General features: G+C 38.2%; 1 protein-coding gene and 1 pseudogene across 1 annotated transcript; one reads left to right on the top strand and one right to left on the bottom strand.

Moving 5' to 3' along the window:
- Nucleotides 1-15662: 15662 nt before the first annotated feature.
- On the top strand, nt 15663-67151 carry LOC118653458 (annotated as a pseudogene).
- LOC118654244 (heat shock protein HSP 90-beta-like) lies at nt 65093-66854 on the bottom strand (the record flags this gene model as incomplete). The annotated part of the gene is given in 2 exon segments (XM_036305586.1): nt 65093-65818; nt 66055-66854. Coding segments are annotated over 2 exon segments (1278 nt in total), but the record flags the coding sequence as incomplete, so codon positions are not given.
- Nucleotides 67152-72089: the final 4938 nt, after the last annotated feature.

The raw sequence follows: 72089 nt of genomic DNA, 5'->3' as shown, positions 1-72089 counted from the left end.
GGTCCTCTCTCTTTGTTTCTTGGTGAGCCTGGCTAGAGGTGTATCAATCTTGTTTATCCTTTCAAAGAACCAGCTCTTGGTTTTGTTGATCTTTTGTATTGTTTTTTTGGTCTCTATGTCGTTTATCTCCGCTCTGATCTTTGTTATTTCCTTCCTTCTGCTTACGGTGGGCTTTTTTTGTTGCTCTCTTTCTAATTCTTCGAGTTGTAGAGTTAGGTCATTTATTCTCATTGTTTCTTGTTTCTTGCAGTAGGCTTGTAGAGCTATGAACTTCCCTCTCAAGACTGCTTTTGCTGTGTCCCATAGGTTTTGGATTGTTGTGTTTTCATTGTCATTTGTTGCCATGATGTTTTTTATTTCTTCTTTGATCTCACTGGTGACCCAGTTGTTGTTTAATAGCATGCTATTTAGTCTCCATGTGTTTGATTTTTTTGGATTGTTTTTGTTGTAGTTGATTTCCAGTTTTATGCCTTTGTGATATGAGAAGATACTTGATATGATTTCAATTTTCTTGAATTTGAACAGACTTTGTCTGTGACCCAATATATGGTCTATCTTTGAAGATGACAAATGTGCACCCGAGGAGAATGTATATTCTGTGACTTTGGGGTGAAATGTTCTGAAGATGTCAATTAATTCCATCTGATCTAGTGAGTCATTTAGGATTGATGTTTCTTTGCTGAGTTTCTGTTTAGAGGATTTGTCCAGTGGAGATAATGGGGTGTTAAGATCCCCTACTATGATTGTATTGCTGTCAATCTCTCCCTTGATCTTCTCCAGAAGATTTCTTACGTATTTGGGTGCTCCTATATTGGGTGCATGTATATTTACCAGAGTTATTTCTTCTTGTTGGACTGCTCCCTTTAGTATTATGAAGTGGCCTTCTTGATCTCTTTTTATGTCCTTCACTTTGAGATCTAATTTGTCAGATATAAGTATTGCTACCCCAGCTTTTTTTTCACTTCCATTGGCCTGAAAAACCTTTTTCCATCCCTTCACCATCAGTCTGTGTGCGTCTTTTTTTGTGAGGTGGGTTTCCTGTAGACAGCAGATATATGGGTCATGTTTTCTTATCCACTCATTTACCCTATGCCTTTTGACTGGGGAATTTAATCCATTTACATTTAAAGTTATTATTGATAGAAACTTGTTAGTCGCCATTTTTGTTCTTTACTGCTGCGTTCCTTCTTTGTTTCCTGTTTTTTCTATTTACAGCAGACCCTGTAGCATTTCTTGCATTGCTGGTTTGGTTGTAATAAACTCCCGTAGACCGTTTTTGTCTGTGAAGCTCCTGATTTGACCCTCAATTTTGATTAATAGCCTCGCTGGGTATAGTATTCTTGGATTCAGACCCTTCCTTTGCATGACTTTGTATATTTCATTCCATTCCCTTCTTGCCTGATGTGTTTCTGTTGAGAAATCGGTCGCTAGTCTGATGGGGGATCCTTTGTAGGTAACTTTCTGTCTCTCTCTGGCTGCTTTTAAGATTCTTGCTTTGTCGTTGGTGTTTGCCAATTTAATTATTATGTGCCTTGGTGTCGGTCTTTTCGGGTTCATTTTGTTTGGGACTCTGTGAGCTTCTTGGATTTGTGTGAGTTTTTTCCTCCCTATATCAGGGAAATTTTCTGTTACTATTTTTTCAAACAGGTTTTCTATTCCTTGCTCAGTTTCCTCTCCTTCTGGCACCCCTATTATTCGGATGTTGTTTCGTTTAGCATTGTCCCAGAGTTCTCTTAGGCTCTCCTCCTGCTTTTTAATTTTTTTTTCTAGAAGCTGTTCTGTTTGGGTATTTTTTTCTACCTTGTCTTCTAGCTCGCTGATGCGGTCCTCTGCTTCTTCTAGTCTACTGTTGATGCTTTCTATTGAGTTCTTTATGACAGTGATGTCGTTTTTCATTTCTTCTTGGTTTCTCTTCATTTCCTCTTGGTTCTTCTTCATTTCCTCTTGGTTCCTACACATATTGTTGAATTGGTCTTCCATTTTTTTCATCCACCTTATGACCATTACTCTGAATTCTTTCTCTGACAGGTTGCTTGCCTCCATTGCCTCCATTTCGTTTACTTCCTTTTCTGATGATGCCTGTTTTTCTCTCATATTTGGGTTGGTTCTTTGTTTCACCATGATTTCTCTTCTCAAGGTGTTTGGTTATGTAGTTCTCTCTCTGCTGCGCTGATTCAAAGGCACAATATACAACACAACAAGGCACAACGTACAAGGCAACAAACTAAATGCATTCACGATATTAATAACCCCAAATAAAGGTGACCCCCCGAGCGAAGAGAATTAGGGGATATAGAAGAAAAAAGAGAAAAAGATTAAAGAGAAAAATAAAAAACAAAAAGGAGTGCCGAAATGAGATTGGGAAAAGGGAGAGAAGAAAAAAAACAAAAATACAAAAAAACAAAAAAACAAACAAACAAAAACAAAACAAAACAAAACAAAAAGTTAGAGAATGAAATAGAGGTGGGGAAGAGGCTATTTGTATGGGGAGAGTGAGGGATTGGAAATTAGATATATAAGTAGAGTGAAATTTAGACAGTGGTTAGAAAGAAGGAATAGGTAAAATCCAAAGCAGGAATAGGGTAAGAGAAACAGGACAACAAAAGGGGAAAAGTGAGGAAGAGAGTTTTGGCTTAAGGGTAAATGTGAGCTAGAGAGAAATGATGCTAAAGGAACGATGAAAATAGTGTGTATAACACTAATCCCAAAATAAAATAAAGAAAAATTAAAAAAATAATAAAAAATAAAATGACACTTGAAAAAATGGTAAAAGGATAGCAATAATACTGGTTAAAACAATGTAGTAATTAAAAAGGTAAAATCAAGTGATGAAAAAAATAAAAAATAAATAAAATAGGTTCTTAATGAAATGGTGAAAAAAGAATTTAAAAAGAAATATATATATATATATATATATATATATATATATATATATATATATATATATATAAATATTCGGAAGTGAAGGTGCTTCAGATCTTCCACTCTTCTTTTTGGCACGCCTCAGTCCTGCCAGGCATCAGGCATTCAGGGGAGTGTTGAACTTCCCTGCGATACACTGTCCCTCCGTGCGGTAAACCACAGACCTGATTTTAAGGCAGCTTGTATTTGTTTACCAGACTGCCTTTATTTGTGATCGTAGAAGAGACAGTTCGTGGCTCTGCCTCTGGGTGGCAGTGTGTCTGGATTGACCTCCGAGGCTATAAGTCCTCTCTATCAGTAGGGTTTTTTTTTTTTTTTCCTCTATGGTATTGGGAACTGATTCAGGAAAGACCACTGCCCAGAGCTGGTTCCTTGCCACTGCCCGCTGTTTCCCAGGCTCCCCAAAAAGAACTTTCCCCTACAGGCTCTGTGAATGACCCCAACTGGGGAATCCCATGCACTGGGTTTAATAATCAAATGCACGGATCTAAGGGGAACTGTAACAAGAGCCTGATAGTTGTGCGAATTCGCAAGCCTCCACCTTCCAGGTCTGCGCACAGTCTCCGCGCGCAGTCTCCGTGCGCAGTCTCCGAGCGCTCACTCGCCCCTGGCACCAAGCAGCCAGCAGATTGGCAAAGTCCAAGGCTGCTCCCTTACATCCAGTCCAGCTATGGGCTCATTTTTCGCGTTCCCTTCTGCCAGCAGCCCTGTGGGGCCCCTTCCCCACTCGCGGGTCACGCTGGTCCCAACGGCTGCAGACTCTGTGGGGCGCAGATTCCGCCCCGCGCGCGCGAGCTCGGTCCTCCCTCCAACCCGAACTTCAAACCGCACCTTTAGGGGATGTCCAACCTTTCCGTGAGAAGAAGCAGTGCTCGTCTGAGTTCAGGCAGTGACGCTGCTTGAGATCCCTTGTTTCCAGGGTAGTAGCTGGTCTCTGGATGCCGGCAACAACCACCCAAGATGGCGCAGTCTCCGCTGCTTAGCTGGCGCACCACGAGAGGCTTCAGCTGCAGTCTCCAACCGTCCTTTTTTTCCTGGGGGTTCTCGGTCTTTCCTAGCTGCAGACAGTCTCTCAGCTGAAAATCCTCTGCCTATTCGGGCTGCATGTTACCCGTTTCAGCTGCTCACCCTTATCTGCTCCAGGACAAGGCACAGGACACGTCCGTTTATACCGCCGCCGCCATTTTTCCTCCTCAAATTTGCATGTCTTATATTTTATCTGGAAACCCCAAATGAAAAGTCTCAGCAGAAATATGTTAGTGACATTATATTATCTTCCTTCCTAGCTTTCTTCCACTCTAAACATATACTTTGAAAGCTGAAAGGTTTTATAATGATACATGTCTAGGAGAGTCCCTAATAATGTCAATTATTTCAATTGTAGTTCTAATTTTCAAAATAGCAGAAAAAATACTGGATCAAAAATTAATTGTAAAGTACTAAATTTAGATAGAATGGACTCCTTTGAGTGTAATAAATTGTACAATTTAAAATACCCATAAAATATGATAAGGAAATATCTGATCCAACAAATTTGCAGTGCTAATTAGGTAATATTTCTTCAAAATAATTAAATGGTAAACTTACCCTGAAAAAACTTGCATACCTGACCATAGCCTCAAACTATACTATGAATAATCTTAATCCCTCTATGTATTTATTATTTCTTTATCCAGCTTGAAATATCTTGAAGATGGAGACTAGGTATTATACATCCTTGTATTTCTTTGTACTCAATCTTTGAATAGCAGAGCCACTTTTCAAATCTCTATAGTCTTTCTGCAGAGCCAGAGCTCTTAACTACAGCTCTATAATATCTCATGTAGCAATGGTAGGCAATACCTTTCAGCCAATTTTATCCTTCTGTCGTATATTTATCTTTCATTAAGTTAGGTGAACCAGAGGTTTGGGAACGGCTGGTAGTGCCCCTGCTTCTACTTAAAAGATGTATGGATAGATCATAAACCATAGCCTACTAGGATATTATGCGTAACTTACTTTAAATGTTCTTAAATGCCTTTGTGATTATTTTTAATCATAATTTCAAGAGTCTCACTTTGCTCATTTCTAAAACATTAATAATTTGGAACACTTAGGGTGACGTGAATTTGAAACTGAAGAGCAATACTAGTTCAGTACTGATTATAGTTTCAACTTGAACAATGATTCTGACACATTATTTTTCCTGTTTGATTTGAATAAATACTTTTGAATATTTTAGTCCTTTGTATATATATTTTCAAAGATACCATTTCAAATAAAAATATTTATATTTAGGTGGTAAATAGGTTTTCCTTTTGACAGCAGTCACAATATATTTTAATTTCATAAAAAGTAATAATATGAGATGATTAACAAACCATAGGTCAGTAAGAAGTAGTCGGTATGTTTTTTAAAATTATTAAATTTATTGGAGTGACATTGGTTAATAAAATTATATAAGTTTTTGTGTATAATCCTATAATATATAATCTGTATATTGCACTGTGGGTTTATCACCCAAAGTCACAACTCCTTTTGTCAACATATATTGACCCCTTTTACCATTTACTACCTCCTCCCAACCCCTTTTCCCTCTGGAAATACCATGCTGTGTCTAAGCACTTTTATCAAAGTTGTTCTTCTCATGACCACAGATGATCTTAATGCTAAATCCAATGGCTCAGTTCTCATCCTACAAAATTACTGACAGAATTTAACACAGTTGTTATACTTTTCTCATTTCACTTCCAATACAACTTTGCTTCATTTCTCTTACCTCCATTGTTGTTTCTTCAACGCCTTCTGTGCTAAATCTTACTCTTCTCTCTAGTGCTGCAGCGCTCAGTCTATGGAATTCTCTTCTTTTTTTGTCTGCATTATTATCCTCAGAAATGTCATCTAGCATCATGTATTTATATGAGATCTGTATACTGACAGTTCCAAAAAAATTTATATCTAATATGGTCTTAGTTTGTGAGCTCGAACTTTTACACTCAAATAATGCCCATTTTCTTTTTCCTATTTCATGACTATAGCTTCATGAGGAAAAGTATCTCTGTTTGGTTTACTAATGCATCCTTATTCTGGACTAGAAAAAGATTTGGAATAGTATAATGGCTTCATAAATAGTTGATGAATGAACAATTGTATACACATCAGCATGTGAATACATACACATACATGAGAGAGAAATATTACATGAACATTTGATTAACTAGAAGACTTTAATTCTTTGTCATATATAACCATTTACTCTTGGGTATGCCATTATCAAGATTATGACATAGATCATTCTGGATTTTAATTTCACAGGAAGAATAGTTAGACAAGCCATTGTAAAAAATCCCAGAACCCAGGGATGAGAATAAAGCATCACCTTGGACCAAAGAAACTGTGCAATACTGCATGAGAAATTAATATGAGAACCAAATGGCATAACACCATAGACCTGTTAGAATGGCTATTATAAAAAAGACAAGATATATTAAGTGAGGCAAGGATGTGGAGTTTAGGGAATACTTTAACACTGTTGATGGGAGTGTAAATTGGTACATCCACTATGGAAAACAATATGGAAGTTCCTAAAAATATTTAAAATAGAACTACTTTTTGAAATCAATAAAGAAATATATTTTTTAAAAAATAGAACTACTTTTTGATCCAGCAATTCCATTTGTAGTTTTATATCTTAAGGAAATGAAGCCACTATGTCCTAGGGACATCTGCTCCACCCCTATGATCATTATAATATTATACACAATGATTAATACATGTAAATAACCTAAGTACATAATTATGAATGAATAGATAAACAAAAAATAAACACACACACACACACACACACACACACACACACACACACACATAATGGAATACTATTCATCCATAAAAAGAAAAAAAATCTTCCCATTTTCAACAACTGTATAAACCATGAAATCATTAGAATTAGTCAAATGTCAGACAGAGAAAGGCAAATACTGTAAGATCTCACTTATATGTGGAATATAATAAAATTGAATTTATAGAAACAGAGAGCAGCCCTAGCCAGTTTGGTTCAGTGCATAGAGCATTGGCCTGTGGACCAAAGGGTACTGGGTTTGATTCTGGTCAAAGGCAAGTACCTTGGTTGCAGGCTTCTCCCCAGCCTGGGTCTTGGTTGGGGCTCATGCAGGAGGCAACCAACCGATGTGTTTCTCTCACATCAATGTTTCTTTCTGTCTTTCCCTCTCTTCCATTCTCCCTAAAAACCAATGGAAAAATATCCTTGGATGAGGATTAACAACAAAAAATAAATAGAAAGAAAGAAAGAAAGAAGAAAGAAAGAAAGAAAGAAAGAAAGAAAGAAAGAAAGAAAGAAAGAAAGAAAGAAAGAAAGAATACTGGTGGTTGCCATGGAGGGGCAGAGGATGATGGGAGAAATGTGTGAAGTTGATCAAAGGGTACAAACTTCCAGTTATAAGATGAATAAGTTCTGAGGATATAAAATACAGCACAGTGAACATAATGTATATTGGTGACCATATTGTATATTTGAAAATTTCTAAAAGAGAGTTCTTAAAAGTTTTCAACAAAGTAATAATATAATAATTGTAACTATGTGAAGTGATGGATATCTTCACTACTTTTATTGTGATAATCATATGTTAATTATAGCTTAACATTGCTGGTAAAAACAATTTACTCTTTCAACAATATCTTGTTCTTCTCAACATTTGAATATCTTCCAAAAGAATATGAAATGTAGATATTTTTAAGTATAAAAGGCCCCCTGCATTTTGAAAATGTGTGTGCCAGTCTTATTTTATATACATTTTTTATAAAGTTTACACTACAAATTGAATATGTACTACTTTCTTTTAAAAAAAAAATCCCTTTAACTCTACAAAAGTTTCAGTCAATTTCTATAGAGGTAGATTATCTCATAATAATGATTGCTCTGACAACATAGTACTTTATTCTTATCATACTAGAAATAGAGATTTTATGAGCTAGTTGGGAAAAAATGGCAATGTAAGAGTTTTCTGGTGGTCTATGTAAAAAGGAAAATAAGGAAGCAAAAGAGAGAAAGAAGCTTCTTACAGCTGGTGCTTTTCAGAACTTAAGTGGAGTACTGTTTTTGAAAAGTGAATGTGAGTCTTTGCCATCAGCTTCAAACATACATAGAGAATACAAATTGCATTGAGTTTTTTAAAGTGCAGAAGGTGAAGGGCTGTTGTTGGAGTTTTTCCAGAAGACAATTCTTTCTGAAACAGAGTTTGCTTATTATGAAAGGTTAACTGCTCAGTACAAATATGACACAAAAGAGCTAATCATCAATTTTCTTTTTTCCTGACAGAGCTTTCAACCACAGCTGAACTTTTTTTCTTTTTCTTCCAACCTACATTCAGTTGTAGTCCCTGCAGGAAAGGTAGATCCCTGTTGATTGTCCTCAGCACAAGGAGAAGAGTTTAATCTTTATTTATAGCATTTGTTAAGGACCCACAGGAAATAGCAGGTTCAGGGTCTTAGCTAACATCTAAGACTTATACAAGGTATCCTATATAATAAAACCATAATATGCAAATTGACCAAAAAGCGCAACGACCAGTTCTATGATGCGCACTGACCACCCGGGGGCAGATACTCAATGCAGGAGCTGCCCCCTGGTGGTCAGTGTGCTTCTACAGGGGGAGCTCCACTCAGCCAGAAGCTGGGCTCACAGTTGGCCAGCACAGCGACAGTGGCAGAAATCCCCTGCAGAGGTTCTCAACCTGTGGGTCGCAACCTCTTTGGTGGTCAAATGACCCTTTCACAGGGGTCACCTAAGACCATCTTGCATTTCAGATATTTACATTACGATTCATAACAGTAGCAACATTACAGTTACGAAGTAGCAATGAAAAATAATTTTATGGTTGGGTCACAACATGAGAAACTGTATTTAAAGGGCCAGAAGGTTGAGAACCACTGCCCTAAGGGGTCCCGGGTTGCAAGAGGGTGCAGGCAGGGCTGAGGGACCACCCACCCCCCAGTGGATGAATGTCATGCAAAGGCCTCTAGCATAGAAATAAAGAAAAATTTTCAACTTCAATGAACTTATATTCTAAAGCAAAGATTCAATGTTTTTGCAGTTGTAACTTTTGGAAATAAAAACTCAGAGAAATGAACAAGTGGCAATGCATTAACTCAGTCTACTGAATTGAAGCCTAGTACTGTAGTTACTTACATGGAAGCATACTCAGCCCAGGTTATACCAATTCTAAATTTGTATTTCTCCAGTCTTGCAAAGGGGTAGTTCTCAGCCTTGATTAGCATTATCTAGAAAACTTTTAAAAACTCAATATTAGTTCTAGCCTCAACAAATAAAAATCTCCGGGACTCAGGTTTTAATATATACTAGAGGCCCAATGCATGAAATTCATGCACTGTGGGGGGTGTCCCTCAGCCCAGACTGAACTGTCTCCAATCTGGGACCCCTCGGGGGATGTCCGACTGCCAATTTAGGCACAAATGTTCACCTGCCTGCCTGCCTGATTACCCCTAACTGCTCCTGCCTACCAGCCTGATCACCCCCTAACCACTCCCCTGCCAGCCCAATCAATGCCTAACTGCTCCCCTGCTGGCCCGATCGCCCCCAACTGCCCTCCCCTGCTGGCCCAATCACCCCCAACTGCCCTCCACTGCTGGCCTGGTCCCCCCAACTGCCCTCCCCTGCAGGCCTAGTCATCCCTAACTGCCCGATCACCCCCAACTTCCCTCCCCTGCCAGCCAATTGCCCCCAACTTCCCTCCCCTGCAAGTCTGTTCCCCTAAAACTGCCCTCACTCCCTTCCCTGCAGGCCCAGTCACCCCCAACTGCCCTCCCCTGCAGGCCCTGTTACCCACAACTGCCTTCCCCTGTTGGCCATCTTGTGGTGACCATCTTGTGTCCACATGGGGGTGGTCATCTTATGACCACATGGGGGCGGCCATCTTGTGTGAGGGTGTGACAATCATTTTGCATATTACCTCCTTATTATATAGGAGATATATATATATAATCTTTTTTTAACACACCAGGAGATACCAGAGTGTATTCAAGTTCGAGAACAAGTATTCTAAAGGATACCTGCTTCATAGAGTAGAACCACATTATACAATTTAGATAATTTATAAGATAATCAGTCATGTCAGTGGCCAAATAATCATGATCACACCAATTCCTTGACCAATAGTCATTTCATGGGCTCCTTGATTATTTTATGAGCTAACTTATAATTGATCATCTGAGAGTTATAAAACCCAGTCATAATAACAAAATTAGATACTGTTCACCCAATTCAAAATTTGGAGAAGAAATTTACTAAGCTTGTAAGAAAAGAGTAATAAATCTCTCTCTAGGCATGCTAAAAAGTATTAGGATAAGAGGAATTATTTCAGTTCTATTCTAAAACACTTTCAGTCATCCTTCATCAATCAATAGAACGTCTATATCTGAATCTCCAAGCATGTTTGTAAAACTTGAAGATTTTTTAGATTTACTGAATTTAGAATCTCTGAGATAGCCCAAAGATCTCTATTTTTAATAATCTCCCAGATAATTCTGATTTACATTAAAGTGTAAGGTTTACTTTGCAATTAATGGCAATAACAAACCAAGGCATAGTACATAGGTAATTTCAAATCCCCTAAAATCTGATATAACAAAAAGAAAACTAAATCAGTCATTTTAGAAAGCCCAAAACAAATTTCTATTTTATTTATTTATTTGGAGATATACTCATTTATTGTAATGAATTGCTTTTAAAAATAATATCTCTATTTTTAATATATGTTTTACTGTTGATAGTATTACATATATCTCCCCTTTCTATCCCCTATACCCTCTCCTTTCCAGTTCCTCCCCTGCACATGCTTTCACTACCTTATTGCCCATGTCCATGGACTATGCATATAATTATATAAGTTCTTTGGTTTATCTCTTCCAGTGCCTCCAACCCCACATTGAAGTATGTCAGTCTGCTCCATGCCTCCATGCTTCAGGCCTTATTTATTTATTTATTTATTTATTTATTTATTTATTTATTTATTGTCAATTCATTCTGTTCATTAGATTCCACAAAAAAAGTGATATCATGTTATATTTGTCTTTCCCAGATTGGCTATCCCAAAGGGTAGATCCCTCATTTTTACAGCCACATAGTATTCTATAATGTAAATGTCCCACAGCTTTGTTTTATCCATTCATCTACAGATGGGTACTTGGGCTGTTTCCAAATCTTAGCTATTACAAATAATGTTGCTATGAACATAGGGGTGCATATATTCTTTCTGATTGGTATTTTGGGTTCTTAGGATATATTCCCAGAAATGGGATCCCTGGGTCAAATGGAAGTTCCATTTTTAATTTTTTTAGGAAACTCCATATTGTTTAACATAGTGGCTGCACCAGTCTGCATTCCCACCAGCAGTGAATTAATGTTCCCTTTTCTCCACAACCTTGCCAGAACTTGTTGTTTGTTGATTTGTTGATGATAGCCATTCTGACAGGTGTGAGGTGACATCTCATTGTGGTTTTAATTGGCATTTCTCTGATGATTAGTGACTTTGAGCAGTTTTTCATATGTCTCTTGGTCATTTGTATGTTCTGTTTGGAAAAATGTCCATTCAGGTCTTCTGCCCATTTTTCAATTGGATTTCTTGTCTTCCTTTTATTGGGTTGTATGAGTACTTTATATATTTTGGATATTAACCCCTCATTAGATGTATCATTGGCAAATATGTTCTCCCATACAGTGGATTCTCTTTTCCTTTTGGTGGTGGTTTATTTTGCTGTTCATAAGCTTTTTATTTTGATGTAGTATAATTTGGTTATTTTCTCCTTAGTTTCCTTTGCCCTAAGAGATGTATCCATAAACATATTACTACTTGAGATATCTGATATTTTACTGCCTATGTTCTCCTCTAAGATTTTTATGCTTTCATGCCTTACATTTAAGTCTTTTATCCATCTTGAGTTTATTCTTGTGTATGGTGTAAATTTGTGGTCTACTTTCATTTTTTTGCATGTGTCTGTCCAGTTTTCCAAGCACCATTCGTTGAAGAGACTATCTTTACTCCGTTGTATGTTCTTGCCTCCTTTGTAAAATATTTTTTAAACATAATTTTATTGATATCAAAGAGGAAAGGAGAGGGGGGAGAAATGGAAACATCAATGAGAGTCATTGATCGGCTGCCTCCTGCACGCCCCACACTGGGGATTGAGCCTGCAACCTAGGCATGTGCCCTGACCAGGAATTGAACTGTGACTGCCTGGTTCATAAGTAAATGCTCAACCACTGAGCAACACCAGCTGGGCTATCTGATATATTTTAAATTTTCTCTATTTATTGTAGCTTTCAAAATACACTAAAGGGCATGTGGTATCACTTAAGGCTTAATTAAAAGACCATCAGAAAATTACCCAGATATTCTATTCTCACTGAAAGTTTTGGTTTTGCCCTTAATCCAACAATTATTCCCCATTGATTAAATTCTATTTTTTTCTCATCCCCCCTTCACCCCTCCCACACCATCCTATAATTACCTTAGAAAGTTCCACTTCTGATACAATGATAAATTCTTAGATTATAGTTCTCCACATTGAATTGATTTTGAAAGCTCTTTTTATCTCAAACTACATTTTGTTATGTGTTTTAATTACAATAAATCTAACTGTGAATAGATGGACAACACTTTTTTCCTTACTTATAATGAGCGAATTATTTAAAGTACTTAGGAATATACCCTTTGAAAAAGACTGACCAATTTACCGAAGTAAAAACTTGATTATAAACTATGATTAAGTTTCTGTCTTGTGTTTGAAATATACATTTACATTGATTTAAAAATATTTAGCATTTTGCCTCATCACAATTATTTTTCAGATTGAATGTAATGAGGGAATGGAATGTATCTGATATTGATTGCATTTTTTTAGATAGTGTGCAAGACTAAAATATCTATAAAATCAACATTTCTGGCTTCACTGACAATACAAAAGATTACTTTTATTATTTTTATTTAGCATTTCCATGGTACTAATTATTAACAAATATGAATTTGATAAACATCACCATGGTATATGAAATTATGGCTTAATTATAGAGCATACTATGGTTATCTCTGTTCTCTCTTTGTCAATTAAGCTTTTCAAGAAATATTAAAAAGGTGCTTTTTATTAAAAAAACAGCATATATAAAGGTGGCACAGTTTATAAGTGTAAATGCAAACAAAATACTTCAGTATCCCATTAAACAACTTAAGTAAAACAAATAGCTTTATTAGAGATAACAAGCAAGGGAAATAAACAAGAAAACACTAAACTTATCATGAAGTTCCTTTAAAGGAATGAATTGACCCCCCCCACCCCCCACCCCATGGCAGTAAAGATAGCCATCTAGGGCAAAATCAAGCCCAAATAAGATCATTTAGGGTCTCTATAAGGCTATTTTCTTTCTTTAAAATTGTTACTTACAAACTACTATTTCACCCAGAATTGGAGTTAGGGCCAGTAACTTTAGTTCTCAAAAAGACTGCACTGGATAAAGAAAACTGGGCAATATTATACACTTAAATTCACATTTTATGCATATTTTGTACTATTTTAATTAAGCGGTATAGATTTAAAAAGGGGTTCTATGGAGAGAAATCTCACAGGGTGATGTGATCATAAATTCTTAACTGGGCAGGTCATGGTGGGTAGTCATGCCTCAGACAAATAACAGAAACAATAAAAAGGCCTTGCTTAAGACAAAGTTAAGCCTTTTACTAAGGAAGTTATATGCATGGGGTTTGACTACCCACCATAGAACACTTTTTTTTCCCCCCACAACAAACAACAATAAAAATAAATCAGAGACATTTATGTGTGATGATTTTTGCCTGTTAGAAGCTTCTTGGTGAGATTCCTTTTTTTTTTTTTCTTAAGGTATGCAAAGATTTGCCTTCTCAGAATGTTATTTTATCCCATATGTTTGTTCAGTATCTTAATAAACAGGTTAGAGAAAGCTGTCTCTTTCCATCTGATGCTTCATTGTGTATCTATAATATCAAATGTTTAATTAAATTATATTTGTAAAAGTGGCAACATGCATTTTATAAGAAGGTAATTGTCATTTCCAGAAACTGTTCTCCATATGTGATTTGCACACAATCTAATCCCTCTCATGAGTATTTGTAATCAAAGTCAGCAGTCTTAGGTGAATGCTTTTGTTTCTATTTAGAAACATGCAATGACTTTCTTCCTAATGTTACACTATATTCTTGAATTTAAAACAAGGCTTTAATTGAAACAGTTTGGAGACACTCATTCAATTGATGCAGGTTCACCAATATGCTCTCCCATTAGGGATTATGCAAAGTAGAATTTTCTTAGATGGAAAGCAATTCTCTCCACCAGAATAGGTTGGGTATATGGAAAAACAAATTCAGATTTTTTTTTCAAAAAAGAAAAGGAGGTAGGGAGACTATATGCTAGTTAAAAAAGATGTAAACTTTGTTTCTGAAGATTAATGGATTTGAAGTCTTTGCTCTATTAGGGATCACATTTGCATTAGTTTTATCCCTATTCAGAAACATAGAAAACTCAGTAAATAAATGCCAGTTTCACACTTTGAAAGATCCTGGACAAACAGTAGAAGTTATAACGTTTTAGCAATCCGTTTAATAGGCACAAGGGAAAAAATCAGTTTTCATAGTCATATGATAACTAAACATTGAAAATACATTTTCTATTTATTTCATGCTCTCTTTTTACATTGTTGAAAATATTATGAGTAAAGGAAGATTTTATTCAGGACTATTCTTACAGGTGTCAAGACAAGTGGTGGCGGTAGGGGAATGAAAATGGATGGGAAATTATTAAGCGGAGCTATCTAGTGAAGGAGGATTCTCGCTAACCTAGACTTAGGATTCTTACTAAAGGCAGGGCAAGGTGATCAAATATATAGGATGATCAGCTATCAAGAGTGGATGATTCTTGCTTAGCTGAAATAGCAGGGTTCTTGCTAAAACTAACTGGTCAATCTTTCTTATTTTTATTAAATGAATCAATGCCTCATTGACATTAACACTGATGACCTTTCCACATTTATAAATGTTTCTTTAGGATTGCAGAGGTGTGTTGGATTAAGAGATACTTCTTTACTATTAGGAGGTTTCCATATTGCCTTTATTTCCTCAATTTCATTGTTATTCATTCATTACACACTGAAAATACATGAATGACTAATCCAGCATATGCCAGAGGGATAATTATAGCTCACAGAGTTTGGAGCTTCTTTTCATGTATTACTAACATTACTTATTCCAATTTGCCTGGGGTTATTAACAATGTTTGACTGAAATGGTTCCAGATTCCTTTCTGAGAAACTGAATGGTATCTACAGAACTAGTCTGTCACAAGACAAGGTATGTAGAAATGACCATTTTGTTGTTAATCCTCATCTTTTATCCATTGATTTTTAGAGAGAATGGAAGGGATGAGGAGAGACAGAGGAAACATCCATGTGAGAGAGACACATTGACTGGTTGCCTTCCACACATGCCCTGACCAGCTTGCAACTGAGGTAAGTGCCCTTAACCAGAATCAAACATGTGTCCCTTTAGTCCACAAGCCGATGCTTTAACCACTGAGCAAAATCAACCAGGGCTAGAAATGACAACTTTTCAAATAAATAAGAAAATATGATGAAACCTCTGCCAGAGTTTGTTTGTTTGTTTGTTTGTTTTTCCCTACAATACTCCTGGGAAGCAGTCACGATGAGAATAGAATCTGTAAATATCAGGTGCTTGACTCATTGGCAGCGTACATCACTTTGGAATGGCAGGCAAGAGTCTCAGTTGTTAGGAACGTGTGATGTGTCTCATTATGCCATTACTGGTAAAAATTGTGTGTTCCTGCTGGTACTCCAGAGACCTGGAAGCACAACTGGTACTTTTCTGGAATGGAAGGTAAAACACATCAAACAGACCTTTGGGAATCTAAGGAGCAGATGGTGCTGTATATGGAAAACAAATGGCAAAGAATGTATAAATTTATGGACACTACAAAAATTAAATACCATTTTTTTTTTAAATATATTTTATTGATTTTTTACAGAGAGGAAGGGAGAGAGATAGAGAGTTAGAAACATCGATGAGAGAGAAACATCGATCAGCTGCCTCCTGCACATCTCCCACTGGGGATATGCCCGCAACCCAGGTACATGCCCTTGACCGGAATCGAACCTGGGACCTTTCAGTCCGCAGGCCGACGCTCTATCCACTGAGCCAAACCGGTTTCGGCTAAATACCATTTTAAAGGGATACTAGGGTAGTCCTGAGCCCAGAAAACACTGTGTTGCTCTGAATGGAAGTTTATGATGACCAGAAACTGGTATCTAGGCAAAGTTTTTGGGTAGAAACAGAGTGGCAATAGATGAGTGTACCTCGTCACACTCATCAAAGGAGAACTGAGTACTATGTATCTGTCTTTCTTTTTTAAAAATATATTTTTTATTGATTTCAGAGAGGAAGGGAGAAGGAAAGAGACATAGAAACATCAATGATGAGAGAGAATCACTGAACAGCTGCCTCCTGGACGCCCCCCACTGGGGATCGAGACTGCAAATTGGGCATGTGCCCTTGACTGGAACCAAACCTGGGACCTTTCAGTCCACAGGCCGACGCTCTATCCACCAAGCCATACCAGCTAGGGTCTGTCTTTCTTTATAAAACATTCCCTTACAGCTTATGAAACTCTTAAAATAAAATTAGAGTGTAAACTTTTTCATTTTTTGAATAAATTCTTTCAATTGCCTTTAGAAAATATAGGCCTTTGTTTCAGTTTAGTCTTATTTTTAAATCAGGTGAGACAGCAGTGAAATAGGAAAAATACTTATTTAAAAACCAAAATAGAGCAAAACCTCCTATGTCTATCTGAACCTTTGTGATACAAAAAACAAACAAACAAACAAACAAAACCCCCACAAAACCCAGATAATTTCAATAAGGGAAAAACACACATTTACTTTTTTGTTTTGTTTGTTGATTTTGTTGTTTTGTCAATAAAACAAACTGTTTATTGACCAAATAATCACTTCCATATGTAAATACTCAAGAGTATTGTAGAATTCTGAACACTCCTTCTCATACTTATCCCTACCACAACCACTATCACTAGGTACCTGATTTGGAATGGCAGGCAAAAGTCCAATTATTACTCCCACATACCAAAAGGTACCTGATTTTCTTGCTCTTTTGGTGTTACAAAAACACAAGTCAAAGCCCTAAACTTTCTTGTCACAGTTTCATCTCATAAAATAATTTTCATATACATTAAGCTTAGTATAATACCTGGTATGTAGGAGGCACAAAATAAATGTTTGCTTGTCTGAAGTGCATGATTAGATCAAGGAATGCTTAACCATTAATGTGTTTTTTATTGTTTGCTTGTTTTTGTAGATTTCCACTGAAACATCTGGTAAAGCTCTGTCCAAGAAAAAAAATTTCCTGATCTAAAATAATTTTCCAGTAATCACAAAGAAATCAGGTAATTTTGTAGTAAAAAGGAAATTATTTCACTTTTTTTCTGTACAAAAAATACATGGTAAATCTACTCCAACCTCTAGGATACATAATGTCTTAATTTATATGTAAAGAAGATTAATAATATTTTTTAATTAATTCAAAACCAACATTTATAACTATAATACAGAATATCAGAGTCTTAACCTACAATTATTTTAATCTGAAATTATTAAACATGAAAGTGATTTTGTAGGAGTTAATAATTTAATATAAAATCCTGCATTCATTTTATTTTTTAATGTTTTATTATTTATTTTTTAAAAAATTTTATTTTATTGTTTAAAGTATTACAAATATTAGTAAATAAGTCTCCTTTTTCTCCCCTTGACCTCTCCCCAACCATTCCCACTCCCCAGCACATGCCCTCACCCCCCCATCTGTGTCCATTGGTTATGCTCATATGCATGCATACAAGTCCTTTGCTTCATCTCTTTCCCCCTTAACCCCCACCTTCCCTCATAGGTTGGACAGTCTGTTCAATGCTTCTTACTCTGGTTCTATTTTTGCTTATCAGTTTATGTTGCTCATTATATTCCATTAATGAGTGAGATCATGTGATATTTATCTTTCTCTGACTGGCTTATATTCTTAACTAGAGGCCCGATGCATGTAATTCATGCAGGAGTAGGCCTTCCTTCCCCTGGCTGCTGGCATCAGCTTCCCTCTGGCACCCGGTACCCAGGCTTCCCTCCAGCACCCAGAACCTGGGCTTCCCTCCAGCTGCTGGCAGGCACCCAGGAACCAGGCTTCCCTCTGGCACCGGTAGGCACCTGGGGCTTGGGCTTCCCTCGCAACCCCATCTTCACCTGGAAGGTCATCCAAAAGGACTTCGGTGTAATTAGCATATTACGCTTTTATTATTATAGATGTTTTTCTATCTTACATGACACACTAAAGTTAACTTAAATTCACAAGAATTTTCAAATGTGGACACCCACCTTTGAACAAGAGATGTAGTTTGGCCTCAATCAATATAATTTGTCCAAATTCACAGTTCTAATTGAATATAGGCAAATATTTATTGAGCATCTACTTAATGCTAATAGATACTGTGCTAGGTATTTTTTATATGGTCTTCCAATAATCTTCAAAACATTTCAAAAATTATAGATATTATTGTCTTCACATTACAGATAAGGAAACTCTTATTCAGAGACATTGAAAGAAATTCCCAGTACAACTCAACTAGTAAGAGGAGACTTGGTTCATATTTTTCTGACATCTAGCCCTTAAAAGCACTTTCAAAAGATTTACAAAAACAACTACTATTTAGGCATATTCTGACCATGTCAATAGTGCTGCAGATTTTTTATTTCATTTTTAAACATAGTATAAGCTTTAGCTTCTCTATATACTTACTAATTCTCTAAATTACTATCAGAACTTTCCATTATGATGTACTTTGATCTCTCTGAAAGAGGAAGATAATAAATATATTATTACTCTTTGAGAGAGCATGGAAGAACCTGGAGAGTATTATGCTAAGTGAAATAAGCAGTCAGAGATAAATAAGCATTATGTGATCTTACTTATATAAGGAATCTAATGAACAAAATAAACTAATGAACAAAAAAATCAAGAGGGAAGGGGGGTAAGAGATTAACCAATGAATTTATATGCATATTTACATAGCCCATGGACAAACAATAGTATGGGGAAGGCCTTCGGAGGGGACAGGAGCAGGGTGGAGGGAGTCAATGGGGGAGAAAAAGAAGACATCTGTAATACTTTCAACAATAAAGATAAATTTTTAAAAATGAAATAAAACCATATTATTTAAGCTCACAGAAGGAATATGAAAAGAACATGAAGTCACCTAACAAAAGATGAAAGTTTGTGGTGCACATTCCAAATTTTAAAATTTTCTAAAAATGGTTGAAAGTGAGTTCACAGAACTATCAATTATAACATCTTGTTGAGAATAGATATCAACATAAGTAAAAGGAAATAGAACATATGGTGACTACTCAGGAAAAAGAGATGAGAATTTATAGGAAAATTGAACTGAGAAAATTAGACTATGAGGATAAACTCTCAAATGGCCTTTTTGAATCTTTCAGTGTATCTATTAATGTAACACACCTGGGATATACTAGTAGTGCTGTCTAATTACCAGGAGAGGACCCTTGGGCTTCTCGGACTTTTGTCACATTCTGATAAGCGATTAGAGCATGAAGTAGGCAGAGATAAGGGGTATCAGTTGTCAAAGTCTCTTTTATAGGTTAATATAGCAATGAGGAGGAGTCTGTGCTTAGAGAAAGAAAGGGGTGATTTACACATGTTTTTCAATGAGAAACATTTTGGCAACTACTGCTGGCCTGAACAGTTATGGCTATAACTTACTCTCTTAGAAACTGAAGACATCTGAATATCCTGGAGAGTGCCTATAAATGGAACAGTGCATGAAAATTATAGCTCAGTGTTGGGAGTATTTCACTGAAGAAAAATTGGATGAGATAATTTGATGTCATTACAAATGAAAGATACCTGTGAAAATACCAACCAGGTAAAAAATAAAACATTGGCAACCCCACAGAATCTCTCCTTATCCCTGCCTTGTCACTACCACTCCTTCCATCCCTCAAAGATAACTATTTGCTTACTTGTATAGTAATCACTTCCTTGTTGTTGTTTCCTTAGAGTTTCGCAATCTAAGCATGTACTTCTAAGCACAATAATTTAGTTTCAGGTTTTCTGTTGCTTGAAATTTATATGAATGAATTCAATAATGCAGAAAATGTATTTTTGCCTTTGTTCTATTTTATTTATTTATTTTTAACCCAATCTTACAATCTTTTTTTAGCCCAATCTTTATATATATAAAGATGCAATATGCAAATTTGTCTGGGATGTTGTAACAGTCACGACTGAACAAATTTGCATATTACCTCTTAATAGGCTGCGCATGCAGATGGGGGGGAGGGGACTGCTGCATGGTGAGGCAAGCCATGGATGGCGCAGGCAATGAGCAGGTTCACAGAGAGCAGGGCAGAGCAGGCCCACAGAGAACAGGACAGAGCAGGGCCTGCCAGTGCCACAGCGAAGAGCAGGGCCTGCCAGTGCCGCAGCAAAGAGCAGGTCCAAAGAGAGCAGGGCAGAGCAGGCCCGCAGAGAGCAGGGTGGAGAAGGACCCTCAGAGAACAGGAAGCAGGGCCTGCCAGTCGCTGCAGCGATGATCAGGTCCACAGAGCATGGTGGAGCAGTCCCGCAGAGAACAGGATGGAGCAGGGCCTACCAGTGCCACAGTGAAGAGCAGGTCTGCAGGGAGCAGGCAGAGCAAGCCCACAGAGGGAGAGAGCACCCAGCAGGCCTGGGAGCAGGAGCAGAGAGGCAGGGTGTGTGTGCCCAGGCTGCCACTGCCCCCAGGAGACAGCACCCCAGCAGGCCCACCTCTGCACGTGAGCTGTAGAGGAAATACCTTTTTTTACAGTTCATTGGCTAAGCTCCCTGTACGTCACTCTCAGTGTTCTTGATAAGTTTAGTAATAAAAATCCAAGAAGGTGATCTAGGGTTTTTCCACCTCACTCCTGGAGAAAAAAAAAGAAGGTCCGCTGCTGGAGAGGCTAAAAAATGTCATATCCTGCCCTAGCCAGTTTGGTTCAGTGGATAGAGCCTTTGCCTACGGACCGCAGGGTCCAGGTTCAATTCTGATCAAGGGCATGTGCCTAGGTTTCAGGCTAGTCCCTGACCGGGGCCCAGGTCAGGGCTCATGCAGGAGGCAAACAATCGAAGTGGCCCTCTCACATTGATGTTTCTCTCTGTCTTTCCCTCTCTCTTCCACACTCTCTAAAAGTCAATGGAAAAATATCCTCAGGTGAGGATAAAAAAAAAAAAAAGAGAGAGAAAAAAAGAAATGTCATATTTTATGAAAGAGACATCTTGAAAATGCCTAGAGAAAGTTGTAATTTTTTCGTGGTGAAGGGACTGAAGTCAGTGTTGATAAAAACACCTTAGAGGCATGTGGGTGGCGCTTTCCCCTGATCAGCCTGCAGAAAAACACCTTGGTGGCTGTCAGTGGCAACAGCAGCAGGGTGATGGGGGTGGCACCTTCCCCTGATCAGCCTGCAGAGGGAAACCAGACTGGGGTTTAGGCCTGCTCCCAGATTGTGAGAGGGGGCAGGCTAGGCTGAGAGACCCACCCCCAGTGCGTGAATTTCATGCACTGGGCCTCTAGTATATCCTATCTAATAAAGAGGGGATATGCTAATTGACCCACATGCTATAGCAAAAATGGTGGTGCCCACAGCCAATAAGGAGGGAATATGCTAATTGACTGCCACTCCCTCAAAGATGGTGGCGTCCAAAGCCACAAGATGGCCTGCAGGGGAGGGCAGTTAAGGGAGGCCAGGTTGGCAGGTGAGGGCAATCAGGGGCGACTGGGCTGGAAGGGGAGGGCAGTCGGTGTTGACCGAGCTGGCAGCGATGGGAAGGTGGGGGCGATCAGGCCAGCAGGGGAGCAGTTAGGAATCAATCAGGCTGGCAGGGGAGTGGTTAGTTGGTGATCAGGCTGACAGGAAGAAGCAGTTAAGGGCAATTAGGCAGGCAGGCAGGCAAGTGGTTGGGAACCACAAGTCCTGGACTGTGAGAGGGATCCCTGCAGGACTGGGCCTAAACTGGCAGTCAGACATCCGCCGAGGGGTCCCAGATTGGAGAGAGTGTAGGCTGGGCTGAGGAACCTCTGCCCCCCCGTGCATAAATTTCGTGCACTGGGCCTCTAGTACATATATACACACATACATACTAGTGGCCCGTTGCACAAAGATTCACGCAATAGGCCTTCCTTCCCCTGGCTGCCGGCACCGGTTTTCCTCCGGCACCCAGAACCCAGGCCTTTGGTCTTGCCGCAGCAGCGAGGCTTGGCTTCTCCATTCTGGCTGCTCCCAGCCCCTCCTTTTTTTTCCCCAGCTCCTTGAGCAGAGACCAGGGCTAGCTGGAAACCTGGGTCACCCCCGACGACCCAGGCCCCCAGCCCCTCCTTGAGTGGATCCCAGGCCCAGCCGTAAGCTTGGCTTCCTCCGTTGCCAGGAGCAACCCAAGCCTCCTGCTCTCTCCAGCTCCATGGCCACCGCCATGTTCAGTAGTCTTCATTTCTCTCTCCACACTTGTGAATGCAAATTAACTGCCATCTTTGTTGGGTTAATTTGCATAGCCACTCTCTTTGGCTGGTGGGTGTAGCAGAGTGACACCAATTTGCATGTTTCTCTTTTATTAGTGTAGGTATATATAATTTATTTACATCACCATTTATCTCTCCTATATCCTCTTCCATCTCCTCCCACAGCCCTTACCCCTGCAAATCACCATACTGTGGTCTGTCCCCATGAGTTCTTTCTTTTACTTTTTTTTTTGTTTTGCTCAATCCCTCCTCTTTCTACCAACTACCCCTCCCAAAGCTGTCTACCTGCTCTCTATCTATGAATCTGTCTCTATTTTGCTTATTAGTTCAGTTTGCTCATTAGATTCCTTATATATTCTTTGTGATGAAATTTTTGTTTAAAATTCTGTTTTTGAGATTTATGCATGCTATGACATTAACTATCATTAAATTATTTAATTTAGAAATATACCACAATTTGTATATTCCTACTATTGATGATGGTTTTTTGGTCATTTCCAGTTTAGACATCTTAAGGATAATAGTGCTTTCAATGGAATATTATGCTGCAATAAAAAGTTCTTGCTATTTGCAACAGCATGGATGGAACTGGAGAGCATTATGCTAAGCAAAATAAGCCAGTCAGAGGAAGATAAATATCGCATGATCTCACTCATATGTGGAATATAATGAACAACATAAACTGATGAACCAAAACAGATTCAGAGACAGAGAAGCATCGATCAGATCAAACCTCTGAAGGAAGGTAGGGGAGGATGGGGGTAAGGGGGAGAGATCAACCAAAGGACTGGACACAGACACCAGGGGAGTGAGGGCATGAATGAGGGGGTGGAGGGCAATGGGGAATAAGGACACATATGTAATACCTTAATCAATAAAGGAAAAAATTGAAAAAGGATAATAGTGTTTTGAACATTTTTGTACATTCTTCTTGGTATATACATTTCAATTGGATAGATACCTAAAGTCGAATTTCTAGCACATGGGAAACAAAATTTCACCATTTTCCAAACAATTTTACCTATTCACAATCACACACCTTCCCCAAATTTTAGTCATTGCAATGTATGTGTTTTAGTATCTCATTGTTATTTAAATGAGCCCTTTTATTGATTATTAATAATGTAGAGCATATTTTCATTGTCAACTTATATATTACAATGGTTAATTTAAATGTCAAATTGAATAAGTCATGATACTCAGATAATGTTCAAACATTATTCTAGAAGTTTCTGTGAAAGTATTTTTCAGATAAGATTAACATCTATATCAGTAGACTGAGTAAAGGAGCTTACTCATTCAATCATTTCAAGCATTAATAGAGGAAGGTTGACTTTCCAGAAGGGAGAGAAAAGTTTTGCAACAGACTGCCTTTAAACTTCAACTCAGCATTTACACTTCCCTGGGTTTCCAGCCTGCTATCTTACCTGGCAGATTTTGGATTGGTCACCCTCTACTATTGTGTGAGCCAATGTTTTTTTTTTTTTATGTGAGCCAATTTGTTAAAATAAAAATCTATCTATCTACACATAATATATACATCTATTCTATTGGTTTATTGCTCTGGAGAGCCCTGAGCAATGCCAATAGTTTCTTTAAAAAATATATGTTCTTGCCCTGACCAGTTTGTCTTGGTGGATAGAGCATCAGACTGCGGACTGAAGGGTCCCAGGTTCGATTCCAGTCAAGGACATGTACCTTGGTTGCGGGCATATCCCCAGTTGGGGGTTTGCAGGAGGCAGCTGATCGATGTTTCTCTCTCATCGATGTTTCTAACTCTCTATCTCTCTCCCTTCCTCTCTGTAAAAAAGTCAATAAAATATATTTAAATATATATATATATATATATATATATATATATATATATATATATATATTCTAGGTATTCACATTTTTACTATTGAGCTGTGTTTTGTTTTGTAATTGTAAACAATTCAAATAGCTTTTCATACATTTTTTAAATAATTTTTTCAGCCACTCTCAACATTCAATATTATTTTGTAATAGTTTAGGTGCACAGCACAGTGGTTAGACAATCACATACTTTACAAAGTGCCCCCCCCCCCCCCGATATTTCCAGTTCTCAACTGGCACCATATATAGTTATTACAATATTATTAACTATATTTCCTATGCTGTACTTTACATCCCCATTACTATTTTATAACTACTAATGTGTACTTCTCTATCTGATCACCTTTTTCACTCAGTACCCAACCCTATGCCCCTCTGACAACCATCAGTATGCTTTCAGTAACTATGAGTCTATTTCTGTTTTGTTTGTTCAATTATAATGTACCTTAGATTTCACATATAAGTGAAATCATATGGTATTTGCCTGTAGCTAACTAACTTATTGCACTTAGCATAATTCCTTCTAGATCTGTCCATGCTATCATAAATAGTAAGATTTTCTTAAATTTTATTTTATTGTTTAAAGTATTACAAATAGTTGTACATGTGTCTCCTTTTTTTCCCCATTGATTTTTCCCAAGCCTCCCTTACCACCCCGGCACATGCCCTCATCCGCCCCTCCCCGCCCTCCACCCCCCCGCCAGTGTCTTGCATCCATTGGTTATGCTCATATGTATGCATACAAGTCCTTCAGTTGACCCCTTACCTCCCCACTCACCAACCCGCCCCAGCGTTCCTGCTGTAATTTGACAGTCTGTTCTATGCTTCTCTGCCTCTGTATCTATTTTTGTTCATCAGTTTATACTGTTCTTTATTATCCATAAATGAGTGAGATCATGTGGTATTTTCCTTCATTGACTGGCTTATTTCATTTAGCATAATGTTCTCCAGTTCCATCCATGCTGTTGCAAATGGTAAGAGTTCCTTCTTTTTTTTATAGCAGCATAGCATTCCATTGTGTAGATGTACCACAGTTTTCTAATCCATTCATCTGCTGATGGACATTCAGGCTGTTTCCAAAGTATAGTTATTGTAAATTGTGCTGATATTAACATAGGGGTGCATATACTTTGATTGGTGTTTCTGTTTTCTTGGAATATAGTCCTGGAAGTGGGAATACTGGGTCAAATGGAAGTTCCATTTTTAACTTTTTGAGGAAACGCCATACTGTTGTCCACAGTGGCTGCACCAGTCTGCATTCCCACCAGCAGTGAAGGAGGGTTCCTTTTTCTCCGCATCCTCTCCAGCACTTGTCCTTTGTTGATTTGTTGATGATAGCCATTCTGACAGGTGTGAGATGGTACCTCACTGTTGTTTTGATTTGCATCTCTTGGATGATTAGTGACTTTGAACATGTTTACATATGTCTCTTCACTTTCTGAAAGTCCTCTTGAAAAGTGTCTATTTAGGTCCTTTGCCCATTTTTTGATTGGATTGTTTATCTTCCTTTCGTTAAGTTGTACGAGTTCCCTGTAAATGTTGGAGATTAAACCCTTATAGGAGATAACATTGGCAAATATGTTCTCCCATGCAGTGGGTTTTCTTGTTGTTTTGTTGATGGTTTCTTTTGCTGTGCAAAAGCTTTTTATTTTGATGTAGTCCCATTTGTTTGTTTTCTCTTTAGTTTCCATTGCCCTAAGAGCTGTATCAGTAAAGATATTGCTATGACAAATGTCTGCTATTTTGGTGCCTATGGCTTCTTCTAGGCACCAAAGATTTTTATGGTTTTTAAGACTTTTATGGTTTCCCATCTTATGTTTAAGTCCTTTATCCATTTTGAGTTTATTTTTGTGTATGGTGTAAGTTGGTGGTCTAGTTTCATTTTTTGCAAGTATCTGTCCAGTTTTCCCAAGACCATTTATTGAAGAGACTGTCTTGTCTCTATTGTATGCTCTTTCATCCTTTGTTAAATATTAATTGAGCATCCTGGCTTGTGTTGAGCTCTGGATTCTCTGTTCTGTTCCACTGGTCTATATGTCTATTCTTGTGCCAGTACCAGGCAGTTTTGAGAACAGTGGCTTTGTAGTATAGCTTGATATCTGGTATTGTGACCCCTCCAACATTTTTCTTCTTTCTCAAGATTGCTTCAGCTACTCAGGGTCTTTTCCATTCCAGATGAATTTTTGAAGAATTTGTTCTAGGGCTTTGAAGTATGCCGTTTATATTTTAATGGGGATTGAATTGAATTTATAGATTGTTTTGGGTAGTATGAACATTTTAATGATGTAGATTGTACAAATCCATGAACATGGTATATTCTTCCATTTGTTCATGACTTCCTCTATCTCTATTTGTGGTGTCCTGAAATATTCTGAGTACAGGTCCTTTGTTTTCTTAGTTAAGTTTATTCTTAGGTATCTTAATTTTTTGTTGCAATGATAAATGGGATTGCTTTTTTTAAATTTTTCTTTCTGTGAGTTCATTAATGGTGTATAGGAAAGCCATAGACTTCTGGGTGTTAATTTTGTATCCTGCTACATTGCCGAATTAATTTATTAAGTCTAGTAGTTTTTTGATGGAGTGTTTGCGGTTTTCTATGTACAAATTCATGTCATCTGCGAACAAGGACAGTTTTACTTCTTTTCCAATTTGGATGCCTTTTATTTATTCTTCTTGTCTGATCACAATGGCTAGTACTTCTAATATTATGTCTAACAGGAATATTGAGAGTGAGCATCCTTGTTTTGTTCCTGTTTTTAAGGGAAATGGTTTTAGTTTTTGCCCATTGAGTATGATGTTTGCTGTGAGTTTGTCATAGATGGCTTTTATTATGTTGAGGTATGATCCTTCTATTCCCACCTTGCTGAGAGTTTTTATCAAGAAAGGGTGATGGATATTATCAAATGCTTTCTCTGCATCAATTGATATGATTATGTTATTTATGTCTCTCAGTTTGTTTATGTGATATATCACATTTATTGATTTGCAGATTTTGTACCATCCTTGCATCCCTGGAATAAATCCCATTTGGTCATGGTGTATAATCTTCCTAATGTAAAGCTGGATCAGATTTATTAGAGTTATGTTGAGGATTTTGGCATCTGCATTCACCAGGGATATTGGCCTGTAATTATCTTTCTTTGTATTGTCTTTATCTGGTTTTGGGATTTGGTTGGCAAACTCATTAGTCAACAGAGCCAAATATCAAAGGTACAACGATTGAAATTTCTTTTGAGAACCAAATTTTTTAAACTTAAACTATATAGGTAGGTACATTGTTATTTACTTAATTAGGGTACTCCTAAGGCTTAGGAAGAGCCACACTCAAGGGGCCGAAGAGCCACATGTGGCTCGTGAGCCGCAGTTTGCCGACCACAGGATTAGGGTAATGTTGGCTTCATAGGAAGAGATTGGAGGTGTGCTTTCCTCTTGAAAATTTTAAATAGTCTGAGAATGGTAGGTTTTACTTCTACTTTGAATGTTTGATAAAACTCTCCTGTGAAGGCATCTGCTTCAATTACCTCCATATTTATCAGACTTTTCTGATTTTTTATTGTTCCTGAATGAGTTTTGGAAGGTCCCATTTTTCTAGGAATATATCCATTTCTTCTAGGTTGACCAGTTTTTTGGAATAGAGTTTTACACAGTATTCTTTACAATCCTTTATATTTCTGTGTGGTTTGTTGTTATTGCACCTCTTTTATTTCTAATTTTGTTTATATGGGTCCTCTCTCTTTGCTTCTTGGTGAGCCTGGCTAGAGATTCATCAATCTTGCTTATCCTTTCAAACAACCATCTTTTGGTTTCATTGATCTTTTGTATTATTTTTTGGTCTCTATGTTATTTATTTCTGCTATGATCTTTATTATTTCCTTCCTTCCATTCACACTAGGCTTTTCTTGTTGATCTCTTTCTAAGACTTCAACTTGCAGAGTTAGATGGTTTATTACCAGTTTTTGTTTTTTTGTGTTTTTGTTTGTTTGTTTGTTGTTTTTTGATGGTAGGCCTGTATAGCTATAAACTTCCCTCTCAAGATTGCTTTCACTATGTACAGATTTTTGTATTGTTGTGTTTTCATTCTAGTTTGTTTCCAGGATTTTTTTTTTTTATTTCGTCTTTGATCTCTTTGGTAACCCACTCATTGTTTAATAGTATGTTATTTAGCCTCCAAGTCTTTGAACTTTTGTGATTGTTTTTTCTGCAGTTGACTTCTAATTTTATGCCTTTGTGATCTGAGAAGATGCTTGATATGATTTCAATATTCTTGAATTTGGAGAAACTTTGTCCAGGTCCCAATATGTGATGTATCTTTGAAAATTCCGCGTGTGTGAGTGAGAAGAATGTATATTCTGTAGTTTTGGGGTGGAATGTTCTAAAGATGTTGATTAAGTCCATCTGATCTAGTGAGTCATTTACGATGGATGTTCCTTTGCTAATTTTTTGTCTAGAGGATTTATCCAGTGGGGTATTAATATCTCCTACTATGATTGTGTTGCTATCAAGGTCTCTCCTGATAGCTTCCAGATTTTGTTTTTATGTATTTGGGTGTTCCTGCATTGAGTGCATAAATGTTTACCAGAGTTATATCCTCTTGTTGTATTGATCCTCTTAGAATTTGAAGTTGCCTTTCTTTTTCTCTTGTTATGGTCTTTACTTTGAGGTCTCTTTTGTCAGATATAAGTATTGCTACCCCAGCTTTTTTTTTTCATTTCCATTTCCCTGGTAGATGTTTTTCTATCCCTTCACTTTCAGTCTGTGTGAGTTCCTTGTTCTGAGGTGGGTCTCCTGTAGACAGCATATATATGAATCATGTTTTCTTATCCATTCACTCAATGTCTTTTGATTGGAGCATTTAATCCATTTTTGTTTAATGTTATTATTGATAGGTACTTGTTTGTAGCCATTTCTGTATTTTATGCCTGTGTTCCTTCCTCCCTTTCTATTTCTTTTCTTTCTTTCTTTCTTTCTTTCTTTCTTTCTTTCTTTCTTTCTTTCTTTTTTTTTCAGCATTTTCTTTAGCATTTCTTTCATTGCATTGCTGGCTTGGTAGTCATAAACTCCCTTAGCCTTTTTTGTCTGCGACGCTCCTGATTTCCCCTTCAATTTTGATTGATAGTCTTGTTGGATAGAGTATTCTTGGACTCGGTCCTTTGCTTTGAATCACTTTGTATACTTCCTTCCATACCCTTCTAGCTTGATATGTTTTTGTTGAGAAATAATTTGATAATCTGATGGGGGATCCCTTGTAGTTAATTCTCTGTGTCTCTTTTGCAGTCTTTAAGATTCTCTTTGTTGTTAACATTTGCCATTGTAATTATGACATGTCTTGGTGTGGGTCTTTTGGGATTCATCTTGCTTAGGACCCTCTGTACTTGTGTAACTTTTTTCTTCCCCAAATCAGGGAAGTTTTCAGTCATTATTTCTTCAAATAGATTTTCTAATCCTTGCTGCTCTTCTTGTCCTTCTGGCAGCCTTATTATACGTATGTTACTTTGTACAGTATTGTCCCAAAGCTCCCTTATGCTCTTCTCCTGCTTTTACATTTTTTTTTCTCCAGTTGCTGTTCAGATTGGGCTTGTGTTCTAACTCACTGATTCGGTCCTCTGCTTCTTCTAGTCTATGTTGAAACCTTCCATCGTGTTTTTGATTGTAGCTATATCACTTTTTATTTCTTCCTGATTTTTGCATAGGTTGTTGATTTTCTTGTCCATCCGATGTATGAACTGTACAACCATTACTCTGAATTATTTTTCTGTTATGTTGTATGCTCCATTTCACTTATTTCCTTTTTGGTGATTTCTCTTTTTCTTTCCTCTGGGGATTGTTTTGTTGTCTCCCCATTCTAACTATCACCAGAAGGTTCAATCACCCAGCTGGGGGGGGGGAGGGGCTGGGCCGTGTGCAGTGGGAGCTTCGTGCCACCAGAGTGTCACTGAAAAGCTCTGACACCAAGATGTGTGGCTGCCATGGATTGGTGGGAGCCACGCCCAGGATCTGAGTCACCAGTGCTCAGTGCAGCTTCATGTGCGCACATAGTATCAGGAACCCCTCCTGCGCCATGCTGAAAAAGGTACCCCGCTGGTGTGTGCCAAAAATCAGAGTCCCTTAGCGCATGCCAGGAATCAGAGTCCCCCAGCAGCACCAAGAATCGGGTATTGGAGTCTCTATTGCTTGGTGCTGCCTCCCGCTTAGAATCAGGGTCTCTGTGTGCGCATGTGCCGAGAATTGGAGTCACTGACTCTTAGTGCACATGTACTGGGAATCAGGGGTCCCAGGCGTGCATGATGAGAAACAGAGTCAAGTCACTGGTGCTCAGTGCTGCCTCTCATGCAGAGAATCAATGTCCCTGGTCTGCTTGGGGGACTGGGTTGCACAGCCGACATATGTCAGCAGGAGGTCCACTCCTGTGCTGTGGAAAAACAGACTGTCATGTGTGCTTGCCCAGAATCAAAGTCAGGTGTCACTTCCACCCTGTGTGGGCATGGAGTCTGGTCATGAGAGTCGCTCTGTGGGAAACAGATTCCTAGTGTCGTGCTCCTAGGCTCAAATTCAGGCAACGGAGCCAGAACTGCCCAGAGTGGGTGTGGTGTCTGGTCGCACAGTTGTGCTCTGTGGGAAACCAATTCCCAGTGTCTGTACTCCCAAGCTCAAATTCAGGCAGTGGAGCTGCCAGCCTGTAGGCCCTGACAGGCAGCAGTGACAGGCCAGCCAAGGCAGGTGCCAGCGGGGTCCATCGATTGCCCTGCCAGTCACCCCTCAGATTTTGTTTATGTGATATATCACATTAATTGTTTTGTGGGTATTGTACCAATTTTGTATACCAGGAATAAATCCCACTTGATCATGGTGTATGATCTTTTTAATGTACTGCTGAATTTGTTTTGCTAACATTTTGTTCAGGAGTTTTGCATCTATATTCATCAGGGCTATTGGCCTATAATTTTTTCTTTGTACTATCTTTACCTAATTTTAAAAGTAGGATAATGACCAAATAAAATAATATTGGGAGTCATCTTTCCTCTCGAATTTCTTGGAATAGTTTGAAAACATATGTGCTAAGTTTTCTTTGAATATTTGGTATCATTAACTATGTAGTCATCCAGTTCAGACTTTTGTTGTTGAAAGTTTTTTTTAAAATGTATTTTATTGATTTTTTTGCAGAGAGGAAGGGAGAAAGATAGAGAGTTAGAAACATCGATGAGAGAGAAACATCGGTCAGCTGCCTCCTGCACACCCCCTACTGGGGATGTGCCCGCAACCAAGGTACATGCCCTTGACCGGAATCAAACCTGGGACCCTTCAGTCCGCAGGCTGACGCTCTATCCACTGAGCCCAACCAATTAGGGCTAAAGTTTTTGAATTACTACTTCAATTTCATCAGTTGTAATCAGTCTGTTCAGATTTTCTGTTTTTTCTTGATTCAGTTTTTGGAGACTGTATATTTCTATAAATTTATCCATTTTGTTCAGATTGTCCAGTTTGTTGGCATATAGTTGTTTGTAATATTTTCTTATAATCCTTTGTATTTCTGTGGTCTCAGTAGTTACTTCTGTTTCATTTCTGATTTTATTTGGATCCTCTCTCTCTTTATGTTGATGAGTCTGGTTAAAGGTTTATCAGTACAGTGGGGTCTTGACTTACGAGTGTCCCGACTAACGAGTTTTTCGAGATATGAGCCGTCTCTCGGCAGATTTTTTGCTTTGAGTTGCAAGCTAAAATTCGGGTTATGAGCCAACTTCAGATACCCCACCGCTAGTTGGCGCAGCGAACGTCACAATGAACGCCACAACATCAGCCCAGCATCACGTGTCTCACTCGTTCACTTTTTGATTTGACATACAAGTAATTTGAGTTACGAGCTCCATCATGGAACAAATTAAACTCGTAAGTCAAGGTCCCACTGTATTGCTTATCTTTTCAAAGAACCTGTTCTTATTTTCATTATTTCATTGTTTTATTTTTTAGTCTTATCCTAGTTCTGCTCTGATTATTATTATTATTTCCTTTCTTTTACTCTGAGCTTTGTGCTTCTTTTTCTACTTCCTTTAAGTGTAAAGTTAGATTGTTTATTTGTTTTTACTTGGTTCTTGCAGTAGGCCAGTTCAGTAATGATGTAAGTTTCACTTTTAGGACTGCTTTCTCTGTGTCCCATAGATTTTGGCTTGTGTTCTAATTTTCATTTGTCTCAAGGTATCTTTTGATTTCTTTTTTATCTCATTATTAACCCATTAATTTTTTTGAAACATGTTATTTAGCTTTCATATGTTTGTGTGTTTTTTAGGGTTTTTTCTTTTGTTATAATTGTTTTCTAGTTTCATATCATTGTCATTGGAGACAATTCTTGAAATGATTTCAATTTTCTTAAATTTATTGAGGCTTGTTTTATGTCCTAACATGTGGCCTATTCTGGAAAATGATCCATGTGCACTTGAAAAAAATGTATATCCTGAGCTTGTAAGGTGTAATGCTCTGAAAATATCAAATCCATATTGTGTAATGTCTTATATTTAGTTGTTCCTATGTTGGAGGAATAAATATTTACAAGGGTTATTTCCTCTTGTTGGATTGACCCATTTATTATTGTGTAATTATCTTCTTTGTCTCTTGCTGTAGCCTTTGTTATAAAGTCCATTTTGTCTGATACCAGTATAAGTATTGCTATTCTGGCTTTTTCTGGTTTCTATTTGCATGAAACATATTTTTTCATCCCTTTATTTTCAGGTTTTATGTATCTTGTTGTGAGGTTGGTCTCTTGTAGACAATGGGTCTTGATTGGAGCATTTAATTGATACTCATTTCAAATGTTTATTGATAGATACATACTTATTGCCATTTTAATCTTAATAAGTATTTCCCTCTTTTCTTTTCTTTTTAAAGAAGTCCCTTTAAAATTTATTGTAACATTAATTCATTGGCGATAAACTTCTTTTGCTTTTTTTTTGTTTGGGAAGCTGTTTATTTCTCCTTCAGTTTTAAATGATAGTCTTGCTGGGTAGAGTAGTAGAGTAGACTTGGTTGTATATCCTTGTCTTTTTTTAATCCCTTTGTATATTTTGTGCCAATCTCTTCTGGCCTGAATTGTTGCTGTTGAGACATCAGCTGAAAGTCTTACAGGAGTTCTCTTATAGGTAACTAACTATTTCTCTTGATGCTTTTAAGGTGCTCTCTTTGTCTTTAATATTTTCCATTTTAATTATAATGTGTCCTTGTGTGGGCCTCTTTGGATTCATCTTGTTTGGGAAAATTGAAATCATTTCAAGAATTGTCTCCAATTACAATGATATGAAACTAGAAAACAATTATAACAAAAGAAAAACCCTAAAAAACACACAAACATATGAAAGTGCTTTCTGGACTTTTGTGTCTTTTTTCTTCACAGGTTAGGTAAGTTTTCAATCATTGTTTCTTCAAATAGTTTCTTAATCACTTGTTCTCTGTCTTTTTCTGGAACACCTATGATGTGGGTTTTGTTATCCTTCATGTTGTCCCAGAGGTCCCTTAGACCAGTGGTTGGCAAACTGTGGCTCGCAAGCCACATGTGGCTCTTTGGCCCCTTGAGTGTGGCTCTTCCACAAAATACCACATGCAGGCGCGCACGTACAGTGCGATTGAAACTTCATGGCCCATGCGCAGAAGTCGGTATTTTGTGGAAGAGCCACACTCAAGGGGCCAAAGAGCCGCATGTGGCTCACGAGCTGCAGTTTGCCAACCATTGTCTTAGACATTTTTTCTTTCTTTTCTTTTTTCTTTTTGTTGCTCTGGTTGAGTATTTTTTGCTAACTTGCACTCCAATAATTCGATCCTCTATTTCATGTAGCCTGCTGTTGATTTTTTCCAGTGTGTTCTTCATTTCAGATATTGTATTCTTCATTTCTGACTAGTTCTTTTTTATGATTTCTATCTCCATTTTTATGTTTTTTATGTTTTTTATGTTTCTGACCTCTTTGCTTAAGTTCTTACTGAATTCATTCATTCTTCTCCTAAATTCCTTGAATATCCTTATAACCATTCTTTTGAACTCTGTACCTGGCAAGCGTGATTGCCTCCATTACATTCAGTTATTTTTCTGGGATTTTCTGTTGTTCTTTCATTTGGTTCATATTTATCTGTCTCTCCATTTTAGTTGCTCGTTATATTTGTTTCTGTGTATCAGTTATAATTGCTCTGCCTTTCAATCTCTGTTTTTTTTTTAATACAAACTTTGTTGTTAATCCTCATCTAAGGATATTTTTCCCCATTGACTTAAAGAAAGTGGAAGAGAAGGGGAGAAACAGAAAGAGAGAAAAATCAATGTGGGAGACACACATTGATTGGTTGCCTAATGCATGTGCCCCACCCAGGGCCAGGGATCAAACCTGCAACCAAGGTACATGCCCTTGAAAAGAATCAAGCCCAGGACCCTTCAGTCCACAGGATGATACTCTATCCACTGAGCTAAACCAGGTAGGGCTGTGCTTGTCGGTCATGTGTTGGCTTTATATAGTAGGTTTCTTGTGGGGGTCAGTCGCACAGTCTCTTGGATCTCCTGACCTGAGTGCTCCAGGAATGTTCCTTGTGTAGTTTACGTGAGCCTCTCTATTGTAGTTAAGTCTTAATTGCTGTTGGCCTGTTCATGTGTGGGGTTGACCTTCAAGCTGGCTGATTATGAGGATCAACCTCGACTATACTTTACAAGTTGCTGTGTTGGGACTGACCCCCTCCCCCACAAAGCAAAATTGCTCCAACAGTGTTTGGTACCTCAGGGGATCTTCCTTTGGGTGTTCCACTTTTGTTGACAATTGGGTTTGCTCTGGTGTGGTCTGAAGCTTGCTACCATTGTGTTTTTTTCTGGGGCCTCTTGGAAGAGACTTTATTTCAGGTCAATATCAGATACTGCTTGTAACCAGCCTTGGGCTACCTGTCTTGGTAAAGCAATCTTGTGTGTGGCTGACTCTTCTGAGGGTGGGTGTGCATGGGAGAGGCCAAGTTGTGTACCATGATAGGCCACCAATAGCTTTGAGCCCAACGAACAGATCAGCAAAAGGCATAAGGCACCCCGAGATAGACCTGCACCTGTTGGGCTTTCTCAAGAGCCTTTCCAAAAAATCTGTAGAGTGGGTCCAGGCTGCTTGCAGTTTGTAGTCTTCTTCACAAGGCATGAAGTTGGCAGGGAAGGGGCACTGGGAGTCAGGAGGACAGGGCTAATGGATATCCTCTTGGAGGAAGATACTGTTCAGAAATGCAGTGGGGGAGGAAATGGTCCATACTCTGGAACCATACAACTCAGTCTCTTGTTAATGTAAAAACATACAAACCTGTAAAAAATTTTTGTGAGTTTATTTGAGCCAAACTGTCAACAATTTCTGGGAAGCAGAATCTCAATGGATTGGAATAATTCTCCAGAGAATGGCAGTTTTACACCTATTTTTATACATTACAATCAAAAGAGGAGATGTAGGTGGGTAACATGAAATCCATTGGTGATAGATTAGAGAGGCGGGAGAAAGCAAAGGGGGGAAGCCTCTGGGATTGAATATAAAGTAAAATGATAGACACATAATTCTTTTACTTAGGTGAGTACAGGATAGTTAACAGTCAACAATTAACATGATAACAATAACAATGACAAAATTTGTGGTATCTTTACTGGCACACAGGGCATTTGGTTGTACCCTGAGGGGTCTGGAAACAAGGGAAGTTACAAGTTACCTTGACATTTCAAGGATATGTTATCTATGTTATCATAGATACAAAAAGACAAGAGGCTCAATTAAGATAAAGATTGACCTTGTCAGGCAAAATACCGGCCTAGGATGTGACTACCCATCATAACTACTTTTAGTTAAAGTTTTAATTTCAGACCATCCTTTGTGGTTACTTTAGGTCTTTGAGTTTGCAAGACTGCCATGCAAGCCTCCCCTGAGTTTATTAGGTTCTCATGTAGCCTTTTATTCATCCACACTCTGCTCCAGCCTCGGACAATCTCTCAGATCACCTGCATCTCCTCAAGTGCTTCCCAAAAAAGAGCACACCTTGGTTCCAGGGTAGATGTAGCCAGCAGATTTTTCTGAAGGTCACCAGATTGATAGTGTAGGGTCACTGGAATCTGAAAGATGATGATAGTGGGTCTGTGGTTGAGTGATAACACCAGCCAGGTATGCACCAGTGGAAAAATGTCTCCTTCTCTATAGCCACACAACTCAATCTTTGCCCGTCTTCAACAATTCCTAGCTTGCCTCAAATGTCCTCAAGTGTTGCCCAAGACAGAGTGTACTGAGGGTCTGAGTCAGGTACTGCCAGTAGACTTTTCTGCAAGGTGTAATCTTGGCAGGGTAGGGCCACTGGGATTCAGGAGAATGGAGCTAGTAGATCTCTTGTTGGAGGACAACATTCGTCAGGCTGCAGGGGGCATTGATCCCCACTCCAGATCCACAAACTCAATCTCTGCTTGAATGTCTATAAGAGTTTCCCAAGAAAGATTGCAATGTGGGTCCAGGCTAGGTGCACCCAGAAGAATTTTCTGCAGGATGTGAACTCTATAAGATGGGACCATTAGGATTCAGGAGAATGGGGCTAATGAATTCTTTGTTGGAGGATAGTGCCAGTGAGGTCCATCAGGGGAGTAATGGTCTTCACTACAGGGCCATACAACTGAGTTTTTGTCCAAGTCTCTGACAATCCCTGAGACTGCCCAGATCTCCTTAAGTGTTTCTCAAGACAAAGCATACCATGGGTGCAGCCAGCAGACATGTCTGTGGGGCATGAACTTGGCAGGATAGGGCCACTGAAAGTTGAGAAGATGGGGTAAGTGCACTCCCTCAGGCTGGTGCTATATGGAGAGTAGTGCTTGACCCAGGAAAGATGGTATCTGTGAGCAGTGTGGGATTGAGACTCAGCACAAGAATCTTTGTGTCTGACCCTCTGGTTCATTCTGCAGGTCCATATAACCCAGATCTTCTCTGTATGACTCCAGTTTTCTCTGAGTCACCTTCCTTCCACCAGAGTCATGGGTGAGTGACCCAGATCAATATTTTGTGTGGTGACCCTTTAAGAGGGTGTCTGGGCCCGGCCAGTGTGGCTAGTGGTTGAGCATCAACCCATGAACCAGGTTACCAGTTTGATTCCCGGTCAAAGGACACACAGCCTTATTGTGTGCTCAATCCTCCAGTACGGGGTATGCAAGGAGGCAGCCTATCAATGTCCATCTTTCATCAATGTTTCTATCTCTCTATCCCTCTTCCTACATCTTTCTCTAAAATCAATAAAAACATATTTTTTAAAAAAGAGGGAGCCTGGGTTTCTAGGAGTGTCCAGTCTCTTCCTGGCAAACAGAGTCCCTGCTGGTTTTTATAGTCATACTAGAGGCCTGGTGCATGGATCTGTGCACCAGTGGGGTCCCTCAGCCTGGCCTGTGCCCTCTCACAAACCTCGAGGGATGTCGGACTACCAGTTTTGGCCCAATCTGCAGGGATCTAGCTGAAACCGGCAGTCCAACATCCCCCAAGGGAGGTAATAGTGCACGAAGCAGCAGGCGGCTGATGAGGAGCCTGAGTCCAGGCTGGGCACCACGCCACTCCCACTCATCCCAGCCCCGATGGACCTGTTGCCTCCACTGCTCTGCTTAGTAGCGCTGCTGCAGTTGTGCTCACCAGCTGTGAGCCCGACATCTGGCACATCAGTCAGCTAAGTGGCATTCCCACTATGGGAGTGCACTGACAACTGGGGGGCAGCTCCTGCATTGAACATCTGCCCGCTGGTGGTCAATGTGCATCATAGTGACCAGCTGGTTGTCTGGTAGTTCAGTAGTTCGGTCGCTTGGTTGCTTAGACTTTTACATATATAGATTATGTTGGCTCTTCTTTTTAGCTCTGGTGCTTTGTGTAGGGGAGCCCAACATGAGGTTGAGAACTCTGAGAAATATCACACCTCAGGGGGGAACTTTGCAGTTGAGATATCCCTTTGGATTCTCACAGGCTGCAAATGAAAGTGGGGCAAGCCCTTTCCATGTCTCTGCCTTTTCTACCAGTCTCTGTGGCTTTTTCTGTAGATCCTTGGTTGTCAAAAGACTTTTGTCCAGCTAATCTTTAGTTATTCAGGTTGACTGATCTTTATAATTTAGTTGCAAATTTAGTTTGACACTGGGAGGAGGCGATTGTAGTTTCTACCTACTCCTCAGCCTTTTTGGATCCCCTGTTTTGGTTTTTAATACAGTGAAATAAATGTATTGCATTTCTAATATTAAACCTTCATTAATATTATACCACTTCTTATCTTTTTTTTCCTGTGTATGTAATGTGGTATTTTTCTTACTGCCTTTAAGGTTTTTACTTTAGCACTGATATTTTAACAGTTTGATTAAGCCTCCCTGTGTACTCATGCCTCATCTGGTAGTCAGCCTCTAGAAATAGCTCCCAATGGTTTCTATTGATGATATTCATGTTCTTGTGCAATTCTCTCTGCTACATTGTAAACTAGATCTAGTGACTCACTTTTAACAAACTGAATATGACAACACTGATAAAATGTTGCTCTTTAAACGAGGTTACATGAAGACTGACTTTTGCCTTTGGTGCTTCCCTGACTTGCTGACTCACTCATTTGCTCTGGGGGAAGAAAGTTGCCATGTCATGAGTGTCCCTATAGAGCAGCGGTTCTCAACCTGTGAGTCGCCACCCCTTTGGGGGTCGATCAACCCTTTCACAGGGGTTGCCTAAGACCATTGGAAAACACATATATAATTACATATTGTTTTGTGATTAATCACTATGCTTTAATTATGTTCAATTTGTAACAATGAAAATACATCCTAAATATCAGATATTTACATTATGATTCATAACAGTAGCAAAATTACAGTTATGAAGTAGCAACAAAAATAATTTTATGTTTGGGGGTCACCACAACATTAGGAACTGTATTAAAGGGTCACAGCATTAGGAAGGTTGAGAACCACTGCTATAGAGAATCATGTATAAAAATGAGCTGATGCTTCAGGCCAGCAATCAGAAATGACCTGAGTCCTTCAATATCTGTGTGAATGAACTTTTGAGAGGACCCATCTCCATTCAAACCGTGATATTACTGCAGGTCTGATGACATCTTGATTTCAAGCCTGTGAAAACCATGAGCCAGAATTACAAGGTAAACTGCACATTGCATCATAATCCAAAGAAACTTTAAGATAATAAACATTTCCTATTTTAAGTTCTTATTTTAAGATGAAAATTATAGTTAAACAAGGCATTAGTAATGCATGTAAACTTGTTATAGTTTTCCTCATGTTTATTTTTATTGTTGATTTTGAACTTTTTGGATTGGTAGCTTTATAGTTTACCTCAAATTTGGCAGGTTTTTTTTCAAATACTTTTTTTTTTCTTTAACCTCTTCCTGTTCTTTGAAAACTCCAACCACATACAGATTAAGTCACTTGAAATTTTCCTAAAGTTCATTTTCTGTTCTTTACACTTTTGATTTTTTATTTTATATAATATTTATTGCTATCTATTCAAGATCATGACTCTTTTATAATTAAATTTGTTGTTAATAATTTACAGTATATTTTTCATTGCGGCCATGTTTTTCATCTCTGCAAGTTTGATTTGTTTCTTTTTAAAATCTGTCAGGTCTGTATATAATACAGTTATAACAAATACTTTATTGTTTTAACTTAGTGAGGTATAATTGACAAAATAGAAACATATTTAAAGTGCATATGATCACTTGATATACATACACATTAATAAAGGATTTCCTCCATTGAATTAATTAACACATCTATCATATATATTTACTTTCTAGTAAGAAAAAAAAAACCTAAGTTCCAGACAGTAAGATATCAGCTCACATCTCTCAGATTGGCTACTGTCAACAAATCAACCGACAAGCGCTGACGAGGATGTGGAGAGAAGGGAACCCTAGTACACTGCTGGTGGGAATGCAGACTGGTGCAACGATTATAGAAAACAGTATGGAGTTTACTAAAACAATTAAATATGGAACTTCCATTTGACCCAGTGACCCCACTTCTGGAAATATATCCTAAGAAACCTGAAACACCAATCAAAAATAATGTATTCACCCCTATGTTCATAGCATCACAATTTACAATAGCTAAGATCTGGAAACAGACCAAGTGTCCATCAGTAGACCAGTGGATAAAATGTTGTGATACATTTACACCATGGAATACTATTTAGCAGAAAAAAAAAAAAAAAAATATATTACCATTTGAGACAGCATGGAGGGACTTGGAGAGTATCATGCTATGTGAAGTAAGTCAGTCAGAGAAAGACAAGTATCACATGATCACACTCATATATGAAATCTAAGTAACACAATAAACTGATGAACAGAGTGGATCCAGAATCATGGAAGCATGGAACAGAGTGTGAAATCTCAGAGGGAAGGTGGGGGGAGGGTGGGTGGATGGGTGGTAATCAACCAAAGACCTTGTATGCATAATACATGGTCCTTGGACACAGACAATAGGGTGCTGAAGGCCTGGGGTAGGGGTAAGGGTGGGCTGGAGGGGGTCAATGGGAGATAAAAGGTAAAAGGGGACATATGTAATACTTTCAACAATAAAAAATTATTAAAAATAAAATAAGAAATGAAGGAGAAGTAACTATTGATACCACAGAAATAGAAAGGATTATAATAGAATATTATAAACAACTACATGCCAAAAAATTGGACAATCTGAATGAAATGGATAAATTCCTAGAAACATACTATCTCCCAAAACAGAATAAAAAAGAAACAGAAAATCTGAACAGACTGATTACAACTAATCAAACTGAGGCAGTATTCCAAAAATTTTCAACAGACAAAAGTCCTGAACTGGATGGCTTCAGAGGTTCATTGTACCAAACTTTAAAGAAGTAACACCTATACTTCTCATACAATTCCAAAAAATTCACAAGGAAGAATGACAATCAAGCTTATTTTGTGAGGCCAGAATTACCTTAATTACAAAACCAGATAAAGTCACTACAAAGAAAGGAAAGTATAAGCCAATATCCCTGATGAACATAGACGCAAAAATCTTCAAAAAAATATTAGCAAACCAAATTTAGGAATACATAAAAAATATTATACACAATGAGATGTTTCTGTCTCACATCTTACCCCTCTATCCCTTCCTCTCTCTAAAATCAATAAAATACAAAATAAAAATATTCCTATGATGCCAAGTTGGTATAATATACACAAATCAATAAATGTGATACACCACATAAATAAAATGAAGGGATGAAGGATATAAATCATATGATCATATCAATAGAAGCATAAAAAGTGTTTGACAAAATCCAACACCCATTTAGGATAAAAATTCTCAGCAAATTGGGAATAGAGGGAATATATATCAACATAATAAAGGCCATATATTTGAAAGCCACAGCTAACAACGCACTCAATGGGAAAAATTAAAAGTGTTTTTTCTTAAGATCAGGAACAAGACAGGGATGTCTGCTTTCACCAGTGTTATTTAACATTGTACTAGAAGTCCTAACCACAGTGATCAGACAAGAAGAAACAATCCAAATTGGAAAGGAGGAAGTAAAACTGTCATTATTTTCAGATGACACAGTATTGTATATAGAGAACCTTAAAGACTCCATGAAAAAACAAACAAACAAACATGACTAGAATGGATAAATGAATTCAGTAAAGTAGCAGAATAAAAATATAAGTATCCAGAAATGGTTGCATTTGTATGCAACGATAATAAACTAGCATGAAAAGAAACTAAATAAACAATGCTATTTAAAATTTACAAATTTAACCAAGGAGGTAAAAGAACTATACTGAGAAAATTATAAGACAATGAAGAAAGAAATTTAGGAAGATATAAATAAATGAAATAATATATTGCATTCATGGATAGGAAGAATTAACATTGTTAAAATGTTGATAATGCATAAAGCAATCTAAAGATTCAATTCAATTCCTATCAAAATACAAATAACCTATTTCACAGAACTAGAAAAAAATCATCCAAAAATTTGTGTGTTACCACAAAAGATCTAGAATAGCCAGAGCCATCTTGGGAAAGAAGAATAAAGTTGGAAAAATCATACTCCCTGATATTAAAGTATAGCACAAGGCCATAGTTATTAAAACATCATGGTACTGGCATAAAATCAGACATCTAGATTAATGGGATAGAGTTCAAAAATAAACCTGAGCCTCTATGGTCAATTAATATTTGACAAAGGAGAGAAGACCATACAACAGTATAAATACAGTACATTCAATAAATGTTGGGAAAATTGGACAGTTACATGCAAAAAAAATGAGACTAGACCACCTTACAACACTATATACAAGAATAAACTTAAAATGGATTAAATACTTAAATATAAGGCTAGAAATCATAAAAATCATAGAATAAAACACAAGCAATAAAATCTCAGACCTTTACCTTTGTAATATATTTCTGATATATCTCCTCAGGCAAGGGAAAAAAAGGAAAAAAGAAAAAAGGAATGGAGCTACATCAAACTAAAAATTTTTAGCTCAGCAAAAGAAACCATCAACAAAATGAAAAGACAATCCACTGAATGGGATAATATATTTGCTAATGATACATCTGATAAGCGTTTGATATTTTAAATTTATAAAGAACTTATGCAACTCAATACCAACACACACAAAAAAAACACACACAATCTAATTAAAAATGTGCAAAGGACCTATGGAAAGAGTTCTCCAAAGATGGCCAATAGACATAGGAAAAGATGTTCATCACTAATCATCAGAGAAATACATATTAAAACCACAGTGAAATATCATCTCACATCTGCCAGAATATCTGTCATCAATAAAACAACCAACACCAAGTGCTGGAGATGATGTTGAGAAAAGGGAACACTTGTGCACTGTTGGTAGGAATGCAGATTGGTGCAGCCACAATGAAAAACAGTATGGACATTTCTCAAAAAATTAAAAATGGAACTGTGTTATGACACAGCAATTCCACTTCTACGTGTATATCCAAAGAAATCCAAAATACTAATTTAAATAAAATTGCACCCCTACATTCATTGCAGCATTGTTTACAATAGCCAAGCTATAGAACTAACCCAAGCAAACATCAATAGATGAGTAGATACAAAAGTGGTGTGGAATATAACTTGGCCATAAAAAGAACAAAATCATAGCATTTGCAATAGCATGGGTGGACCTAGAAGGAATTATGTTAAGTGAAATAAGTCAGTCTGGGAAAGACAAATGCCATATGATTTCACTTTCATGTGAAGTCTAAAAAACAATATAAATGAACAAACAAAACAGAAACAGACTTACAGAGTACAGACTGATGGTTGCCAAGGGGGGTTAGGGACCTGAGTGAAACAGGTGAAAGGATTGAGAAGTATAGGTTAGTAGTTACAAAATAGTCAAGGGAATGCAAACTACAGCATAGGAAACATCTATATATATAAGCAACTGGACAACCGACTGACCATCTGACCATCTGGTAGCTATGGCATGCAGTGACCATCAGGGGCAGATGCTCCGACTGGTAGCTATGACATTCACTGACCACCAGGGGGCAGACAATCAATGCAGGAGCTGCAGAGCTGCTGTGACTTGGCAGCTGCAGTTCTCCAGTGACACACCCAGAACCAGAGAGGAGGGAGTCCGATTCCGGGATACTTCACCCGAGAACTGCCTTCTCGCAATCCTGGACTGCAGATGTTGGAGAGTCAGTTTCTGCCCAATCCCCAAAGGCCAGGCCAAGGGATCCCATTGGTGCACAAATCCATACACCGGGCCTCTAGTTGTTAATAATCCTAATATATAAAGAGCCAGGATCCGTCACAACCTAAATGACCGGATGCACAACCGAACACCAGGTTAGGGAGCTGAGGGAGCGGGAGCTGTGGGCCCCTGGCCACCTGTGGTGTGGTGGCAGGAGGAGGGAGCTGTGGGCCCAAACGACCAAAGGACCACTCAGGCTCTCATGGCGTGGCGGGGTGGGGCCACAGAGGCTGAGGAGCCTCACGGGGTGGGGGCTGTGAGCATGGAGCTTCACAGGGTGACTGAGGTAGAGGAGCATCGCGCTGGCGGTGATTGAGGCTGAGGAGCCTCGTGGTGGTGGCAGTTGAGGCCGAGGAGCCTCACAGGGCAGGTGCTGTGAATGTGGAGGTTCACAGGGCAGGGGTCACAGAGGTGGAGGAGCGACGCTGGGCTGCGGACATTGCCCTGATTGCAACTAGGCCTAGGGACCATAACCACACACGATTTAATTGTGAGCTGGGCCTCTAGTATTGTAATAAATATGTATGGTGAAATTTGGGTACTTGAAATACCAGGGAGCCCTGGCCTGTATTGCTTGGTGTTTGGAGCATTGGTACAAGTACCCAATGGTTGTGGGTTCGATTCCCAGTCAAGGGCACGTACCTGGCTGTGGTTCACTCCCTACCCCTGGTAGGGATGCTTGTGAGAGAAACCAATCAGTATGTCTCTTATCTCTCTCTCTCTCTCTCTCTCTCTCTCTCTCTCTCTCTCTCTCTCTCTCTCTTTCTCTCTCTCGTCTTTCCCCCCTCCTTCCCTCACACTCTGTTTGAAAAGCAATGGAAAAAATATCCTCAGGTGAGGATTAGCAATAAATAAATAAATAAATAAATAAGTAAATAAAACAAATACCAGGGGAAACATTTTGTAAAGTACATGATTGTCTAACCACACCTTAACATAATACAAAATCATATTGAATGTAATATGTTATTTAAATGTTTTTAGAAATTAAAAAGAAGTTAAAAAAAACTATTAAGTTTGTGATAACATTTTTGTGCCACATTAGGTAACTAATATAGACTAGAAGGAGTGTATAAAATTGTAAGCACTTCAAGTCATCTTGACTAGAAATCTCAGTTAACAACTTTTAAAAATATTAATAAACTCATAAAAACAGTAGTGTATATTATAAAACAAGATGCAAAATTCAAAGTAAATATTTAATTAGAACAATACAATGTTTTTAATGAGTCGGGCAGAGTAAATACATTTATTTAGCATTATTAAATACCTTGCATGAGTTAGTCACTGTGTTGCAGTCTCATTTCAATTAATTCAAGCCCTTTTCTCAATGCTTTCATCACAGTATAATAATGGCATTGAACTTGTAAATTTTTGAGAATGTAACTGTTTCCAAATTTATTATTCAGATAAGGCTGAATATTTTTCACATAGAACTACTTTATAATACTAAAACTGTCATGTCTTATAAGATTTTATTTTTCTCTGAAGAGAAGTACATTATGTGAGTATAAATACAACACACATAGTAATAAAGGATTTTTATGTACATTTTAAATTAGGATTTTTAATGCCATTGAAGTGAAGAGGAATAATCTCATCTCTGGGAAAATTGGTTATATTATATTGACCTTTGAAGTCACTATATATGCCATGACATAATAAATATAAACCTTCCTGAAAAGATATTGAGGTGTTAAGTATGTTTTGTTTCAAATTCCAATGAAATAAGATAGTGACATTCAGCTATAATTGTTTAAAATGAAGAAAAATTTTCTACAATCATTAATTTTTATGTTATGGATGCTGACATAAATTAGTGTTACTAATCCTGATGAATAAGTTTTTCGAATCTGCCACCAAATCTCGTCAAGTTTGCCTTCAAAGTAAAACTAATCTCTGAATTGTTCTCATCAGCTCCATTATGACATATCACCCTCATCCTATCATCATATCTCTCCTTAATTTCTGCAATAGCCTTTTAACTGGGCTCCCTTCATTCACTCATTTCTCAGCAGTTTATTCGATGTATAATAACTACAAATTCTCTTAAAACTTCAGTCAGACAATGTGCCTTCTGCTCAAAATCTTGCAGTACCATTCCATTCACTCAGATTAAGTAAACAATCAATGCCTCAATGAATATGCTATATACTGTGTTTTATTTCACCCTGCAAAATTTAACTATCATTATGACTTTGATCTCCTCTTTCTTTTTATTGGTCTTGTTTTACCTGTTTTTGCTCAAACACTCTAACCATCCTCCATCATAACTTTTGCACTTGCTGTTTCCTCTACCAGGAATGTTCTTTTCTATAGATATATTTATGTCTTGACCCCCTGTATCCCTCAAGACTTGGCTCAAATGTCACCTTGCTTTATCATAAAAGTGGTAATCACCCCACTTTTAGTCCAGCACGCCATTTATCTTCCCTGCTTTTTTTTCTTCATAGCAATTAACAGTATCTAAATTTTTTTTTGCTGGAATGAATAATGTATACTACCATAAAGAAACAATTACTGAAAATGATTTAATTAGTATCCAATGCCAATTTTGCCATAAAAATGCACAGAGAGGCAATTACCAATATGTTATTAAAAGTAAGTATGTATAGGCCAAAATAAAATTTTGTTCATAATTTCACCATTGTATCTATGGATACCAAGTTATGCTTTATGATGAAATAGCATATATAATGCAATTGCTAATAGTTAGGCCTCTGGAATTGACAAACCCAATAGTAAATTTAACTCCATATTTACCAGTCTTTGAAATATTTAACCTGCCTGAATATCAGTATTCTTATCTGTAAAATGGTCATTAAAACAATAGCAACATCATTCAGATACTGTCAGAATTAAATAAGACAATGTAAGTTAAACATGAAGTATAGTGACCATAATATAGCATGTACTCCATAAATGTTAGCTCTTTATAGTAATACTAGAGGCCCGGTGCACAAAAATTTGTGCACTCGGGGGGGAGGAGGGGGTCCCTCAGCCCGGCCTGTGCCCTCTCGCAGTCTGGGACCCCTCGGGAGATAACGACCTGCTGGCTTAGGCCTGCTCCCAGGTGGCAGAGGGCAGGCCTAATCCCTAGGTGCAGCCCCTGGTCGGGCTCAGAGCAGGGCCGATTGGGGAATTAGGGCGCCTTCCCCTGTCATGCACAGAGCAGGGCAGATTGGGAGGTTGTGATGCCACCCTCAGTCACGCTCAGGGTAGGGCCGATTGGGGGGTTGGGGCACTGGCCCCTGTCACACTCAAGGCAGGGTCGATGGGGAGGTTGCGGCCCCATCCCCTGTCACGCACAGAGCAGGGCCGATCAGGGGGTTGGGGGCTCCCCCCTGTCACACACAGAGCAGGGTCAATCAGGGGGTTGGGGAGCTCTCCCCTGTCATGCACAGAGCAGGGCCAATCAGGGGGTTGAGGAGCTCCCCCCTGTCACTCACAGAGTAGGGCCGATAGGGGAGTTGGGCGCCGCCACTCTCACACTCAGGGCAGGGCCGATGGGGAGGTTATGGCTCTACCCGGTCACACACAGAGCAGGACCCGTGGGTTGCGGGGGTTGGGGCGCCGCACTCTGTCACACATAGAGCCTCAGGGTGATAAGGGGGTTGGGGAGCTCCCCCCATCAGGCACAGAGCAGGGTTGATCAGGGGGTTGGGGCGCCTTCCCCTGTCACGAACAGAGCAGGGTGGATAGGGAGGTTGTGGCCCTGTCCCCTGTCACACACAGAGCCGCAGGGCGATCAGGGGGTTTGGGCGCTGCCCCCTGTCACACTGATCCCGGTGCCGGGAGGCCTCGCAGCTCCACTGATCCCGGTGCTGGGAGGCATATTACCCTTTTACTATATAGAATAGAGGCCTGGTGCATGGGGAAGGCTGGCTGGTTTGCCCTGAAGGGTGTCCTGGATCAGGGTGGAGGTCCCCACTGAGGTGCCTGGCCAGCCTGGGTAAGGGGATGATGGCTGTTTGCAGCTGGTCACACACCCTTCAGGGTGGGGGTCCCCACTGGGGTGCCTGGCCAGCCTGGATGAGGGGATGATGGCTGTTTGCAGCTGGCCACACACCCTTCAGGGTGGGGGTCCCCACTGGGGTGCCTGGCCAGTCTGGGTGAGGGGCTGAGGGCTGTTTTCAGGCTGGCGGGTGACTGAAGCTCCCAACTGCTCCTTTTTTTCTTTTTTCTTTTTTATTCTGGGCCAGCTTTAGCCTGGCTCCATCTCTGAGGCCTCAGCTGCTGAAAGCAGATATCTTGTTTGTTTAGGTTCTATAATCGAAACTCTGTATCAACTCCAGCTCTGAGATCCCAGCTCGCTGAAAGCCGGTTTCTGGGGTTTTGTTTAACTTCTATATTTGTTACAATGTTTCAAACTGCAGGCTCAGAGGCCGGCAAGGCAGGAGGGGAACGTTGGTTTCCTCTGTCATTGAAGCAAGCAAGCCTCATGTTCGCTTCCAGCTGCCTGGCTGCCAGCCGACATCCTGGCTGGCAGTTAATTTGCATATCACCCTGATTAGCCAATGGGAAGGGTAGCAGTCATACGCTAATTACCATGTTTCTCTTTTATTAGATAGGATGAAGTATCACATTTTCAAAAGTCAATGGACACCATTTAGTATATTACTTAATTGTATGGAATCAGACATTGGACATACATGGGTTTGCATCTCAGCTCCCACATTCACCAGCTGCATGACTGTGGGTACATTACTTGGCTTCTTTTTTTAAAATTAAAGTATGGTTGACATACAATTTAGTTTCAGGTGTATACATGGTGATTTGACATTTATATAACTTAAAATATGCTCACCATGATAAATCTAATAACCATTTGTCTCTATGAAATTATTACAATATTACAGAGTATCTTAACTGTGGTATTATGTGTATATTACATCCCCATGACTTATTTGTTTTACCTCTTAATTCTTTTCACCCATCCACCTCACATTCCACACTGGAAACCATCAGTTTGGTCTCTGTATCAATTAGTCAGTTTAGTCTATTTTTGCTTTGTTCTATTTGTTTGTTTTGCATCTGTAGATTCCACATATGAGTGAAATCATATGGCATTTGTCATTCTGTAACATTTTTTTCTTTTGTTTACATTACCTGAGAAGATATATCAGAAAAAAATGTTGCTATAAGAAATGTCCAAGATTTTACTGCCTATGTTTTCTTCTAGGATTTTAATGGTTTTAAGTCTAACATTTAAGCCTTTAATCAACTTTGAGTCTATTCTTGTGTATGGTGTAAGAAAAGTGGTCTAGTTTCACTTTTTTTGTGTCTGTCCAATATTCCCCAAAACCACTTATTGAATAGAATACCCCATTGTATGTTCTTGCCACCTTTATTGAACATAAAGGTGCCACTTTATATCTAGATTATCTATTCTGTTCTAATTATCTACATGTCTGTTTTTTATGCCAGTACCATACTGTATTGATTACTATGGCCTCATAGTAGTATATTTTGATATCAGGTAGCATGATTCCTTCAAATTTGTTCTTTTTCCCCCAAGACTGCTGTAGGTATTTGGGGTTTTTTTTATGGTTCCATAAAAAATGTGGGGGTAGTTTAATAGGAACTGGGTTGAATCTATAGATTGCTTTGGGTAGTATGGGCATTTTAATGATGTTAATTCTTCTTATCCATTAACACAGTATATGCTTCCACTTATTTGTGTCTTCAGTTTTTTTCTTCAGTTTCTTATAATTTTCTGTGTACAGATCTTTGACCTCCTTGTTTAAATTTATTTCTAGGTATTTTTGAAGCAATTATAAATGGGATTGCATTATTAACTTCCCTTTCTGATAGTTCGTTTTTGGTGTATAGAAATACAGCTGATTTTTTGACAATTACCTAAAAAAAATGAAACTGCATTTTGACCCAGCAGTTCCATATCTGAGAATTTATCTGAAGAAATCCGAAACACTAACTTAAAAGAATATATGCATCCCTGTTCACTGCAACATTATTTACAATAGCCAAGATTTGGAAGTAGCCCAAGTCGCCTCTGTAGATGAGTGGATAAAAAAGCTGTGGTACATTACACAATGGAACACTACTCAGCCATAAAAAAAATAAGGGAATTTTAGCTTTTGTAACAGCATAGATGGACATGGGGAGTACTATACTAAGTGAAATATGTCATTCAGAGGAAGATTAATAACACATGATTTCACCTATATGTGGAACATAATGAACAAAATTATCTAAGAAACAAATTAGAAACAAACTTATAGCTGTCAGAGGAGAAGGGGTAAGGTTGCTGGGTGAAAGAGGGGAAGAGATTAAGCAAATAAATAAATAAATAAATAAATAAAATCCACAAAAAAACCTCATAGACAGATAGTGGTATGGTCATTATCAGAGGAAAATGGGAGTCGGGGGAGGCAGGAGAGGGTACTGGGGGGATAAATGCTGATAGAAAGATACATGACTTTGGGTGGTAAACACACACTACAATATACAGATGATATATTATAGAATTGTACACCTGAAACCTATATAATTTTATTAACAAATGTAACACCAATGAATTCAATAAAAAGCAAATTATGGGTTTTTCCTTTTAATCTTTAGTAGCTTAATTTTAAAGGTATAGATACTGATAAGTTCAGAAGAGGAGGTGGTGGGTTGATTCAGAGGAAGAGGAAGTTCCAAAGGCAGAACATGAGACAAAGGAGTTGAAGGAGAGGAACGTGATAGAGCAGGGGCAGAGGGACATGAGACTTTGGGAATTATTTTGTCCTTCAATTGTTTGTTTGCCTCAGTAAATCTTAAAATTTTATTTTGCAAAGAAGTAATTTTTGACTCCTTTGTATGTTTGGAAGTCTCAAAATACCTATCAAAATAGGCATTATATGAAGTTTTAGCAATTTTTGAGATATGGTTGTTTAGTTTTAAGAAAAGGAAGTTTGGAGATTTTAAGTTTCCCATAATAACCATTGGTATTCTAAATTCCTTTTAGTTTAATCAGTCTATTTAGTTAGAGATGTCCATGAGAGGGGACCATGGTTTTTTGTTTTGTTTTGTTTTTTATACATATTTTTTTTTATTAGTTAAGGTATTACAAATGTGTCCTCATCCCCCCCATTAACCCCCAACCTCCCCCCCACATATTTTTTAATATATTTTTATTGATTTCAGAGAGAAAGGGAGAGGAAGATGTAGAAACATCAATGATGAGAATCATTGACCGGCTACCTCCTGCATTTCCCCCACTGGGAATTAAGCCCACAACCCGGGCAAGTGCCCTTGACCAGAATCGAACCTGACACCCTTCAGTCCCCAAGTGGATGCTCTATCCACTGAGCAAAACCAACTAGGGCTTATGACTTTATCAGGCTTCTATCTATCTATCTATCTATCTATCTATCTATCTATCTATCTATCTACCATCTATCTATTTATATTATTGACTGTTTTACAGATGCCCACTCTTCCCCCACACCTTTGGCTCCCTCCACCCAGCCCCCATACCTCCTAGGCCTTCACCACATTATTGTCTCTATCCATGGGAGATTATATATATAATGGTTGATTGGTATTCTAAATTCCTTTTTGTTAAATCAGTCCACTTAGTTAGAGATGTGCATGAAGCAGGGATCATGGTTTTTAAACATGATATTGCCAGCGGTCACTGTGGGTGGAGTGCTCTGAAAATATTTTGATAACTTAGGTCCCATTTTTCAGTTTTATTTTGTTTTTCCCCTAGAGGAAAGTCTCAAATGGCCTGAAGACAAAATTCCAGGCAGTTTTAGCAGTGGAACTGTCTGATCCCAGAAGATTCAGGCTGAAGGCTGAACAGCACAGTTCCAAGGAACAGTCTGATCCTGAGTTAGTCAGGTTGAAGGCTGAGTATCATAGTTCCAGAGGAACAGCCAGATCTCAAAGGAGACAGGTCATATACCAAATGAGTACACACAGACAAACAAGGCCCTTACCAGAAAATGATGAAGCCTTTTTATATATCCTGAATAGAATCTCAAGAACTTAAAAATGCAGAAAGAGTGGAAGCTCAGATCCAGGTGAAAACTTAACTCTCAAAATCCAGGATTGGTGAAAAGCAGTGAGCTTAACGGGCTCTGTGGGTGCCTCACCAGTTTGTTCACCAGCCTCAGAGTTACGGGGAAGGGGGGTGTTTGTTTGTTTTTGTTTTTTTGATAACTGTATGCATGAGCCACCACATATGTTGACCTTAAACAAAAAAGCCAGCCCTAACTGATTTGGCTCAGCGGATAGAGCGTCAGCCTGCTGAATGAAAGGTCCCAGGTTCGATTCCAGTCAAGGGCATGTACCTTGGTTGCGGGCACATCCCCAGTAGGGGGTGTCCAAGAGGCAGCTGATCGATGTTTCTCATCGGTGTTTCTAGCTCTCTATTCCTCTCCCTTCCTCTCTGCGAAAAATCAAGAAAATATATATATTTTTAAAAAGTCAGCCAGATATTTCTCTAGCAAAATGGGTTTATAGGGAAACAACAAGTATTGCAATCCAGAATATACACCCATGGCTGGCCATGTGCAAGTCCACTAAAACAAGGAGAGAAATCTTTTTTATAGAGGAAAAGAGGAAATTGGGAGGGCTATTACAAAGGAAGAGTTCTCTGTTGTACTTTGTCATTAACATAGGGCTTCAGAGCACCCCCTTCTCGCCTCCCTACTTCATTTTAAATGAGGTTTCTGTTTACTAATTTTTTAAAATTATTTTTGTTGTTGTAAGTATTACAGATGTCCCCCTTTCCCCACCCATTGACCCCTCCTCCCTGCCCCTGCCCCCTTCCCAGGCCTTCACCCCCTATTGTCTGTGTCCATCAGTATTCATATATGCATATAAGTTCTTTGGCTAATCTCTTTCTACTTCTACCTCTCCCCTCTGAGATTCCTCAGTCTATTGCATGCTTCCAGGTCTCTGAGCTATCAGTTTATTTTGTTCATTAGATTCCACATATAAGTGAGATCATGTGTTATTTATTTATCTCTGATTGGCTTATTTCATTTAGCATAGTGCTCTCAAGGTCCCTCCATGCTGTTGCAAAGGGTAAGAGATATATATATATTTTTTTATAGCCACATACTATGCCATTGTGTAAATGTACCACAGCTTTCTATCCACTCATCTACTGATGGGCACTTGGGCTGTTTCCAGATCTTACGTATTGAAAATAACATTGCTATGAACATAGGGCTGCATATGTTCTTTCTAATTGGTATTTCAGGCTTCTTAGGATATATTCCTAGGAGTGGGATCACTGGGTCAATTGGCAGTTACGTTTTTAATATTTTGAGGAAACTCCATACTGTTTTCCATAGTTATTGTACCAGTCTGCATTCCCACCAACAGTGTATGAGGGTTTCTTTTCTTCACATCTTTCCAGCATTTGTTTGTTGATTGTTGCTGTTGATAGACATTCTGGCAGGTGTGAGGTGGCACCTCATTGTCATTTTAATGTGCATCTCTCTGATGATTAGTGGTTTAAGCATTTTTTCATATTAATTAATTTACATACAATATGATAATCTTTTTTGTATGGTGACTGGTAGTTTGTTATGAAGCACTCTTATGTCGATAAAACCCTTTTATTTATATAGTATGTAAAATCAGCATCTACAGAGCTGTCTCGCATCTATGGGGCTATCTAGAAAAATTTACTTCCATACATTATTAAAACAGGAAAGAGGGCATATACAGAACACTTTCCCTAACCATGACCTTTACCAGGAATGTTTCTACTTGCATTTTTTTTTTCCTGGAGTTTTAATCAATAAATTTGTTCTTTTGTGTCAAAGATCACCTGTTGCTTGTGGGCATCTTTTTAACTTCAAATATCTGTGGGAAAGAAAAAGTAGTGAGTTAGACATCTTTTTCTTTGGATGAATTGATAGGATTTTTCTAAGTAGTGGTCATCTAGGGTTCACCTGGCCTTGGGGAAAGCAGAAAGAAGAAGGAAAATACTCATGTAAAAAATAGCTTCTCATTGAATGCATCAGTAGTTTTACACTTTAAGTGTAAGACATTTGTTCTTCGCTATCAAATTTCTGTATTTGACCATAGCACCTACTTCAAATCTGATTCTATTTTAAAATCACCATAAAGTTGTTTGAGCATATCCTTTCTTTCTATCCTCACTCCTAAAACTTGTCTACTCAATGAATATTCATCTAATAAGATGTGACTATAATTGAATTCCTGCGTACTTTCAGAAAAATACAACAGATTTTCTGACTACTATCTTTTTAAACCAGGGATCAAACACACAGTGCCCCCACAAATATATGTACACAGAGCTTACCTTATAGCTCAAGAGCCCATATTAATAATTCATTGTTTTTTAGCAAGTGAATCCTTGTCACCTATGATCAGTAAAGTATTATTAAAAAGCATCAAGCAGCACACATCTATGGATTCATTTATTTTGTTATCACCCTGAAGAAAGCAGGTAAGCTGATTAACTGCTGGCTACTATATGGACAATAATAAAAAGATTATCATTACTTTTTTGGTTCACAGGAAATTAGAAGTATGCAGGCACAATTTAAAGGCAGCCTAAAGCTATATAAAAACAAACAAATAAATAAACAAAAACTGATAATGTTATAACTCATTTCCCCCCCACACTTTTCAAAATATCAGGACAATGCAGAAATGCAAGCTAGATGTTTGTATATGATAGTTTAAAACATCTTCTAAATGCAGAGCAAGACCTAAAAGTATATTAGGTATACTCATTCATTATGCCCAACATTTAAAGTCAAAGTAAACCTTATTTCTTTATTAAGAGTAACTCACACTGGCCAGTGTGGCTCAGTTGGTTAGAGCATTGTCCCATACACCAAAAAGTGGCGGGTTTGATTTCCAGTCAGGGCACATACCCAGGTTGCAGGTTTGATCCCTAGTCGGGGTGCATCCACAAGACAACTAGTTGATGTTTCTTTCATTCTTCTTCTCCCTTCCTCCCTTTCTAAAAGGTCAATAAAAAAACATATCCTTGTGTGAGGTTTAAAAATAAATAATATAAATCAATAAATTAGCATTTCAATAAAAAGAGTTAACTGGAAAAACCGTGATCTCAAAAACAATATTTATGCATGTGACTATGGGCTAATAATGATTAATGAGAATTAGCCTTACAATGGTGCCATCTTTCAAGAATATGTTTATTAACAGCTTATACTAATATAATGTTACCAAAGTTGGATTTAGTTCTTGGAAATGGGATATTTACCTACATGGTAAGATTTAGCAGGGCCAGAAAGGAAGCCTGTGTTTATGCTTCATGTGGTATTGTGTTTTATAAGAAGAAATACTAGTATATACTAGTATTAGCTCTTCACCCTATTTCTGGCACAAAGCTCCTAAAACTTGGACTTTCTTAAGAGATAAAAGCAAACAAGAAATTGTTTTGTTATGTTATGAGGTGACTTTGAGGCAACTAAGGAAGGAGTGGCTGGTGCCTGAAGCACAAATCATGTGATTAGAAGGTAGAAACTTTCAGTCTCACCTTTATGATTTCTGGGGAGTGATAGAAGCTGGAGGGTGAATTGATCACCAACAGCCAATGATTTTATCAATCATGCCTGTGTAATGAAGTCTCCACTTCAAGTTCATCACTTATTGGTGAGCAAGTGGAGATGTGGGATAGAGCCACACTCACAGGGTGTGGAAGCTCTGAACCCTTCCCCCATACCTTATCCTATGCATTTCTTTCATCTGGTTGTTCCTGAACTATATAATTTTATAATAAATTTGTAATCAAGTAAAATGTTTCTTTAAGTTCTGTGCGATGCTATAGCAAATTAATCAAAATTAAAGAGGGGGTCATAGGGAACTCTAATTTCTAGCCAGTCAATCAGAAGCACAGGTGACAACCTGAACTGGTGATTGGCATCTGAACTGGGAACTGTCTTCACTTTTTTGAAGATTGTAGGACTGACTGAGCCCTTAACCTGTGGCATCTCAAATTTGAATTGAATTGTAAGACATCCAGCTGGTTTATAAGAGTTGCTTGGAGGTGTTGGAAAACCCACACATTGAAATTGGTATCAGAATACTTACCTTCAAATATAATACAACTACTAATGACCTAATATATGTGATTAAGTTATTGAGTCATCAGGAGTCCTTAGTTTAAATTAAAAAAAAAAAAAACTCCATTAAAAACTATAATAAACACCTATTTTTGGTCCTAGTCATTTAGAGCCATTTGATCAATTTGTGTCCAAAACAGAAAACAAATCTCTCTGTAATTGTTGACTGCATCCTAAATGCCTCTGTAAGTAACATTTGTTTATGGAATTACCAAGACCTATGACCTACTTTCTCTGCTGGGGTTTCAACATTGTTACCAATAAACCTTGTACTTCTTATTTTTAAAAGATTTTTGTTATTTATTTTTAGGAGAGAAGAAGGGAGAGGGAAAGAGAGAGAGAAATACCATGTGAGAGTGAAGCGGGACAATGCCCTGACTGGGAATTGAACAAGCAACCTTTTGGTGCATGGGACGATGCCCAACCAACTGAGCTACACTGGCCAGGGCTAAATCTTATATTTCTTGAAGGTGTTAATGCTTTCTATAAGAAAAGTGTTACATTTAAAATCTTGGGGTAGGAAGCAAGATGGCAGCGATATAGGCAGTTGTGTCCCAGGTCTTGTCCCGGAGCAAATGGAGTAAGCAGCTGAAACTAATAACACCCACCCCGAATTGGCGAAATTACTCAGCTGGTGAGACGGTTTGCAGCCGGGAAGGGCAGAGCTCCCCTGGAAAGGTAAAAAACCAGGGATCTGGGCAGGAAAGTTTGCCAGACCTCTGAGCCCAGACACCCGCGTCTCTTGGGACAGACACAGCCCCTGACTGGGGAAAGGAGTTCCACAGGATTGCTGGCGCCAGGGGATATGAGATCTGGGTTCTGTGATTACGGAGGGCTGAGCCTAAAGGGGCCAGCCTGAGGAGCTGACCAGATCATGCAGTGCTGGTAAGAGAGGAGCTTACAGAGACTCGGCCTTCCCCGTTTCTGTGGCCAGCCGGCTTTTGTTTGTTTGTTTTCACTGAACCCTGCTCATAGGACAGTTCGGATACAGACACTCACCTGTGCTGAAGAGTGGGAGAAGGTTCGGACGAGTGGAATCTGGGGAGAGGCTGAGGAGAGAGGGGGGGTCGGGAGAGGTGGCAGCGAATTGAGTGCTGAGACACCCCTGGGCCCAGGACTGGGGCAGCCATTCTCTCTGGAGGGTGGAATTCCTCCCCCCAACCCCCAGGCAAGGAGCACAGCCACACCCAGATTCCACCCTGAACGAGATAAAGGATTAAAATAATCTGATTAGTCTCTGGGAGTTACCAGGGTCTGGCCTATAGAGGGACTTTCAGTCCCACCAACAGCACAGAGCAGGGTAACAATTGAAGAACCAGCTCTGGGCAGTTGACCTCCCCAAACCAGTTTTAAGTGCAATAGAGAAAATAAACCCTTGCTGCAGGATAGAGAAGCCGTATAGCCTCAGAGGCCAACCCCAAAACACTGCCACCCAGAGGATGAGCCACAAACTGACTCTTAGATGAACACAAATTAAGGCAGTCTGGATCACAAATACGGCCTGCTTTAAAATCAGAACTGTGGTTTACAACACGGAGGAACAGTGTATCGCAGGGAAATTCAACACTCTCCTGAATACCTGGCACGACTAAGGCGAGCCAGACTGAAGAGTAGAAGAACTGAAAGACCTTCACTACTGCAAATTTTTTCTTTGGTTTTTCTTTTTTCGCCTTTTAACTAAGAAACCATTTTTTTTTCTTTTTCTTCTTTCTCCATCACCTGATTTTACCCTTTTAATTACCACATTTTTATTTTTAACCAGTATTATTACTGCTACCATTTTACCATTTTTTAAAGTACCATTTTATTTTCTCTTTATTTTATTTTGGGATTAGTGTTCTCCATTCTATTTTCATCATTCCAGTAGCATCAATTTTCCCTACCTCAATTTTACCTCTATGCTAAAACCCTCTCCCTCACTTTTCCCCTTTTGTTGTCCTGCTTCTCTTACCCTATTCCGGCTTTAGATTTTCCCTATTCCATCTTTTTAACCCCTGTCAAAATTTCACCCTACTTATGTATCCTATTTCCAATCCACTGCTCTAAATCCTTATACACTTACCCCTTATCCTTCTTCACTATCCAAACATTTTTTTTCTCTTCTCTTATCTTTCTACTGTTTTGTTCCTGTTTGCTTGATTGTTGATTATATTGTTTTGTTTTGTTTTTGTTTTGATTTGTGTGTGTTTTTTTAGGACTGGTTGCTTTTTCTTTTTATTTTTTTCTGCTGGTTTTTCCCCTCCCTCCCCTTCTGCCCCGCCCCCAGTTATTTTTGTGCTTCTGTTTTCCCTTGCCTCTCTTGATATCATTGGTTGTTTGTAGTTTGAATTCATCTCCAGGGATCTGTTGCTGGAATTTGTGGGGGATTAGTGGCAGTTCTATTGGAGTTTTCTCCCCATAAAAATAGTCTCTTCCCCTCTTCTACGTCATTATCTCTTTTCCCTCTTTCTTTTCTTTTTTACCCCTCTTTTTTCCCAATTTCATTTTTGCACTCCTTTTTTTTCTTATTTTTCTTTTCTTTTCTTTTTTCTCTTTTCTCTTTTTCTCTTCTTTCTTCCTTATCCCCTAATTCTCTTAATTCGGGTGGTCACCTTTATATGGGGTTATTAATATCGTGAATATATTTGTGTTCAGTGGCTGGTACGTGGTGCCTTGTTGTGTTGTATTTTGTGCCTTAAATCAACGCAGCAGATACAAGCAACAGCAGCCTCCTGATCACCACACCCTCTGTCTGAGGAACAGCAGCTGTACATGAAGCCTCCCCCCACCAGCCAGAAGAGACACCACAGCTATAAACAGCACCCAGCAGAGGAGCTGCTGCCAACTGAGGAGCAGCTGCTACTGCAACCGCCCGAGGAGCAACCACAGCCCAAGGAGCCACTGCCACCCAGGGAGCAGCCACTGAATGACTCAACGTCTAGATATGTCAGTGAGATCAAACATGGGTAGACAAAGAAACCCCCAAAGGAAAGAAAAGGACTCACCAGAAAAGCAGCTAAGTGATACAGAGGCATGCAATATGACAGAAAAAGAATTCAGACTAAGGGTCCTAGAGTGCATAACCCGGATGCAGGAAAAAATCAACAACTTATGCAAAAAGCAAGAAGAAACAGATGAAAAAATCAACTACCTATGCAAGAAGCAAGAAGAAACAGATGAAAAAATCAATAAATTGTGTAAGAACCAAGAAGAATTGAAGAGTGATATAGCTGCAATAAAAAACACCATTTAAAGTACAAACAGGAGACTAGGTGAAACGGAGGAGCGGATTAGTGAATTAGAAGACAAGGAAGCAAAACACACCCAAACTGTACTGCAATAGGAGAAAAAATTAAAAGACAGGAGGAGAGCCTAGGGGAGCTTTGGGACAACATGAAACGAAACAACATACGAATAATAGGGGTGCTAGAACAACAGAAAGATGAACAAGGATTAGAAAACCTATTCGAAGAAATAATATCAGAAAACTTCCCTGATGTGGGGAAGAAAAAAATTAGACAAGCCCAGAGAGTCCCAAACAAGGTGAACCCGAAAAGACCCACACCAAGACACTTCATAATTACCATTGCAAATGTTCAGGACAAAGAGAGAATCTTACAGGCTGCAAGAGAGAGACAGAAAGTTACATACAAGGGATCTCCTATTATATTATCAAATGATTTCTCAACAGAAACACATCAGGCCAGAAAAGAATGAATGGAAATTTACAAAGTGATGCAAAGCAAAGGACTGAATCTAAGAATACTCTATCCAGCAAGGTTATCATTCAAAATTGAAGGGGAAATAAGAAGCTTCACAGACAGAAAAAGGCTAAGGGAGTTTATTATCACCAAGCCAGCAATGCAAGAAATGCTAAAGGGACTGGTGTAAAAAGAAGAAATAAAAAGCTCAGAAAGAAAACAGCCACAAACAAAAAGAAATGGCTACGAACAAGTACCTTTCAATAATAACTTTAAATGTAAATGGACTAAATGGTCCAATCAAAAGACATCGAGTGGCTGAATGGATAAAAAAACATGACACATACATCTGCTGTCTACAAGAGACCCACCTCATTAGAAGGGACTCACACAGACTGAAAGTGAAAGGATGGAAAAATATATTTCAGGCAAATGGAAATGAAAAAAAAAAACTGGGGGAGCAATACTTATATCGGACAAAATAGACCTCAAAGTGAAGGCCATAACAAGAGGAACAAGAGATAAGGAAGGCCACTTCATAATACTAAAGGAATCAATACAACAAGAAGATATATTCCTGGTAAACATAAATGCATCCAATGCAGGAGCACCCAAATACATAAAAAAACTCCTGGAAGATATCAAAGGAGAGATGGACAACAATATAATCATAGTAGAGGACTTTAATACACCACTGACATCACTGGACAAATCCGCTAGACAAAAACTCAGCAAAGAAACAGCAATCCTAAATGACTCACTAGAGCAGATGGACTTAATAGACATCTTCAGAACACTTCACCCCAAAGCCGCAGAATATACATTCTACTCAAGTGCTCATGGGACAGATTCAAAAATAGACCACATACTGGGTCACAAGCAAAGTCTCCCCACATTCAAGAAGATTGAAATCATAAAAAGCATCTTCTCAGACCACGATGGCATAATATTAGAAATAAACTACAATAAAAACAACACAAAATACTCAAAAACTTGGAAGCTGAATAGCATGTTATTAAATATTGATTGGGTTACCAATGAGATCAAAGAAGAAATTAAAAACATCCTGGAAACTAATGACAATGAAAACACAACAATCAAAATCCTATGGGACGCAATGAAAGCAGTCTTGAGAGGGAAGTTTATAGCTCTACAGGCCTATCTCAACAAACAAGAAAAAATGGTAGTAAATCATCTAACTCTACAACTCAAAGAATTAGAAAGAGAGCAACAAGAAAACCCCAGAGTGAGCAGAAGGATGGAGATAATAAAGATTAGAGCAGAAATAAATGACAAAAAGACCAAAAAAAAAAAAAAAAAAAACCAACAATACAGAAAATCAATGAAACCAAGAGCTGGTTCTTTGAAAGGATAAACAAGATTGACAAACCTCTACCCAGACTCACCAAGAAGCAAAGAGAGAGGACCCAAATAAACAAAATCAGAAATGATAGAGGTGAAATAACAACAGACCCCACAGAAATACAAATGATTGTTAAAAAATAATATGGACAACTCTACTCCAACAAACTAGACAACCTGGAGGAAATGGACAAATTCCTAGAAAAATACAACATTCCAAAACTCAATCAGGAAGATTCCAAAAATCTCAATAGGCCAATAACTATGGAAGACATTGAAGCAGTCATCAAAAAGCTTCCAGCAAACAAAAGCCCAGGACCAGACGGCTTCACAGGGGAGTTTTACCAAACATTCAAGGAAGAATTAAACCCCATCCTTCTCAGATGACTACAAAATATTCAAGAGGAAGGAACACTTCCAAGCTCATTCTATGAAGCCAGCATCACCCTAATACCAAAACCAGGTAAAGACAACACAATGAAAGAGAATTACAGGCCAATATCCCTCATGAACATAGATGCCAAAATCCTCAACAAAATCTTAGCAAATCTGATCCAGCAGTACATCACAAAGATCATACACCAGGACCAAGTAGGATTTATCCCAGGGATGCAAGGATGGTACAATATCTGCAAATCAATAAACGTGATACATCACATAAACAAACTCAAAGAAAAAAACCACATAGTCATATCAATTGATGCAGAAAAAGCGTTTGACAAAATTCAACACCCATTTTTGATAAAAACTCTCAGCAAGGTGGGAATTGAAGGATCATACCTCAACATAATAAAAGCCATATATGACAGGCCCACAGCCAACATCATACTCAATGTTCAAAAATAACCACCATTTCCCCTAAGAAAGGAACAAGACAGGGATGCCCACTCTCACCACTCCTGTTCTACATAGTACTGGAAGTATTAGCCATTGCAGTTAGACAAGAAGAAGAAATAAAAGGCATCCAAATTGGAAAAGAGGAAGTAAAACTGTCCTTATTTGCAGACAACATGATATTATACATACAAAACCCTAGAGACTCCATCAAAAAGCTACTAGACTTAATACATGAATTTGGCAATGTAGCAGGATACAAAATTAACCCCCAGAAATCTGAGGCATTTCTATACACCAATAGTGAACTTTCAGAAAGAGAGATTATAAAAATAATCCCATTTACCATCTCACCAAAATAATTAAGCTACCTAGGAATAAACTTAACTAAAGAGGTAAAAGAGCTCTACTCAGAAAACTTCAGGACGTTGAAAAAAGAGATAGAAGAAGACATAAACAGATGGAAGAACATACCATATTCATGGATTGGTAGAATCAACATCATTAAAATGTCTATACTTCCCAAAGCAAGCTATAAATTCAACGCACTTCCAATTAAAATACCAACAGCATACTTTACAGATCTAGAACGAACTCTCCAAAAATTCATCTGGAATAAAAAAAGACCCTGAATAGCTGCAGCAATCCTGAGAAAGAACAAAGTAGGTGGAATCTCAATACTATATATCAAGCTGTATTACAAAGCCACTGTTCTCAAAACTGCCTGGTACTGGCTCAAGAACATGCATATAGATCAATGGAATAGAATAGAGAGCCCAGAAACTGGCCCGAACCAATAAGCTCAATTAATATTTGACAAAGGAGGCAAGAACATACAATGGAGTCAAGATAGTCTCTTCAATAAATGGTGTTGGAAAAATTGGACAGATATATGCAAGAAAATGAAACTAGACCACCAACTTACACCATACACAAAAATAAACTCAAAATGGATAAAGGACTTAAATGTACAATGAGAAACCATAAAAATTCTAGAAGAATCCAAAGGCAACAAAATCTCAGACATATGCCGAAGCAATTTCTTCACCGATACAGCTCCTAGGGCATTGGAAACTAAAGAGAAAATAAACAAATGGGACTACATCAAAATAAAAAGCTTCTGCACAGCAAAAGAAACCATCAACAAAACAACAAGAAAACCCACTGCGTGGGAAAACATCTTTGCTATTGACATATCTGATAAGGGCCTAATCTCCAAAATTTATAGGGAACTCATACAACTTAACAGAAGGAAGATAAACAATCCAATCAAAAAATGGGCAAAGGACCTAAATAGACACCTTTCAAAAGCGGACATTCAGAAAGCCAAGAGACATATGAAAACATGCTCCAAGTCACTAATCATCCGAGAGATGCAAATCAAAACAACAAGGAGGTACCATCTCACACCTGTCAGACTGGCTATCATCAAGCAATCAACAAACAACAAGTGCTGGAGAGGATGTGGAGAAAAAGGAACCCTCGTGCACTGCTGGTGGGAATGCAGGCTGGTGCAGCCACTGTGAAGACAGTATGTAGTTTCCTCAAAAAACTAAAAATGGAACTCCCATTTGACCCTGTTATCCCACTTCTAGGAATATATCCCAAGAAACCAGAAACACCAATCAGAAAGGATATATGCACCCATATGTTCATAGCAGCACAATTCACCATAGCTAAGATCTGGAAACAGCCTAAGTGCCCATCAGTAGATGAATGGATTAGAAAACTGAGATATATCTACACAATTCAATACTATGCTGCTATAAAAAAAGAACTAACTCTTACCATTTGCAACAGCATGGATGGAACTGGAGAGCATTATGCTAAGTGAAATAAGCCAGTCAATGAAGGAAAAATACCACATGATCTCACTCATTCATGGATAATAAAGATATTATAAACTTATGAACAATAATAGATACAGAGGCAGAGCTGTCTCAAATAGATTGTCAAACTGCAGTGGGAAGGCCGGGGAGGGTTGGGGGGCAGGAGGGAGGGGGGTAAGAGATCAACCGAAGGACTTGTATGCATACATATAAGCATAACCAATGGACGTAAGACACTGGGGGATAGGGGAGGCCAGGGGATTGTCAAGGTCACGGAAAAAAAATGGGACACATATGTAATACCCTTTGTAATACTTTAAGCAATAGAAAAATAAATAAAAAATATAAAATCTTAGTTAAGGACTGATTAAATACTATGACAGTGGAACCAATCTTAGGTCAGGAAGGTAAAATCAATGAATGAGCGCCAGAAGTTCCTGGCCTAACCTGGAGGTAATCTCACTCAGACCTTCATGATGGGCTTTGTAAGTCCCAGTGTCAGCATGGGCCAGGCCTGTTAGCTGCCAGGAGCCGCTGGGGTTGTGGAGGAGAACAGGACGCTGAGGGTCACAAGGAGCAGGAACCACGGACACAGGGCGGCCCTGCTGACGTGTCTCTAGTCGTGGAAGCCTTCGTTTCACAGGTCACAGCTACAGAGCCTTTCCTAAAAATGCTACAGTACCATCAGCAATGAAAGGGGAACAAATTTTGCTTTCTGACAATACAGCTTCTCTTGCTATGCAGCACTTTTTGCAAATGTGTAATCTGCCTATCAAATTGGTTTTTAAGGCAAATGCAGACTATATGTCCCATCTGGTAAAGTAACTTTTATTCATGTAGGAATTCAATTAGTATCAAAACTTGGGTCAAAAGTCCAATTTGTTAAAGCCAAGGGCCATTCTGTTAGTGATGGGATTGGATGAAGTCCAAAAAAGCAGAAATTCAAGCCGACGTGGAATTAGTCAGCAATATGCTGTTGACTGCAGAGTTGTGCCGTCAATGGTATGATGAAGCTACAGTAGGGGAGATCCCACATGCTAGATTTGGATCTGCTTAGCTTGGCCTCTGAATCATATTTTGACCTATCAAAATAGTTTTTTTGTTTTTAAACAGCATCTTCTTTATTTTGCATACTTTAATTTCAGAACAAAATAAAAAAAAAAAAACACAATACATAAAAAATCCAAAATTATGTCAAATATGAGAAGAGAGGGCTTGAGGCCACTGTAACCTGCCTTAGGAAAAGACAGGAGAGGGGAAAAGCCACTAAACATCAGAGGAAACCAGGTGGGTTAGGGCCACGCAGGGCTGCTGAGGGAGCCATGAAGACTACACAAAGGACACAAGGTCTGCAGGTAGAAACTCCTAGTCTACTTCTTCCATGCGAGAGGCATCCTCATCACCCTCAAGGGGTTGGATCTCATCAGGAACAGCAGCATTGGGTTCTTCTGTTGTCACTTCATCTTCATCAATGCCTAGGCCTAGCTTGATCATGCGGTAGATGCAGTTGGAGTGGGTCTGGGGATCCTCAAGTGAAAAGGCAGAAGAGAGCAGTGCAGTTTCAAACAGCAACACCACAAGGTCCTTGACAGCTTTATCATTCTTGTCTGCCTCTGCCTTCTGGCGCAGAATCTCCACAATGGGGTGGTCAGGGTTGATCTCCAGGTGCTTTTTGGCCATCATTGAGCCCATTGTAGAGTTATCCCTAAGTGCCTGGGCTTACATGATACATTCCATGTTAGCTGTCTAGCCGTAGGTGCTGGTCACAATGCAGCAGGGTGAAGACACAAGCCTATTGGAGATTGTCGCCTTCTCAACCTTCTTATCCAAGATTTCTTTCATGCCGAAACCGGTTTGGCTCAGTGGATAGAGTGTCGGTCTGCGGACTGAAAGGTCCCGGGTTCGATTCCGGTCAAGGGCATGTGCCTGGGTTGCGGGCATATCCCCAGTGGGAGATGTGCAGGAGGCAGCTGATCGATGTTTCTCTCTCGTCGATGTTTCTAACTCTCTATCTCTCTCCCTTCCTCTCTGTAGAAAATCAATAAAATATATTTTTTTAAAAAAAAGATTTCTTTCGTAAGTTTGTAGAGGTTCTCAAATTTGGCCTTGCTCTCTTCCATTTTCTTTTTCTCCTCTTCATCCTCAGGTAGCTCCAGGCCCTCCTTGGTAACTGAGTCCAAGCTTTTTCCATCAAACTCCTTGAGCTGCTGCACACAGTAATCATAGATAGGCTCTGTCATATATACTACCTCGAAGCCCCGCTTCCACACTCGCTCCACAAAAGCAGAGTTAGCAACTTGCTCTTTGCTCTCACCAGTGATATAATAGATGGATTTCTGGGTCTCCTTCATGCGAGAGACATATTCTGAGAGAGAGGTCAGTTCATCTCCAGACTGGGAGGTGTGATAGCACAAAAGCTCAGAAAGGCATAGCGGATTAGTCGAGTCCTCGTGGATTCCAAGCTTTAGGTTTTTAGAGAACGCCTCATAGAATTTCTTATAGTTCTCCTTATCTTCTGCCAGCTCAGGGAAGAGCTCAAGGCACTTCTTAACAATATTTTTACGAATGACCTTCAAGATTTTACTCTGCTGGAGCATTTCTCGGGAAATGTTCAGGGGCATGTCCTCAGAGTCAACCACACCTCGGATAAAGTTGAGATACTCTGGTATCAGCTCATCACAGCTGTCCATTATGAACACACGGCAGACATAGAGTTTGATGTTCTTCTTGTTCTCAAAGAGGTCAAAGGGAGCCTGACAGGGGATGAACAGCAATGCCCTGAATTCCAGTTGACCTTCTACAGAGAATTGCTTGACTGCCAAGTGGTCTTCCCAGTCATTGGTAAGACTCTTACAGAACTCTCCATATTCCTCCTTGGTGATGTAAGATGAAAGCTATTGGATGGGATAACAAGACTTTGGACCATGTTTTAGAAGGTGTTGACTAGTACTGTCAAGCTTTCTCAAAGACTGAGAACACAACCATATTCCTTCAAAAAGCAGCCCTACTGAACTAGATGCACTGATATTTGGCCATCTGTACACCATTCTTCCCACACTGATGAACTTTCTGAGAAGGTGAAAAACTATAGCAACCTTCTTGCTTTTTGTAGAAGAATTGAACAGCACTGTTTTGAAGATCGTAGTAAAAGCATCTCATCTATCAGATTATCTTAGAGTTATGTGTTAGTTTAGTTATTATTTTTAAGCATGTTAACTTTGGAAATATGTGTTGTTTGAATGATATGATGATGGTATCAGAATTTTAAAACAAAACACTGCTTTCTGAAACCTCAAAACAAGTTACATAATGCACTTTATAGATGTATTTTATACTGTTTATGCACACATTGAAATAATTCTGAATGACTGAATTTGATATGTTATACTCTATATCTTGATTTTTTTTGTTTTCTTAAAACTTGTATGCATGTAAAAATAAACCTTAAACAACTGTTAAAAATAAAAATAAAATAAATGAATAAACCTGGCTACATATGAGACAGTATGGTGTGGTAAAGTATATATGACAGACTTGAAAATATGATATGTCTAAAGACAGTAAAATATTTTTTTAAATGCTGAATAAGATGAACAAAATATGTCTGCTGGAGGCCCACACTTGAAACTACTGCCTGCATTCAACTGTGTTGGTTTGTCTGCCAGTATGACAGAATGCAGCTCCCTGGGATTCAACACATAATTAACAAATAGTCCTTGGGTATTATTATGAGGTGATCCTTTCTGAGTATTTTTAACATCTGTCCTTACAAAAATCTTTCTAATTTTCTCAGTAAGACATAGTCACTCTCTTCTCTGTGCCCCTAAGATGATTTGTGTATATTTATTTTATGGCATCTATCATCTTATGCTGTAATGGTTTGTTGGAATGTCTTTCTCCTTCACTGGACCATGAGCACCTTAAGGCCAAAGGCTAGTGCTTATTCTACTGTGAAAGCTCAACACCCAGGATTTTATTTGTATTCACATATTTGTCTTTCATGAATGTTCAGCTTCTTCTTGAGTATAAATACTAAAGAAGGAGGAGATGCAGATTTTAGATTTTATTTTTACTATATTTTGAAAGCTTAAATTTAATACAAAGGAGGTTGAACATTTCTCAGGGAATATTTCGACTGTAGCTTGATGAAATTGCTCTGCTTTCCACCAGGGATTTAGATGTTTATTTTTAAAATTTTTTATTAATCCTCACCCCAGGATAGTTTTCCATTGATTTTTAGAGAGTGGAAGGGAGGGGAGAGAGACAGAGAGGGACATTGGTGTGAGAGAGACACATCAGTTAGTTGCCTCCCACACACACCTTACCTGGCCAGGGATCTAGCCTGCAACTGAGGTACATGCCCTTTACTGGAATAGAACCTGGGACCATTCAGTCCATGGGCCGATACTCTATCCACTGAGCCAAACCAGCTAGGGTAGGATGCACATGTTTAAAGAAAAAAAAATATGGAATCAGAATTCTAAAGCTGACAAATAGTATGGAAGATTCAGTGGCACATTTGTGGTATTTGAAAGAAATACTCATCAATCAAAATAGTTTTTGGCATAACACCATTATTTCATCATAGATATATGGCAAGGAATTAGATTTCAGTAAAATTCATATTAGTTAAATCTAATATATTTCTGAGGGTACAGTAGACTGTTTGAAAAGATTTAGGAAATGGGTAACTTGTTGAACACGCAGATCATACCTCTTGAATGGAGTACTCATTTCAATGTAATAATATTCTGACATTTTACCTGTATCCAAAAGTTAAACTGTTCCAGTGTTATCATCTCTGTGATTAATTATGCTTAATTATTTAATATAATATTAAAAGAATTTATGGAACATGTATGTTAGGACTCTTTTTCTAAAATATGACATTTTTAAGGCAATCTAATTAGTTACCACTAAAAAAAAGGGCATGATTTTCTCATAGACTATTATTTTCCTTGCATATAAATCCTATGAATCACTAGTCCAGGATGAAAGAACTGTTGGAGCTGAAAATGACAGTAGTAAATTTAGACTTTAGAACTCACAAAATCATTCTTGAGAGGGTACAAAGGAATGGCTTTCGACACTGTAACATTAGGTTGTGATTCCCTGTAGTTCCTATTATGTATTGAACACCTTCTAGTTGATTAACTCTTTAGGTTTTTACTATATATATATATATATATATATATATATATATATATATATATATATATATATTATTGAAAGCAACATTAGAAACACTTTTTAAAAGTCTTAAATTGTGTTTTCACCATTACTAGTTGTGTTTTCTTTTTCTGTTATATATTCACATTCTAGTCATGTTTATATTTACCACAGAGTGTGATTTGTCTCAAAACCTGACTATTATTTTTCTCCTCTTTATGCCCTCTCAAGTAAACATATAAAATTTAGCTAAGTTCTCTTTTCCTAAATAATCATGCCTAAATTTAAAAAAATTAAAATACACTAAGAATAAAATTTCTGTTTCATAAAAGAAGGTTATTGCCATAATATAAGCAAACATTTATCTTAATCCACCCATTACTGTCTAGAACATATCACAAGTCTCTGTTAAAGTAATCATTTCTAAACAATGTTCCTGCCCTAGCCGGTTTGGCTCAGTGGATAGAGTGTCAGCCTGCGGAGTGAAGAGTCCCAGGTTCCTTTCCAGCCAAGGGCACATGTCCAGGTTGTGGGCTCAACCCCCAGTAGGGGGCGTGCAGGAGGCAGCCGATCAATGATTCTCTCTCATCATTGATCTCTCTCTCCCTCTCCCTTCCTCTCTGAAATCAATAAAGTAATATATTAAAAATAAATAAATAAACAATGTTCCTGAATTTGTGGTCAGTGAAAACTGGAAAGAAAGCAAAAAACAAAATATGTAAAGATTAGAATAGGAAAGAAGTTATTATTATACTATGTAGATATTTTAAATTCAGAAAATTAAAAAATCCAATTAAGATATTAAAAGTGAGGGATTACAGTAATTTTTTTTTCCTTTTAATCTTTATTGTTGAAAGTATTACTTAGGTCTTCCTTTTTCCCCCATTAATCTCTTCCAGCCTGGTCCTGTCCCCTCCCCCCCACCTCACCACCCCATTGTCTGTGTTTATGGGTTATGCGTATATGCATACAAGTTCATTGGTTGATCTCTTACCACCCACCCTTCCCTGACTTCCCTCTAAGGTTTAACAGTCTGTTTATGCTTCTATGACTCTGGGTCTATTTTTGATCATCAGTGTATTTGGTTCATTAGATTCCACAAATGAGTGAGATCATGTGATACTTACCTTTCTCTGACTGGCTTATTTCGCTCAGCATAATACTCTCCAGACCCAGTAGTTTTCTTTTAAAAAATCTTCCTCATTTTCCACCATCTCAGTAAATACCACTAACACCCACTTAGTTACTAAAAATACAAATCTTTGCTATTCCTTTTCCTCCGTTCCCTCCCCAGAATATCCATCCCATCAATAAATCTTGATAGTTCTTTCTCAAACATGTATTATAGTAGAAGTTTTTAAAACTTATCTCCACTTAACCAACTTGCCAAATTACTGGCTACCCTTTATTCACACTGTAGATAATTTTGACTATAAATAAGTTGCTTTTAGTGACATCAATGTCAAATTTTTAGAAAAACTCCACAGATACATGTCTCTACAAACGATATTGAAACATATAATGTTACTAACCAATGTCACAACAATAATTTAATAAAAAATAAAGATAAATGATATTGAGTTAGAGAGATGACTACGATTATAAATAATTAAGAAAAGTTTCTAAATTTGTACATGAATTCTGCACTTTCACTACAGGGGTGATCACAATGATTTATATAAAATGATATTTGTTATAATAATGTCTATTTTTATTATTTAAATAATACGATATTTTAGTTATTTAAATAATAAAATATTTCAACTATACAGGAAACTAAAGAGAGTAATATAATCAAAACTTATGTAATCATCACTTCTATGAGATAAATGTTAATATTTTGTCATATTTGCTTTAAATAATAAAAAATAACAAATAAGCTAAAATCCACCCCTCCCATCTGCTTTCCTTTCTCTTTCAGTAAGGTAACCACTGTACTGAATTTAGTATTTATAGTTGTTTTTCTTTCATCAAACATGTATATATCCAGAAACATTATATAACATTGATTTGCAGGCTTAAAATTTGAAAGCAAATGACAAAATACCACAACTTATTCTACAACTTTCTTTTTATATTTCTGAGATTTATCTATGTGAGTCAACTAATTTTAAATGATGTTTGGAGACTCATTTTAATAATATACCACAATTTATCTATTTTCCTATTGATTATTTGTTTCTAATTTGTCCCTATAAAAAAATGCTCCTATGAATATAGTTGCTGACCTTTTCCTTTTTGAAATGTTCTTTTGATGTTTTTGATACTTATAATCCCTTCAAAATTATTAATGGTTTCTTTTCATTCTGTTGTACTGAATTCACCACTACTCAGACTGAATATGATGGGACTCAGTCCTTGGATACCTTTTCTTTTTCTGGGCTCAGTCTTGGGACATTTTTCCCTCTATATATTTTTCTCCCTAGACATTCTCACTAATTTAGATAACTGTATATATTCATAAAGTGATTATTACTATGTGGGCCTCTCTATTCAAAATCTGCCATTTGAGCTCAGACCTGAATAAGCATAGGCTTATTGGGCATGTCTAATTGCATGACTGATAGCCAGCTCAGAATTAGAAGGCTAAAAGGAAACGATGGATTCCTTCTCACCAAATAAGAAAAAAAAAAATTCTTTCACAATCTCCACCATCTCAATAAATACCAACATCCACTTAGTTACTAAAGGAAGAAATCTTCGAGTCATCATTGACCTTTCCTTTTCCTCTGTTCTCTCCCCAGAGCATCCATTCCTACAGGAAATCTTATCAGTTCTATTTCCACCATGTGTCTTACATCTGCCCTGCTTGCTCCATCATTACTGTTACCATCTTAATCTATCAATGTTATCACACTCACAATTGTTTCCTAACTGATATCTTTGCCATAAAATATTATTGATTATTTTGTTATATTTATCTTCACATATAAGTGCAATCCATT

This window comes from Myotis myotis, unplaced genomic scaffold, assembly GCF_014108235.1.
Source record: "Myotis myotis isolate mMyoMyo1 unplaced genomic scaffold, mMyoMyo1.p scaffold_m19_p_4, whole genome shotgun sequence".
NCBI lineage: Eukaryota > Metazoa > Chordata > Mammalia > Chiroptera > Vespertilionidae > Myotis > Myotis myotis.
The sequence above is the reverse complement of the archived record's forward strand: the minus strand, read 5'-3'. Positions and strand labels throughout refer to the sequence as shown.